This window comes from Carassius auratus, chromosome 26 (assembly GCF_003368295.1).
Source record: "Carassius auratus strain Wakin chromosome 26, ASM336829v1, whole genome shotgun sequence".
Taxonomy (NCBI): Eukaryota; Metazoa; Chordata; class Actinopteri; order Cypriniformes; family Cyprinidae; genus Carassius; species Carassius auratus.
In genome coordinates, this window is record NC_039268.1 from 12735500 (window position 1) to 12807588 (window position 72089).

The window sequence follows — 72089 nt, forward strand, 5'->3', positions numbered from 1 at the left end:
AAATGTGCAAAACGAGTACACAAGTTGAAGCAAGTAACTATAAGTCTGGCAAGAAAGAGGTGAGTCGAGCAAAAACCTGAACACTAAATTAGTCTGAGTGAATATTGAAAGACTATATGACTTTCAAGCACACACACACACAAAAAAAAATAAATAAATAAATAAATAAAATATATTTTTTTAATTACACAAAAAAACAAACAAACAAAAAAAACATTGAAATTGAAATATATAAAAAAAATGAAATTAGATATATATTAATCAATAAATGGGAGAGAAAAAAAAATTATGTGTTATACATTATCGCAAATTAAATGATGTGTGTATATATTAATCAGTAGAACGAAAGAGGAAGAAAAAAAAATTTAATTTACATCTGTACATTAAGTGTTCAGAGCATTAAGCATTTACTCACGGGTATATATAAAAGAAAAGAAAAAAAAAAAAAAAAGAGGCAGGAGTCTCTCCTTATCTTCAACGCTGCCCATAAAGTTACTCAGTAAAGTTTTGATGGTAGAATTTTTCTGCAGCATCAGGAGAGTCGAAGTAGAACTCCGAGCCGTTGTATGACACACGAAGTCTAGCTGGGTAGAGCATGCCAAAACGAACACCGTGTTTGTACAACAGGCCCTTGACATTGTTGAACGAAGCTCTCCTATTAGCCACCGAAGCACAGAAGTCCTCGTAAAATTTGATCCTATGACCCTTGAATGTAATTTCTTTGGAGGATTTCGCCCATTTGAGCATGGCCTCCTTCTCAATGTAACGGTGAAATCTTACTATAATCGGACGGGAATTTTGACCTTGGCGGGGTTTGGGTCTCAGGCTCCGATGGGCTCTGTCAAGCTCCGGAGGTGCGGGAAGGCCATCGCCGACAACCTCGGTGAATAAATCTGTCATAAACTGCCTGACATCCTTTCCCTCGATATCCTCCGGAAGACCAACCACCCGAATATTTTGCCGTTTGGACCGCGAGACGAGATCTTCCACGTTAGCTCTTAAAGCGACGTTCTCCTCCGTTGCCAACACCAACTTCGACTGAAGTGTAGAGACCTCCTGCTCGAGATGAGTAATTCTGTCGCTGTGATCGGATAAACTAGTTTCCATATCAGTGATGGTAGTCGCCTGAGTCGCCAAGGTAGACCCAATAGAGGCAATGGACGAATGAATGGACTCAAGCGACAAATTCAGCAGCGCGGTAAGTTCGCCAGTCATGTTTCTCCTCAGTTTGTCAAGTTCGCTCACCAGCGTGTCAGTTGTTAGCGGGTTTGTAGCGTCGTCCGACATCTTGCCGCTTTCTTGCCGCTTTCTTGCCCAGGATGAGGGCCTTTGCTTTGAGGGTTGTTTTTACCGCCAGCTCGTGTACCTTTACTCATTAGGAACAAGTAACCAAGACCAAAAGTAACGCGAGGAAAACGAACCAGCCCCCAATATAGTGTTATGAAAAATAATTGTGAATTTTAAGTCGGAGCTCTTCCACTACGCGTCTCTCCACTACATGGCAAAACCGGAAGTCCGACAAAGACATTTATAACAAAATATTTCTATTACACACAATTATTGTTCTTCTGAACTTTCTATCAAAGAAACCTGAAAAAAAATCTACTCATCTGTTTTCAACAATAATAATAATAATAATAATAATAATAATGTTTTTTTTGAATGGCAAAACAGCATATTAGAATGATTTCTGAAGATCATGTGACACTGAAGACTGGAGTAATGATGCTGAAAATACAGCTGCACACCACAGAAATAAATTACATTTTAAAATACATTCAAGTGAAAGCAGTTATTTTAAATGGTAAAAATATTTCAAAACTTTACTGTTTTTGCTGTACTTTGGATCAGATAAATATAGTTTGGTGAGCAGAAGAGACTTAAAAAAAACATTACACATCTTATGGTTCAAAAACTTTTGACTGGTAGTGTATATATAATATATTTAAAACCCCAGTTTTTTTAATATTAGAATGATGAAAAAGTTGTTTAGATCACTGATTCAATGACTCACTCATAAACCTACTACACTTGTTTCATTTCTGGATGAATCAGCGTTTTTGAACGATTCTCTTGAATGAAAAATTAATTCATTGACAAATAAATTAAGACACTTGTCGCCACCTATTGGTGAAACAATGCAATCGACACAAACGTTATTTAAAGCGCAGTACTTTCAAAAGGGGATTTGTTATATTTTGATCGCTGCCATATAGACATCAATGTTTATATTTAAACTATAAACTTTATCCCATTATTTCTGTGATAATATAAATGACTGTAAGACAGATATAATACAGGGTCTCTGCACATTTTTTTACAGCAAATTTAATAACTTTTAAGACCTTTTTAAGTCCTCTAAAAGGAAAATTTAAGACTTTACCACGAAGCATTAGCGTGGCACAGCTCAACAGAGTCACACTCAAGAAAGGTCAAAGGGACGCGAAAACGTTTATACCAAGTGCTGATTGACCTTACAACCCTTACATTGTTGACTATGTATAAACTATCAGCCTTTACTTCAGGTAATTTCTTAATTCTGGCCCCTCATAGCAGTCTGAAAATGACATGGAAGACAGCCCCAGTACATTATAAAAGCCCACAAATACACAAAAGTTAAAGTATTCGTCATACTTGATCTAAATTATGGGTAAATGTGGCTGCCAAATAGCCTTGAGCTGGGTTTGGGGGTTCTCCCCCAAGAAAATGTTGTTCAGGGTCTGATTAGTGTTTTGTATCATTTCAGACACAGATAAATGCAAGCACATTCAATAATCTATGCATAGACCTAATGAATGAAGATCCAGTCAGAAAAATGTAGGAAAGATCAGGATCAGAAATTTATTTAAAAGTGCTTTGTTCAGCTACTTCTTTTAGCGCTGTGAAGACATCAAACTTGGTCAACAATGGGATTAATGCCAATCTGGCAATCCAAAGATATGCATGTATAACAGTATTCAAACAGAATAGCATGAAAACAGTCATGCTTACATGGGATGACAAATAATAGAGAAAAATCTTCGGACTTCCCTATAAAACCACAGTGCTGATCAAACAAAAACGGAACTGATTTTATAGGCCCAGACAGTAACATTCAGCAAATAATCCAAATAAATAACTAAAGGTACATGTAAACCTTCAACTTTTAAGTTCTCAAACTCAAAGCCCTCATGACAGTTTTGTCAATTCTACAATCTTGTTTTCAATTTCTGCATCCAACTCAATTAGTTCTTTATGTTTATCTTTAGCTCGTCTCCTCAAAGAATTGGATTCTGTGATCAATGTGGCCATTTTACTACCACCTGAACTTTCGGCTTGCTCTGCCATTCTATCTGCATCATTCTCCAAAGATATGCAAATTTCTCGAATTGATTTTTTCTTTTGCTTTAGCTCTTTCAGGTCCTCTTCGACATACTTTCTTTTCTTGGAGTTTTCTTCGGTCTCTCTCTTCTTTTTTTCCTCTTCCAAATGTGCCCGGTAACGGCTCCGTGCTGATGCACAGTAACTGATTAGCTCTTTTGTAAGAGGCACTTTTGTCACCCCCCCACAAACTTTCACTTGATCACAGATGAGCCTTTGAATAACAACTGTCTCCTCAGACATGTTGCACGTCTCCACTTCTTTGTTGATGGAGAAGCCCCGCTCCACTTCAGCTTGTCCATGTGAGAGGAGTAGTAACTTCTTGCAGAAGTTCCACAGATCAGTGTAGGAACTGAGATTCTGAGACAGGAATGTATCAACCCTGGACACTGAGGGCTGGAAGTTTGCAAATTCCAGCGATTTGGCTTCATTGGAAAGGGCCTTCTCAAACTGTTGAGAAATCACATCACCTGTAATAATGCACAAAGGAGAGCCAGTGTGAATAAAAAATTAGCATCGCAACATAAAAGGCAAAGCTGCGTTCTTTTAAAGAGACCAATCCACACTGATTCCATACATTTTCTGTTAATCCCTTTCATGAATAATATTTTTACAAAGAAAAATGCCTGGGTTCTGTACCTCATAGGTTTGCACTCAAGTCATGTCAACCTGCACTAAACTAAACTAAAAAAAAAAAAACACGCAAAAAAAAAAATCAAAAAAACAATTTTAGTGTTTTTTTTGTATGGAATGGCCTGTTTAAATAGTATACTATGTAACTTTACCTTTACCTGATCATTTGAAGTCAGTGAATAGTATCAAATATGTACACAGAAATGGGAATACATGTTGAATTTTATGTTACAGGTAATGTTATAGGTGTTGGTCTTGACTGATATAAATGGGAGGAAGTGTGTAAACAGTGAGTGCCATTCTATTCTTATTCCTATAATTTACCAGAAGATATCCCGCCTGTCAACTGTTTGTCCAACACAAACTTCTCAATGAGACGTTTCAGTTTCTGTAGGCATTCGTCAGGGCTGGAATACATTTTTCTTGGGTCCAGGCACATCATGTTATGGACAGTGGCATATTTTAGAGGGCACTTATCCAGTGCCTTCTTGCATATTTTTGAAAGTGCATTCTGGCATTCTTTTTTAAACTGCAGCACACCAAGCTCGCTTACTCTGCCCTTGGCCCCTGACAGTCCCTGACAGAAAAAAAAACATTGGTTTGTCAAATCTACAACATTTCTGTCCCTCTACATAGTCTGATCTGCAATAATTAAGCATAATACACTGAGCTTAATGGCGCCCCTTTTCAGAACATGCCTCTCTCCACACACACAAACAAGTCAATGTTAATATCTACATGTAATTATGAACTACTTTGATGAAACGGAATACACCCACCTTGATAACAGCTGCTGCACCCATGCCAATGTCAACATCTTTTGTGCCAAGCCAAAGCTTCTGGTCTGTGACATCGAGCCTCACCAGCTTATATGGACTCGAGGGCAAAGCATCACGCTTGATGAATCGTTTGAGAAGGCTCTAGTAAAATAAAATATATATATGTTTGAGTTAGATCAGTGAATTTCTGTGTACTTAAGGTGTTATGCATTATGACAAATAATTACCCTTATCAAATCCTCCAAGTCATTCCACAGGAAGGGCATCATGGGAGCATCTTTTTGATATTTTTCCAGAAATGGTTGAAAGACTCTTGCTATGAACACAAAGAAGTGGAGTTTGGCACAGATAAGAGGATCCTTTCTTGCCTCAGAGAGGGTGTCGAATGATGCATTTCCTGGGTTCTTCACCTTCTTTGTTGACACTTGGTCAACAAACTTCTCAATAGAGGGCCAAATTTCAATGGCCCTCTCTGCAGCAGGCACATTTTCGAGCCAGCGATGGCCACAGAAGGATAAGGGGAATGTGGACGACAGTGTTGCAGATGTGAAATCCTCTCTTCTTGCTGGGGCATTATTGAAGAGACAGTGGAGAGATCTCAGCACCTTTTCTACATGCCACACCTCAAATCCACCTTTAAATGAATTGTGTAGGGTGTGGATACCACAGCTTCCTACCACTTGGAGTTGAATCCCCCCAAACTGTTCTCCATGTTCCAATTGTAGGAGATCCATGAATTTCCAATTGACTGCAGGTCCATCCATTGATACAGAAAGCAAGTTCCGTAAATTAAGTTCCTTGGTGCCCTCCTGAAATTATAAAACAAGAGTAATAACATTTTAATTCATGTTCACTCAGATTTTATGGTTTGTCTAAAGTAATGATTCTCAAACTGTGGTCAAGGGACCACTGGTGGTATGCCCGATTACCAAAGAGGTCTGTGAACAAAAGTCATCAACAAAAATGACTGACATGGACTGTGACACTGTTGAACATTTCCAATTCACTTCTCATGACTTGTATTCTAATCATGCACATTATTTCCAGGTGAAGTTAGCCATGGTTTCAGAAGACTAAAATGGCCTGCATTTTTACATGCATAGGGATAAACATTAAGCCAAATATGTCAAGATTTGTTTTTTTTTGTTTGTTTTTTTATTGGCTAAGTGGTCCTTGATTTTACTTTTTTTTGAGAAATTGGGTCTATGTAGTATGGTTCAGTGTCAAAATGGTTAACCTAAAATTGAGAAGCACAAAACAGATATTTGGAGTCTTATTATGAACTGGCTCAATTTTACTTTTCACATAAAAAATATGCAAGAAGCATAATGCATACTGAATGCTTTATACAAAAGTTATTTACATCATTGCCTTCCAGAATGCCTAGACTAGATGTCACCCACCCACAACTGATTGGGTGGGACAATATATCGATGCATTGTGCATCGATAAATTTTTCTGGATCGTTTCTAATTTTTCTGAATGCATCGCGATTCTCTCTCGAACCGATTCTTAGTTTAGTTTTTAACAGCAGATGGCACTGCGTGCTTTAGATGCCTTACACACACCACTTGAACCTACTATAAAATAATAAGTTATAAAGTTCGAAAAGGTTGAAGCAAAGTACAAGGGTGTTTGCAGTGGGCTGTTAACATAAATCTCGCGTCATAAAAGCATTATACCAAGTACATTCTCAGACTCTGCCGAAAGCACGAGCGCTCTTCTTCGTGAGCATTTGAGTGTGCGACTAAAAACTAGCCTAGAGCGCCATCTGCAAAAACTAAGCTCAGAATAAATTTGCAACGCATTCGGAAAAAATTAAAATCAATCCAAGAATCGCGATTCATCGATATATTGTCCCAAATATTCATTAGGAAATAACATAAAAACACGCAAAGCATTTTAAATTTTACTTTGAGAGTCTTACCTTAAAATGTTCCAGCAAGTCTTCTGCCGTTGAGTGGCCCAAAAACTGAGAACCCAGATAGCGAGACCTGACAATCGGGGTCCCGGTCTCGTCAGTTGACCAACATCTGACGTGCAAGTCCAACTGTTTAGTTTTCGTTGTTGTGTTCATGGACTCATCGAACATTATGGTGAAAGCATCCTTGTTTGCCCGTGAAATGAGTTCCTTCTTTATGTATGGGGCAACACCAAATCGTGCTAAATATGCGGTTTTATCCCTTCCACATGTGAACGTACTCGCACACTCTGAGTCAGGGAACATTGCTTGAAAAACTAGGTGGATGTCCTCATTTGAGGTGTACGAGTTGTGGCGGCTTACGGTTTGAAATACCCACAGTATTTCGGCCTTAAGTGTAGCTACATTCGCAAAGCTGCCGAAGGCATTGCTTGAAGTGGAAGGCTGAGAGGTCGAAGTGCTCGATGAGAACATACTTATGGGCAAACTACTTGCCTGCGACGACACACACTTCTTGTGCTTCTCTGCTTTCATGTGTGAATCGAGCGCTATGTGGCCCATTGTCCCCAGCTTTATCGTCTTTTTACATAAAGCACACCTCGCTTCATGATTACTGGCTGTTTTCTTCAGCCACCCCCGATACTTTTCGTCCTCCAACCACTTGTCATTAAACAAACATTTGCCCATGCTTGCGATTTCGCAAAATGCCGTGGTGGCGAACCATCAACGCAGGGCATTCATCAATCACTTACTCGTATGTCACCTATGGAATGAAACAGGTTGCACGCACGAAGTGCTGCCCCCAAATGTTGCGCTGGTCAAATTGCGGTTGAAAAAATAAATAAAAATGACGAGTCGGACATGAAATTTAAGATCCCACATGAAATTTAAGACTTCCTTGTGGAAAATCCCAGAAATCAAGACATTTTCAGACCTTAAAAATCGAAAATTTGATTTAAGACATTTTAAGACTTTTTAAGGACCCGCGGGGACCCTGTAATACTGTGTAGTTGAAAAGACTGTTTGTGAAGATGTTTCTTAACCAAACATGGTAAGAGCTCTCTCTGTGTCAGCGGCAGTGCGCGCACGGATTTGAATGAGCCGGTAAGACTTTGTCAAAGGTTTAACAGACTCGGGGAATCGTCGTCTTTTAGAAATGAGATCGAGAGGGTGTCTGAATTGAGATCGCGATCTTTTAACGATTAATCTTGCAGCTCTAATGTCTGCTACTGTAAATATATGCTAACACTTTATTTTGATGGTCAAATCAACAGATAAACTGACATACTGTAAGTGGCTTTGCAAGTACGTAAGCTTATTCTCCCACACTAGATTCAGACATTCTTGAGCATACTAATACTCTAATGAGAGTAAACTGGCATGTAGTGGCAAAGCCGCTTATAATCGACTGCATAAAGGGACCATCAAAATAAAATGTAACCACATAAAACATAGCTTTTTTTCAGTTGGAGTATTAAAGCTGCAGTAGGTAACTTTTGTAAAAATATATTTTTTACATATTTGTTAAAACCTGTCATTATGTCCTGACAGTAGAATATGAGACAAATAATCTGTGAAAAAAAATCAAGCTCCTCTGGCTCCTCCCAGTGGTCCTATTGCCATTTGCAGTTACAGACCGCTCCCGGTAAGAAAACAACCAATCAGAGCTGCGGTCCGTAACTTTGTTTGTGTTCAAAATGTAGAAAAATGTATATAATAAGCGAATACACCATGAATCCATTTTCCAAACCGTGTTTTTAGCTTGCCCTGAATCACTAGGGTGCACCTATAATAAGTGTTTATATTCTGACTGTTTTAGATTGCTTCGGGGGTACCGCGGCGGAGTAACCCAGTACCTTTGTGATTCTTCATAGACATAAACAGAGTAGTAGTTCCGGCTACGATGTTCTTCAGCAAGATGCAAGCAGTTCTTAATTAATGTTAATGTTAACATTAATTTTGTTTCATAAAACCATTTTGAGACACAAGTGCATTAAACCACTTATACAGAGTTGTGCACAGCCGCATGTGCAAGCAGTCTTCACAAATCACGTGTCAGCATTTTAAATTTAAAGCAGCCTTCTGTTAGTGAGGTTCATATTTTAAATATACCACTGCATTCCAAATTGCATAAATTATTCGTAGAGTATTTGTAAGGAAAATACTGATAGACGCAATGAAGTCCGCAAATGTCCGTGTCATTTGCTTCAACCTTTCGGAACTTTATATATATAAAAAAAAAAAAAAAAAAATTCAGGGAGGGTCGAGTGGTGTGTGAGGAATTGGAAGCAAGCAGTCTACGGGTGTTTCTAAAGCAAACTTCGCAACATTGTGTATCTGGTTAAAAACTAAGCTTTGAATCAATTCTGAAATTCTCAGAATTTATCCAGAATCAATGAAGAATATAGTTTTACATATTACATAATGTAAAAAGGGGTATAAAGTCACCTTTAAAAATTCACTTTCACTCAACATTAAACATTTCAGAGTAATAAGGTTTTGAATGTATAGCAGAGGTGGGTAAAGTACCCAAAAACTTTACTCAAGTAAAAGTACTAGTCTTGAATAGTTACTTGAGTAAGAGTTAAAGAGTTTCGGATAAAAAATCTACTCAAGTAGTTAGTTACTAGTTACTTTGGGTCATTTATACTGAGCCTATTTTTATTTAGATATATAGATAAAATCTATGTAATGTATGTGTGTGTATAAATGTATATATTTCATCAGCCTTTACTCCAATTTATGTAATTTATCATAAAACCCTGTCTGTTTACTTACAAATATAGGTGTTATGCCATAACTTATTTTTAATACGACTAACTTTATATTAAATGTGAATTTAACATTGAAAGTTAATGTGATATAAATATCGCTACTAATCTTTCATTGTTCAGAAAGAGAGCAAATAACATTTACATTATTAAAGATCATTTTCACTGACAGTCTAGATTTTAATCACTCTCAGAAACTCCCATTAAAATCACTGAAACTGTTAACACTGGAATCAATATCTTAATCATAGATTCGTACACACATCTGCACTTTGTTGTTTCTGACGAGAGAATTCGCCAGAAAGAGGTATTCAGTCAGTGAGCGAATGAAGGAAGCACCGGCATTTTAGCGATGACTCATCGGAACACCTCTGATTGGCCATTGCATTCAAAAGATCAACAGAGTCTTGTGTGATTGGTTATAATGCGCAGCACTGTAAAAACGCGTCTGTCTCTGGCTCAGCGCCAGCAAGCAATCACAGATCTGAATTTAGCAGCTGATGATATGACTTGCTGAACGTAATCGCACCGGTGTGATTGTATTAAAATTAATAAAATCTTAAAGGGGGGGTGAAATGCTCGTTTTCACTCAATATCCTGTTAATCTTGAGTACCTATAGAGTAGTACTGCATCCTTCATAACTCCAAAAAGTGTTTAGTTTTATTATATTCATAAGAGAAAGATAGTCTGTACCGATTTTTCCCGAAAAAACACGAGCGTCTGGAGGCGTGACGTGTGGGCGGAGCTAAAGAATCACGAGCGTGAGTAGGCTTTTGCATTGAGAGCATGTGGAAACTGTGACATTGCCGTGAGGGAAAAACCATCATCCAAAACAAACCATGGCTTACAGTCAGATTCAGCCGTTTATTTATGATCCAGAATCAGATCCCGAGGCTGAAACTGAACGAGAGCAGCAGCAGCAACGACTCGCTCCGAGCAGTGCTCGAACCCGAGTCTCCGGCATGGGAGGGGACGCACTAACAAGGAGGCAGAGATATTTTAAGCAGTTTTACTCACCGCCTGCGGTTCCAACACACGATCGTGACCCTTTTTCGTTGGGATTGCATAATCCTTAAGAAATAAACGATACGCAAATCCGTCATCAAACTGGGCCTTGTTTGTAAAACAAGCATCTTCGAAATGCAGGGAACAAACAAAAACACTTGCACAACTCCGTTGATGCTCTGTGAAAATAAACTCCATCCACTGGTCCCTTAATGCTGTTTTTTTTTTTTGGTAATCTGTGCAGGGTTGTCTTGCCCTGGCAACCAAAAACACACTTCTTTTGTGACTTTTCGCGACGCTCTCACTCTGATCAGTGAATCGCTCTGATCAGTGAAATGTCTGTGCTCGGCCTGGCTATACGGGAGCGCGCGCTCTTCCGGCAGAAGTGCCCTAGGACCCATATAAGGAAATTCCGCTCCATCTAACGTCACACATAGCCATACTCGAAAAAAACTTTCCGAAACTTGTGACAAACCGGAAGGAGTATTTTGGGAACAAAAATACTCCTTCAAACTTAATTTTTGAAACTTTGTCCATGTTTAGCATGGGAATCCAACTCTTTAACAGTGTAAAAAACTCAGTATGCATGAAATAGCATTTCACCCCCCCTTTAATCGGCTATTTTTTGTCTCTTGGAAGCTGCATTCAACTTGACTCCCCTCTGTTATAAGCCACACACGTACAACAAACTAATGTCACAGTGGTATCGTGTACTGTAATCGAATGTAGCCCAAGTTATTACCTGTTAAACAGTAGACAGCACACGTGTTCATCTAATAAGGATCTCCATCGCAAGCAAATAATAGCCTTTGCAGATTTGCTTTCAATTCAGTGCAGTTCCATAGCCCCGTTTTCAACGCTGCTGATATTCTTAAACGTTACAACTCTGAGTGAACCGCTTCAGACGCTCCGCGCGTGCGGCAGGGAACTGAACGACTCATTCAAACTGATTCATGAACCAATTCCCTCATTTGCCAATTGGTTTGATCAAGCCTTTGAACAGAACTGACTCAAAAGAATGAATCATTCGCGAATGGGCATCGCTCATTGTCCAGAGAAAAGTAGAAGGCGCGTTTGGAATAAACTGAAGCATTTATAACATTTATTGCATCAAGATAAAGTAACGAGAGGAGCGTCGCCCACAGTAACGAAGTAAAAGTACAGATTTTTCCCAAAATAATTACTCAAGTAAGAGTATAAAGTACCCATCTTTAAATATACTCCGAAAAGTATTAGTTACCCCAAAAAATTACTCAAGTAAATGTAACGAAGTAAATGTAACTCGTTACTACCCACCTCTGATGTGTAGGTTTCATAAATTTATACCATTTTGAGCAGTCCTGTTCAAAGAAATTTCGAATTTGTCAAATATTGATAAAAATATATATTTTTGCATCAAACTGTTTTTTGCTATAATTTTTGTAAAAGGTTTTAATTTGAAATTTCTAAATTTTTAAATGAATAAAAGAATGGTTAAACAGGGCTCTACGCTTACTTTTCTTTTAAGGATCACCTGATCAAAGGAAGAGTCAAGTACAGAAAAGTACGAAAGACATCATCAGAATAGTCCATCTCCCAAACATAACATTATGAAGCGACGAGAATACTTTTTGTACGCAAAGAAAGCTAGCATATGCTCTTTTGTGTCAGTCGCACTTTCATTCAAATCAAACACACATAGAAATAATTTCTATTTTATTCACATATTTCATATTTACTTTAATATTTCAGTTTAATTTATAGTTTACCGTCTTTGTTTAACAGTTATGTCTAATGGCGAGGGAGAATGTGAGCGTGTGTGCATTTGTGCTGAAGCACGATTTATTTTTTATTATTTTTTACTGATGTCGATATATGCCAGTTTTTTTAAAACAAGTTATCCACTTAAGTAAAATTGCACATTTTAATTTCGATCCTTATATTTAATCATTTTGTTAAATTCCTATAATTTTCCTGTAATTACCCATTTAGGTTGCCCCTTTTTTTTTTTTGCATCTGTAGTATACAGTTAGGGCATTAATTCAGGTTACTTTTCATTTACAGTTATGGAGGAAAGCAGCAGTAGCAGACAGTGGGAAAGACACATTCACAACAGTGTAAACAGGTGCATACATCTACACAGAGACCACACTAAAAGAGTATGTGGGTTTATCCTCTTTCTAAAATGCTCCATCTTAATTGAATGTGCAGCTGTTGGACAGTAAGCCGATTATAGGGGCTTTGCTGAAGGAAGCTTCAACTGGCAACATACTCCCTCCCCTCCCCTTTTCTGAACTCCAAATCCCCCCTGCTGCACCTGAAGGCAACAATAGCCACATTTCCACTGTCACGCCAGTGCGAGCCATGGTTTAAAATGGGCCGGGCGGGGCTAATAGCCTCGCACCAGTAGCACCAAGGCCAGAGTAGCGCATCATTTCCACTGTCGATCCCACTGTCGATCGATTCCACTGTATGCTTGCGCATACAAGGACTTTGTTTTAGGTGACTTAAGCTTCCAGTACAAAGAGACAACACCACACCAAAAATAAAAAATAAATAAATAAATAAGTGTATAAACAATTGTGCTATAAATGATAATGGATTGAATCTGATTTTGTAGCTGAACCAAACCAGACAGTTATTGAAGTACACAGGACAGGCTCAATGACGGCTGAGTAGAATGGTTTCAGCAGCTCCTGTGGCAGGTTAAACTTCCTCAGTTGGCAAAGCAAGTACAACCTTTGTTTGGCCTTTTTCACGGTTTGGAGTCAATGTGATTGTCCCACTTCAGGTCCTGAGAGATGGTGGTTCCCAGGAATCTGAATGACTCCACTGCAGCCACAGTGCTGTTCATGATGGTGAGTGGAGGAGTGCAGGGGTGTTTCTCCTAAAGTCCACTATCATCTCCATTTTTTTGAGTGTGTTCAGCTCCAGGTTGTTAAGACTGCACCAGACAGCCAGCTTCTCAACCTCTTGTCTGTAAGCAGACTCGTCACCTTCCTGGATGAGGCCGATGACTTTAGTGTCATCTGCAAACTTCAGGAGCTTGACAGAAGGGTCCAGTGATGTCCTTCAGATAAGCCAGAACCAGTTTTTTTAAAACGACATCATGATGACAGACGTTAGAGCCACAGGTCTGTAGTCGTTAAGTCCTGTTATCTTGGGTTTCTTTGGAATGGGGATTATGGTGGAGTGTTAGAAGCAGAAAGGCACTTCACACAACTCCAGAGATCTGTTGAAGATCTGTGAAAGAGTTCTTACTAAAACCAGGAAGTATGACCATATTAGCCCGGTCCTGTCATCGCTGCACTGGCTCCCTATCAAACATCATATAGATTTTAAAATATTGCTTATTACCTATAAAGCCCTGAATGGTTTAGCACCTCAGTATTTGAATGAGCTCCTTTTACATTATACTCCTCTACGTCCACTACGTTCTCAAAACTCAGGCAATTTGATAATACCTAGAATATCAAAATCAACTGCGGGCGGCAGATCCTTTTCCTATGTGGCACCTAAACTCTGGAATAACCTACCTAACATTGTTCGGGAGGCAGACACACTCTTGCAGTTTAAATCTAGATTAAAGACCCATCTCTTTAACCTGGCAAACACATAACATACTAATATGCTTTTAATATCCAAATCCGTTAAAGGATTTTTAGGCTGCATTAATTAGGTAAACCGGAACCGGAAACACTTGACATAACACCCTATGTATTTGCTATATCATTAGAAGAATGTCATCTACGCTAATATTTGTCTGTTTCTCTCTTGTTCCGAGGTCACCAGATCCAGTCTGTGTCCACATCAGAGGGTCACTGCAGTCGCCCAGATCCGGTACGTATCCAGACCAGATGGTGGATCAGCACCTAGAAAGGACCTCTATTGCCTTGAAAGACAGCGGAGACCAGGACAACTAGAGCACCAGATACAGATCCCCTGTAAAGACCTTGTCTCAGAGGACCACCAGGACAAGACCACAGGAAACAGATGATTCTTGTAAAAACTAGACCTGCCCCCCCCCCCCCAAAAAAAAATCACTGTTTGTATCTTTACTCTATTGTATTTATTTGTGTTGTTGCTTGTAGTAGAATATTTTTTTTTTATTATTAGAAAGTATAGTTTTTCCATAAACATAGCATATACCGAACTGTACCAAAAACCGTGACTCTAAAACCGTGAAACAAACCGAACGAACCGTGAAAAAGTTGAACCATGCCACCCCTAGTTTCTTTGTATTTATTTTAAATTTAACATTTATTGTCAATATTGGGCTTGCGGATCATGTGGGTACTAGGGTACTCCTTGCTGTGTGTGGATGACCATGTCGGTCAGCCACCACCGAAGACCAATTCTGACCCAGGAAAAACCCTGTAATATAGGATGTTACAGTCTCTGTGAGTTTGTCCAGATCGATGGTAGCAGCTTCAAAAACACTCCAATCAGTGGGTTCAAAACAAGATTGTAAATCCTGCTCCTGTTTCGCTGGTCCATCTCTTCACAGTCTTTACTACAGGTTTAGCAGATTTAAGTTTCTGCTTGATCGGTATAAAATGAACCAGACAGTAGGGCTGGGCGAGACAGTGATAAAAAAATATATCGATATATTTTAGACGCGATATGGAATTAGACCATATCGCATATATCGATATAGTTCAAATTTGCGCTGCTCCCCGCGCCACCGCCCCTCCTCTTCGAGGGGGGGGGGGGGTGTGGCACAGAGCCACTCTTCAACAAACATGGGGGAAGCAACTATGTCTGCGGAGCGCGCAGAGTAATTGGTTAGTAAAAGAAAAGGCAGTGGCTTAGTAATTTGGAGATGGTTCGGATTCAAAGTATCAGATGAGCAACAACATCACGTTATTTGTAGGGAGTGCACCAAACAAGTTACAGCCAGGGGTGGAAGCACTACAAATCTTTTTCTCCACCTAAAACAGTGGCACAAACTGCAGTACGAAGAGTCTTTGAAACTGCGTGCAGCAGAAGCTATAGCCGCAAGCCATCGACAACCCGAAAAAGCTCCAGCCCCGAAACAAAGCTCACTGCAAACTTCATTTTTCCGCAATGTGCCTTATGAAAAGAAAAGTGTCAAGTGGTGTACTATAACTAAAGCGGTGTCGTATCACATTGCTAAAGATATGGTCCCCGTTGCAACTGTGGAACAAGTCGGATTCCAAAAGCTACTGAAAACTATGGACCCGAGATATGAGCTTCCCAGTCGCAATTACTTTGCACGAGAAGCACTGCCACAAATGTACACTGAAATCAGACAGAGCCTTGCTGACCGGCTTGCTAATGTGACCCATTTTGCGTTGACCACTTATGTGTTCGAGCAGGACGTGTGAGCCTTACATGAGGGTGACAGTTCACTTCATTAAAGACTGGGAGATGAAAACAGAGTGTCTGCAAACAAGTTATTTCCCCCAGGATCACACCGGTGAGCACATAGCTGAGGCCCTGCAGGACGCAATTGCAAGCTGGAAACTCCAAGAAAAGTATCTGGTTGCTATAACAACCGACAACGGGAGCAACATCGTCAAAGCAGTTGAGCTGAACGAGTGGATGAGGATGCAGTGCTTCGGTCACAGACTGCACTTGGCTATTGGTGAGTGCAGTGTTGTAAGGAGTATTCATATATTTTTCTATATTCTAATCAAAAACATATTAAAATGTTAGTTTTTCCTTATTTTCCTTTGTGTGTCTGTCTGCAACTTTGTGTTTTATGCTGCCGTCTTGGCCAGGTGTCCGTTGAAATGCAGTATGTATTGTTAAATATAGGTTAAATAGATTAATAAACAAAACTTAAAGTGCTAAATGTAAAATCATTTACAATACGGAATGGATTTCAGAACCATCTTTATTAGGTTTTCGTTATTGGATAAGAATTAGTGATGCATTGATGTATTTACCACTTTAATGTTACAGCTGGTAAAGGTGAGGTAATTATGACTTTAAAATCCTGGTTAGCCTGTTGTCATCATCAAGGTAACATATATTTAGCTATTATGATAGACTATAGTTTTTTCTCTGGATTGAAAATAGCAAACTGCAAAGTAACTAGAAACTAATGTTGACACATGCCTAAACATTGTGGAGTTTTTAGTGGAGTAGAAATATGAAGTAGCATTAAAAAATAGCATAAATATTAAATTCTAAGAACAACAACAAGAACGGAACACGAGTAAATGTACATATAGTATAGTCATCATTTATAAATTATACAAAAATAATAATACATAAAAATCACTTACATGATTAAAATTCAGAAAAACAATTAATATTTGATATTTATGATTAGTACTGGTGTTGATTAAAAAAATAAACTATGAAACGAGAAAATAATATTAATGTAGAATATTTCTAAAGCTTGATTTTGGATTAGTTGTATGAATGTGTTAAAGTGAAACCAGAGTAAAATTTCTCGCATAAGCACATTTGTTGACCAATTGACCAATAGTTTTTTATGATTCTGAAAGGACATGGCATGAATGACAAGCGTGTCACCCGGGCCATTTCTTTGTGCAAAAGAATTGTAAGCTGTTTTTCGTACAGAAGAAAAGGAGACATCTTGCTGAAGTCCAGATTCAGCTGGGTCTGCCTAGTCACCAACTCATAACCGAGTCTGCCACACAACCGAGTCTCCTTACTTTACAGCATATTTACACAACCTAAAACTTCTCACATTACTGTTGCTTTGGAGGCAGGTTTCTTAAAATGTCTTGAAGATGCTGCTACAGTTCTTCTGGATTTAGTTTGTCTCAGTTTCATCTGTTTCTTCATGTAATCACACACAGATTCGATGATGGTGAGATCAGATCTCCATGTGGAGCACCGGCTGTTGTCAGACTGCTTGTGCATTCAAAAGTCTCACTAGATTATTATTAAAATTAATGGCAAAATGAATGTTTGGAAATGTAATCGGATATTTCCTACTGACATACTACAGCAAAAGATATAAATAACTGTCTTAAAACCCTTTTTGGGGTGAAAATACTAATGTACTTAAGACTTTTGCAAAGTACTGTACTTTACAAATGACATTGTTGCTATTTTAAAAAGAATGACCCAACAGTCATTCACATAAACTTTAATCAACTGATTAACTGACAAACTAAATATTACAGTGATTGACAGAGATACAGTAGAAACATTATGTGTGGTTTTCTATTAAACAATGACCCAGATCATGAAATACATTTATTAGCCTTAGAGTAAGGGAAGCTTGGGAAATGAGAGCATCCAAGGAGCATGTGAAAGCTATGAATTTATTTTAAATATTTGTAATGTTCTTTAATGTTATCCATAGTTTTTTTGTGGCTCTTTTTTTTTATTTATTTTTTTAAGTATCGGTTCAGGCACCGGTACCATTTTAAAAGTATCGGAATGGCACACCTGTATCATAAAAAACCCAATCGACACCAAACCCTAGTGGGCATCCACAAGCAGAAAAAAAATCAGCACCTATTAAAAGTAAGCTAACAGACTCTTAAGTGTTAAAATAAAAATAAAAAAAGTATATACACTTACTGGTTTCGGCATCTTGTCTCCTCTCCTCCCTTCCCACGTAATCAAGAAAATAAGAAACTCTTTTCCTCTATCACAGGATTGTAGGCCCCTAAAAAAAAAGCAAAAATCAAATAAGAACACTCCTACATTCTTCTCTATTTCCATAAGACAAAAGGTGACATCTTGATTAAGCTTCATTCACAACAGTTCTCCATGAGAACAAGTATAACAAAATTTGGACAGATATTTGTCTCTGCAGAGAGCAGCAGTATTCATATAAAAATATAGTACCATGTTAATGAAACTTTAGACTGATAAAGAAACATGCATGAATGAGAAAATAAAGAGTAGGACATGACGTGTGATGAGTTAAGCACAATATGGATTCAAAAAATGACTCAGTGTTGTGCTTGTGCTGACTAACAAACATAATCCGCTTGCAGTGTGTATGCAGTTTGTGAGTGCCATGTATGTAGTGCAGCAGAACAAGCTCATTGTGCATTCATGTTTGCAGCTATGTACAACAAACACAACATTTATTATTTTGATGTACCGTATTTTCCGGACTATAAGTTGCACTTTTTTTCATAGTTTGGCTGGTCCTGTGATTTATAGCCAGGTGCGACTTATTTATCAAAATGTATTTGACATGAACCAAGAGAAATTAACTAACAGAAAACATTACCGTTTACAGCCGCGAAAGGGCGCTCTATACTGCCAGAGATGCTGCTCAGTGCTCCTGTAGTCTACACTGAGCAGCATAGAGCGCCCTCTCGTGGCTGTAGACGGTAATGTTTTCTCTTGGTTCTTGGGTCTAAATAAATCCGACTTATAGTCCGGTGCGACTTATGTTTTTTTTCCTCATCATGACGTATTTTTGGACTGATGCGACTTATACTCATGTGCGACTTATAGTCCGAAAAATACAGTATTTAACTTTTTTTCTACCTCCATTATGTAGTCTTGTTTAAAATTTGTCAAAACGTACTTTTCATTGCTTTATCCATAGCCAAGAAGTCATGTATTGACTTTGAATCACAGTAGACTTTAATTGTATGAATTTAATGTGAAATTACCACATTTTCCTGTGAATCCAAGTAAATTTTTACTAGGCATTCATTGATCCGATATTCAGGATCGGTATTAGCTCTGATCCTGGCATTTTCTGCATATCAGGTATCATGATACAAATCCAATATTGTGCTTATACAGGTGCATCTCAATAAATTAGAATGTTGTGGAAAAGTTTATTTATTTCAGTAATTCAACTCAAATTGTGAAATTTGTGTATTAAATAAATTCAATGCACACAGACTGAAGTAGTTTAAGTCTTTGGTTATTTTAATTGTGATGATTTTGGCTCACATTCAACAAAAACCCACCAATTCACTATCTCAATAAATTAGAATATGGTGACATGCCAATCAGCTAATCAACTCAAAACACCTGCAAAGGTTTCCTGAGCCTTTAAAATGGTCTCTCAGTTCGGTTCACTAGGCTACACAATCATGGGGAAGACTGCTGATCTGACAGTTGTCCAGAAGACTATCATTGACATCCTTCACAAGGAGGGTAAGGCACAAACATTCATTGCCAAAGAAACTGGCTGTTGACAGAGTGCTGTATCCAAGCATGTTAACAGAAAGTTGAGTAGAAGGACACACTGCCAAAACCACCAAAAGTAGGTTAAATGACCATGGTGTGGGTGTGCTTGGCTGGCCAGCCATCTTACCAGACCTAAACCCCATGGAGAATCTATGCGGTATTATCAAGAGGAAAATGAGAAACAAGAGACCAAAAAATGCAGATGAGCTGAAGGCCACAGTCAAAGAAACCTGGGTCTCCATACCACCTCAGCAGCGCCACAAACTGATCACCTCCATGCCACGCCAAATTGAGGAAGTAATTTAAGCAAAAGGAGACCCTGAACATACTTTCCAGAAGGCCAACAATTAACTAAAAAAATGTTTTATTGGTCTTAAGTTTTCTAATTTGCTGAGATAGTGACTTAAACTACTTCAGTATGTGTGCACTGAATTTAATACACAAGTTTCTCAATTTGAGTTGAATTACTGAAATAAGTGAACTTTTCCACAACATTCTAATTTATTGAGATGCACCTGTACTATTCTGTGTTATTTTTGAGGCCAACAAAAGGCACAAAAACAAAATTGTGCACTATATTTCAAGTGTTTTAAAGCTGTTCCATAGTTCAATTTCATGTACAGATTAATATTTAAATCATTAAATTCAAGTTCACAAACTCTTATTTCTGCTGCAGATGTCTGTTGTCCTCCATTTGGCAATCAAACTGTGTGTTGCGTTTGGTTACTACAGTCAAAACGATGAAACTCTCTTCAAAAGCGCAGAGTAACTGAGGTTTAAAACTGTTAAAAGAAAAGTCTATAAACTAACAAATATATTTAATACACTACTAAATATCTCGTCCCTTTGATGTCTGGTTTGCAAATGAATAATTTGATTTTAACTGGTTCTTCTTTGTGAACCGGTTGAACCAGTTCACTAAATGGAACTGAATCGTTTGAAACAGTTAATGTCTTCAGTAAGCATTAATCCACAAATTACTTAGTTATTCACTTTTTTAAAGTGGCTGACATTCCCTCGGAGTCTAAATAAACCAATATCCCAGAGTAATACATTTACTCAAACAGTAGACTGACTGAACTGCTGTGCAGAGAGAACTGAAGATGAACATGAGCCGAGCAGCATGTGTGTTGTACTAACTTTTCTATGCTGACTTTGGATGGCAGTGCAGCCTGCACAATGTGACTCACTGTTGTTTCAAGTACATCATTCTGCACACGTGATGCAAATACGAGCTCTGTGCTGCTCTGTATTGGCGCCTTATGTATTATAATACTTTCCTGATTATTAATAGTATAGATAATAGATATATAATAAATATTTTCATGTTCCGTCATATGTATGATAATGTTGCTGCCTTTATCACTGTGCTATTCCTTTTAAAAGAAATGTATTTTATGTTTCTATATAAATGTATTTACTTGTTTTTTCATGAATGCATTTTACAACAGTGCAAAGAGTAATGCGTAATATTTTACCAGATTATAGACTTAAAGGTTTAGTTAATCGCAAAATGAAAATTATGTAATTAATAACTCACCCTTCATGTCATTCCAACCTTGCCTCCGTTCATCTTCGGGACACAGTTTAAGAAATTTTTGATTTAGTCCGAGAGTTTTCTGTCCCTCCATTGAAAACGTATGTATGGTATACTGTCCATGTCCAGAAAGGAAATAAAAACATCTTCATAGTAGTCCATGTGACATCAAATGGTGAGATAGAATTTTGTGAAAGCATCGAAAATACATTTTGGTCCAAAAATAGCAAAAACTATGACTTTATTCAGAATTGTCTACTCTTCCGTATTTGTTGTGAGCGATTTCAAAACACAGCAGTTTAGTGATATCCGGTTCGCGAACGAATCACTCGATGTAACCGGATCTTCTTGAACCAGCTCACCAAATCGAACTGAATCGTTTGAAACCGTTCTCGTTTCCAATAAGCACTAATCCACAAATTACTTAAGCTGTTAACTTTTTTTAATGTGGCTGACACTCCCTCTGAGTTAAAACAAACCAATATCCTGAAGTAATTCATGTACTCAAACAGTAAACTGACTGAACTGCTGAGAAGAAAGAACTGAAGATGAACACCGAGCCGAGCCAGATAAACAAAAGACTGACTCGTTCACGAGTCAAGAACCGGCTGCATCAGTTTTCGGATCACCAGTAGTGATGGGAAGTTCGGTTCTTTTCTATGAACCGATTCTTCCGGACATTTTGATTCAATAATCCATTTGAATAAAACGGTTCACCGGTTCTTTTGCGCTCAACGCAATGGTGTCATTGGCGATGATTGCCCTTGATTCAAGCGTTCGGTTTACCTGCGCTCATAACATTAGCACAGAATCAGTTCAGAATCAATCATCAAAAGAATCAGTTCGGTTCAGACGCGCTGTGTGTTAGTCTGCGTCACACTGAATCACACATGTGCAGTATCATCAGCTGCTCGGTTCTCGAATCAGACGTGTCCGACAGAAACAGTTCTTGACTCGAGAATGAGTCAATCATTCGTTCGTTATCTGGCTCGGCTCTGTGTTCATCTTCAGTTCTCTCTTCACAGCAGTTCAGTCAGTGTACTGTTTGAGTAAATGAATTACTCCGGGATATTGGTTTGTTTTAACTCCGAGGGAGTGTCAGCCACATTAAAAAAGTTAACAGCTTAAGTCATTTGTGGATTCGTGCTTATTGGAAACGAGAACCGTTTCAAACGATTCAGTTCGATTTGGTGAACTGGTTCAAGAAGATCCAGTTACATCGAATGATTCGTTCGCAAACCGGATATCACTACACTTCAGTGTTTTGAAATCACTCACAAAAGACCCGGAAGAGAAGACAATGCTGAATAAAGTCGTAGTTTTTGCTATTTTTGGACCAAAATTATTTTTCGATGCTTCAAAAAATTCTAACTGGCCCTCTGATGTCACATGGACTACTTTGAAGATGTTTTTATTACCTTACTGGACATGGACAGTATACCATACATATATTTTCAATGGAGGGACAGAAAGCTCTCGGGACTAAATCTAAAATATCTTAAACTGTGTTCCGAAGATGAACGGAGGTCTTACAGGTTTGGAAGGACACAAGCGGGAGTTATTAATGACATAATTAAAATTTTTCTGTGAACTTACCCTTAAACCCTATTCACACGGGATTAGTATTACCTGGTGACCTCCAGTCATTTGTAATAATTATGGAGGTAGTCTGTGATCTTAATCCCGTGCGAATAGGCCATGTCTGTAATTTGTAAAGTAAAAATTATCCCGCAAAAGACCTACCATATTTCACAGAACACCGAAGTCCTGTGATAATATTAGTCCCATGTGAATCGACATTTCTGTGATTTGGCGGGTTGTTTATAATTCTTACAGTTTTTGTTTCCTGTGCACCTTTTAATCCATCTTTCATGAAGAATGGAGCTGTGTTGGGGTGTTTGATAGTATTTTGGATGCTGTCATCATATCACATAATACAATTTGCAGAAAGAGAAAGCTAAAAAGTTTTAAGGTTAATGTGTTACAAATAAATCAATATGAAGCTTGAAATATTATTTTAACCTGGTGAAATGTAAATGACACAGTGCAAGAAACTATATTATAATTTTTTTTTTTATCCATCTGGACCAAAGAACGGGACTCTCAAAGCCATGACATCTGAGTATCCAGGAAATAAGTCAGTAAATTCTAGTAAAATCAAAGGCTTCGCTTATCCCTTGCGAATGCACCATACGAAATTCAGATGTGGGGGGGGTAATTTAAAAATCACAGTCCCTAAATAATACTAATCCTGTGCGATTAGGGCTTTATTCACTTTTGTTTGTAAATAAAATATTTCACTAGATTTTATAAAATCATTGTGCACCCATGAATTTTTTAGAGTATGTTTTTATTTATTTATTTGGTGTTTATTTGAATAGGGACAGATAGAAAATTAAACAAATTATTACATAAAGAACAATCTGATGCATGTATCACAGTGTTTATAGCCATGGCTAATTCACAACACCTGTCCCTAGAAGAGGTTTTAACAGCCAAGATAATGAGGAAAGAAAAAAATAATTAATAATAATAATAATAATAAATTACAGTGAATACAATGAAATGTCCAGAAACCAGTTAGCACCAATAAGGATAAGTATAACTAGAAAAAAAAGTTTGTTGAGACAAACTTTAAGTTGGCTTGAGAAAGCCTGACCAGAAAGTTTGAAGAAGTTTAAAGAAGTTAGAAGTTTATAGTTTAAAGTTAGATTGATAGATTAGTTGAAAGAAAGATATATTAGTTAGAAAGAATGACAGATAGATTAGCTCAAATGAAAGAATGATAGATAGATTAGTTTGACAGAAAGAATGAATGCGACTAACATGTTTCTAGCATGATTAGCAAGTTACTAGCATGTTGTTAGCATGACTAGCATGTCGCTACCATGTTTGTAGTATGACTAGCATGTTGTTAGCATGATAAGCATGCACATAGCATGTTTTTAGCATGACTAGCATGTCGCTACCATGTTTCTAACATGTTTATAGCATGATTAACATGCTGCTAGCATGTTGCTAGCATGACTAGCATGCAACTAGCATGTTGCTAGCATGTTTTTACCATGATTTACCATAGTTTACCATTATTTACCATGATTTACCATAGCTTACCATGATTTACTATAGTATACCACGATTTACCATGTTCAAGTATGATTTACTGATTCTAGCATGATTTACCAGTTTACCATTATTTACCATAGTTTACCATGATTTACCACAATTTACTATAGTTTACCATTATTTACTATAGTATACCACGATTTGCCATGTTCAAGTATAATTTACTGATTCTAGCATGATTTACCATAGTTTACCATGATTTACCATAGTTTACCATTATTTACCACGATTTACCATAGTTTACCATGATTTACTGATTCTAGCATGATTTACCATGATTTACCATAGTTTACCATGATTTACCATAGTTTACCATTATTTACCACAATTTACCATGTTCAAGTATGATTTACTGATTCTAGCATGATTTATCATAGTTTACCATGGTTTACCATAGTTTACCACGATTTACCATAGTTTACCATGATTTACTATAGTATACCATGATTTACCATGTTCAAGGATGATTTACTGATTCTAACATGATTTAGCATTGTTTACCATGATTAACCAAAGTTTACCATCATTTACCACGATTTACCATAGTTTACCATGATTTACCATAGTTTACCATTATTTACTATAGTATACCATGATTTACCATGTTAAAGTATGATTTACTATGATTCTAGCATGATTTACCATAGTTTACCACAATTTACCATAGTTTACCATGATTTACCATAGTTTACCATTATTTACCACGATTTACCATAGTTTACCATGATTTACCATAGTTTACCATTATTTACTATAGTATACCAGGATTTACCATGTTCAAGTATGATTTACTGATTCTAGCATACCATGATTTATGATCTATGATGGATACATAGATAGATAGATAGATAGATAGAAATAGTCAGATAAATAGATAGATAGATAGATAGATAGATAGATAGATAGATAGATAGATAGATAGATAGATAGATAGATAGGTAGATAGGTAGATAGGTAGATAGATTTTTAATATTATTTTTTAAGAAAACCGTAACTCAAACCAGTCTGAAAAGATATAGCACACCGAGTCAGAACAGTATGAAGGTCTGACCCGAGTTTGCAGTATGTAGCTTGAACGGTCTAGGAGGAGTAGGTGTCCAAAAATTTTCCGGCCAGAAAAATAAGAAGAAGTTTAAATAGGATTTCAGTAAGTTGGTTTTCTCAAGCCAACTTAATAAATAAATACATTCACTCGAACTCACACAGATGCACACCTCACATACACCCAGCTACACATCTCATATGGCATGATCACACTGCTGCTGCTCTATGAGCCAGGCTTTTGTTAGTTTTTTAAAGGTGGACAGTTTAGTTAAAGTCTTTATATTTGTAGGAAGGCAGTTCCACAAATTGGCTCCTTTCACAGAAAAAACATTTTGGGCAAAAGATGTTTCACAAAACGGGACTAGGAAGGTTTTTGCTTCATTTTTCTTGAGATATTTTTAATATGACTTTTAAAATTTAACTGAGAATCTAAAATCACTCCTAAATATTTTTCTTGTTCTACCTGATCGATGAGTTCACCATTCATTTTAACATTAAGGTCATTTATTATCCTCGTTCTTTTTATAGAGAAACACATTGATTTAGTTTTCCTCAGATTAAGTGTTAAACATGATTTATTTAGCCAATTAGACACTTTCTCAAGACTTTTGGTCAGTGTATTGCCGATAACACCAGGGCTTTTGCCAGACACATAAACCACAGTGTCATCGGCATACATCTGAAGGCCAACGTTAGGACACACTTCAGGCAGATCGTTCACATACAGGCTGAAGAGAACAGGCCCCAATATGGTTCCCTGAGGGATTCCGGTCTTAATTTTACATGGAGCAGATTTTACATGATCGATGACTACACATTGTTCTCTGCCCTGCAAGTATGACTCAAACCATGATAATGCTTGGGGTGACATATTATAAGATGACAGTTTTGAAATAAGACGGCCGTGGTTTACTGTATCGAATTCCCTCTTTAAGTCTAGGAATACCGCACCCACGATGTTTCCTCTATCAAGCGGCTGCACAATATTTTCCAATAATGCGCAGATGGCTGATTCAGTGGAATGGTTCTGTCTAAAACCATACTGTTGAGCGTGTATATACTGATGTATTTCTAAATATTGTGTTAGCTGTTCTGAAACAATTTTTTGTTGTTGAATGATCCACTAATCTAGTTTATAATAGTATTTTAGTCATAGATTATGATTATATATTTTTTCATTTGTTATTTTTCATTAAAATTAAGTTGTGTATATTTAGTACATTGTGATTAAGACACAAAAGAATGGCAATCAGCTCAACACAGAGAAGTATAGAAATTCTAAATTGATTAAAAAAAAAACGGTTTGATATGCATCGCAGATACTCAGACCTTTTGGGATTGGATTGATCCTGAAAAAATGGTATTGTTGCATCCCTAATTTTTACTGTGATGTGCTGTCACTTTAATTAAAAGCATACAGCACAGAAAAATAGATGGGGCAAAGCGAAACGTAGCCCTGCCCTTACTCTGATTGGCTCGTACTAGGCCTGTCGCGATAGTCGATAAATAAATCAATTGTACGATTAAAAATATTGAGCTCGATAATTTTTTTGGCTGCGACAATCTATTTTTTTCTATTTTTATTAGTTGTTCCGATTCAGATACTAGAAATATCGGAAATATCACCAACAAATTCTGGCATCGGCATCGTTGCGTACATGAACCCATATACCGATCCGATTCCATTTTCTTAAACAAGACCTAGTTATGACTGCTAGCTTTGCCTAACTGCTGCACGGTTCTTCTTCGCTGCTCAGAATGCACTGCAAACACAGGAAGTCGTGCTGTGTTGCCACAAGCAACCCCTGTTTAGAGCAGCGAAGAAGAAATGAAAACGCGTCAGCAGAACTGATATATGTATGACTGGATCGCTCATTGCGTTCTAAACTGCCAACAGACAGTCAAGTCTCTTCTATATTATAGATCAGTGGTTAGCAGTATTTCCCCTGTTTAAGCAGTATTTCAGACTGGACCAAAAAGACAGTAAAACGGCGACTAGGGATGCCACAAGTACAGGCACTTCACTACCAAGTCGGTGCTGAAAATGTAAAAATGTGACCAGCGTCTCTATAGTACCGGTAGTAAGCTTCCGACTCCCAAGTATATTCGGTACCCGCAGCAGCGTTCAGCCGCTTCCGTGTTAGTCTAAGCACAGGGCTCCAGACTGTAGCCGAATATATAGTAGTGTCTGTAAATATTAAACTGCAAAATACTATTTAAATATTACTCCTGCAAATTCTACATCTCTGTGGGTGAGGGGCGCAGATGCGTGGGAGCTTGCTGTTTTGTAGTCTCTGACTTGTGTCACTATATGAGGACAAGAACACATAAACCGTCACTTCATGAGAATTTACCATTTCATTTGAGAAAACTTTCATATCATAAACACACTCAAACACTCAAAGATTTTCATGGCAACCCATAAAAATAAATGATCGGTTTAACGTTAGTAAATTGACAATATATTAAGCTTGTAGCCTACAGTAGATTTAGCTATGTCTCTATGTAGTAATAATAATACGTCTCTATTAAAGTTGCAGTTTTGTAAAAATATATTTTTTACATATTTGTTAAACCTGTCATTATGTCCTGACAGTAGAATATGAGACAGATAATCTGTGAAAAAAAAAATCAAGCTCCTCTGGCTCCTCCCAGTTGTCCTATTGCCATTTGCAGAAATACGTCGCTCCCGTTAAGAAACAACCAATCAGAGCTGCGGTCCTAACTTTGTTTGTGTTCAAAATGTAGAAAAATGTATATAATAAGCGAGTACACCATGAATCCATTTTCCAAACCGTGTTTTTATCTTGTCCTGAATCACTAGGGTGCACCTATCATAAGTTGTTATATTCAGACTATTTTATATTGCTACCGCGGTGGAGTAACCCAGTACCTTTGTGATTCTTCATAGACATAAACAGATAGAAGTAGTTCCAGCTACGATGTTCTTCCGCAAGATGCAAGCAGTTCTGTTTATTAACCACTAGAGCGTCAAAAGTTACCGACTGCAGCTTTAATAATAATAACTATGCCTAGATGGTTGCTTGTTTATATTATTGTCTTGTTGTAAAGAAATTATCTGATTAATATAAAAAAAATGTATATTCCTTGACTTATTTGTTGCAGTTTTTTTATACATTTATATTGTAAAACTGTTTAGAGTGTTAGATTTTGGCTGCATTTGAAGTTATTTTTTGCTTAAGAAAATAAATAATATTACTGCCATGTCAGATAATAAAAATACTGTAATAAATACAGTAGTTCACCATGTATTTGTACATGTTTTATCAAGGGATATGTCTGAAACACATTATAAAATAATTCTAGCAATTTACACAGGGCTAGTACTAGTATATACAGCTGTATATACAGATACACACCCAGGTATCGGATCAGTACTCTGTATCGGCCAATACCCTGAGCCCATGTATCGGAATTGGTATCAGGAAGAGAAAAAGGTTATCGGAACATCTCTAATTTTTATTTAAATAATGTAACATGTTATGATGTGGGGTTAGTCTGGAGCGCAGCCTGTGGACAGTTCGCGGTAGAAAACACCCTCTCCTATGGCACAGATGTCCCGGGAATAAAGAGAGAACGTCTCACTAGAGTGAAGAAAGCTGATTGAGTTGGTTCTTTTCACATGACCTGGTGCGCTTGCATCATTCTGAAAATCAGTTTTTACCTCATTGAAGTGTGGACGCGCCTAGAAAAATGAGCGCGTTGCGAGCGCGTCTCTTCCATTAGGCCATCCTTAAAAATATTTTTGTTTGCCGTAACCCGACCGACCCTGTCAATTTAGGACCGACTCAAATTTGTATTTTTTTTTTTGCTTTTAGTCCGACCGACTTGCCGATTGCGTTAAGACCGACCAAATTTTTTTAACTCTTCAAACAACTAATACAAAAGTAATAAAATACTATTAATTATATTTAAGTATTGTAAATATATAAATTGCCTAGGCCTACATACAAACGAAGGATATCTTTATTTAATTAAAAAAAAAAAACCTGTGACGTCATCTGTTTACACGGATGTCACACTGTGGCCTGTGCGTTCGCTTCGTCTCATTCTCTGTCAGAGTCAACAGTTCGCGCTTGGTAATGATGGCTGCGGCTGCAGTAAACAAAATGTTCGCGGTCACTGTTCAAAGTCATACGGGTTCGGGCACCATAATACATCTAAAAAATGCATTAAAACAGCTCGACACCGCTTTAACTTGGCACGAAGTTCTGGAAAAACTGTGCCCAGATCTTTTCCCATCCCTTCTCCCGTCTAGTCTTAAACCGTGGCCATGTCGACTGTCACTTTATGTTCAAAAATCTTTTGCACGAATCAAGCACAAATCAATCAACACAAATTTCAAAAACGAAAATAGGAAATCAATTTTAACAACCATATCTTGGAGCGCGTCCAGTTGTTTTTTTTTTTTTTTTTTTTTTTTTTTTTTACAGGCGTCACACAGCAACTGTAGCTTCGGACAAACACGCATAACAGCAAATAATACTTCTGCACAATGTTTCTCTTTTTACAACAGAAATGTGAATTCAGCCGGTATTCAGTCTCATACAGTTTCGGGCTTGAATCGCCTAGGGCTGTCAAAAGCTGAAAAACTAAATTCGAATTTTTTACTGAAATATGATCAAAATTCGAATTGTATTAGAATTTAAAATGCATAATTTTTGTTAGGGTGTAGAAAAGCTTTTTGCTTCTTTTCTGAGGCCTCAAAACAGGGCATTGAGCAAAATATAAATGTTTATTCAAAGCATTAGAATACGTGACTGTGAAAAAAACATAATATTTAAAATAATGTTTATGAAACAATTATTTGCTTAAAGAACTATAAACAAAACAGCATCATGTATGCATGCATTGTTTAATAAATAAAAATGGTGGAAAACCAGTCGCACAGAATATTTTTTTTTTTTTTCATTTAAAAACATGAGATGCAGTGGGATGGGGAACAAAAAAACTCAAGATAAAGTCTCGAGATATTTTTAGAAAATTAAATTAATACATAAATTTTACATGTCTTTTAAAACATACGGCTCTCTTGTGCGAGACGCGAGTCCAACGGTGTCTCTCTAGAAAATGCGCGAAATATGCGTTCTGTGTGAACGGCTTGGCTTTCGTTTTGATGTAAACAAGATCTTCTCCACATTGATGTTCTCTCTCTTTTTTTTTTTTTTTTTTTTTTTTTTTTAAATGGCTTCAACTGGATAGGCTAAGATAACCTTATAATGCAATGCCACATCATCGTCATCGCATCGTACGCCACTGAAATACCTCGGACGGTGCGCGTACAAGAGGTGACAGATGAGACAGCAGATTGCACGCCTTTGAAAGTTGTGTAGACACAGCTGTGCGCGTGGCGAAATGGAATGGAACACGTACCGGGGCTCGTAAGGCAGCTTCCTTAATGCACACCTAAAATTCGAATGCACATTCGAATGTGGATTTTTATTTTAAATTTGACGAATATTCGAAAAAAGATTTTTGTGACGTGACATTCAGCCAAGTATGAACCATACTCAGAATTCGTGTTCTGCATTTAACCCATCCAAAGTGCACACACAGCAGTGAATGCACACAAACACACACACACACTGTGAACACACACCCGGAGCAGTGGGCAGCCATTTATGCTGCAGCGCCCAGGGAGCAGTTGGGGGTTCGGTGCCTTGCTCAAGGGAAACTAAGTCGCTTAGGGCACCTAAGCTTTCTATATTCCAACAGAAAGCAAAGCAGTTTTTTTTTTTTTTTTGTAAAAATGTATCACAACATTACTACTTTTGCTGTAATTTGGATAAATATTATATATATATATTTATTATTTTTTTTATTATTTTTATTTATTTTTTTTAAAATCGCACCGTTCGAAGACTTTAGGACTGGTAGTGTATATTAAAATGTTTAATAATTCATTCAGATTAATTAGACACTGTTAATTAGACTGCAGCAATAACATTGTCCCACATTATTCTATTTAGTTCAGAATCGTAGGACAATCGTGATCTTCATATGAGACCAAAAAAATTGTGATTCTCATTTTATCCAGAATCGTGCAGCCCTAGCATACATGATAAGAAATGTGTTTGGAGCTTTCTTCAAATAATTAACAGCAAATGCAACATTAGCCTACATCCTGCAACAGTAAGAGAAATTATGAAATGTTTATTTGTGGTGGTAAAGAAACGAGAATAAACATTACTCTAGAGCTGAAACAACTAATCGATTTAATCGATTAAAATCGATTATTAAAATAGCTGTCAACTAATTTAGTCATCGATTAGTTGCTAAGCAACTTTTTTTGTGCATATTTTAAATCCGCGATTACCAAAGTGTGGCAGTACCGCAGGTTTTACTCAGCCAGTACAGCAGGAGAAATCGCGAATAGCCAATAGCTGGCCTCATTTTATGTCACGTGCTTCCCGAACTGCATCTGCAGCATTCAGCTAGATGGTGGAGACGGACTGCAGTGGAGTAAGCTTGAGAAAGAAAAAGACAGAAAAAGAAAAAAGCGGAAGATAAAACTAATCGAACAAAGTCATCCAAAGTGTGGGAGAACTTTACTTTGAGCCTTCAAAAAAGAAGAGTAACCTGTAAACTAGGGCTGGGATAAACGATTATTTTTTAAACGATTAATCTAGCGATTATTTTTTCAATGCATCGATTAATCTAACAATTCATTTTTTCAGACCGATTCGATTTCGATTATCTCCCCATTAATTGACTACTAACAATTTATACATGTTGATTTACATATCTGAATGAAAAAAACATGAATTCCTTAACATTTCAATATATGTTTATTGCTCTTAAAATTACAAAATAAAAGACTGACTAAGAATGCATTACGTTGCACTTGTATAGAGATAGCATTCAATAAAACCTTGAAGCCTTGAAAACACATAGCTTACTGAAACAAGCTTACTGAACACATAGGGCCTAGCTTACTGAAAAAAAGTTCATCTTTCAGATGAAAATAACAACAACTTGATGTCTAGCATTCAATAAAAAAGGTCACCCAAAATATTTGTTTAGAGCAATTGAAAAAATACAGTAACCAATGTAAACTTGAGGGCTTTAAGCTAATACAGAGAGTGCTTTTCCAAAAAAAAAATATATATATTAACAGTGGGAGCCAGCAGCCTGTCATGGAGAAAAAAAAAATCTCTGAATGCTCCACGTGAAACTTTGGCATTTCGCCCTTTTTCTATCGTGTCTAATGATTTTGGTTAATTTGCATGAGGGAGAGAGAGAGAGAGAGATAGAGCAAGACAGCGCTCGTGTTGTCTGAAGAATGTTTAGTGCGCTCACGCAGCCGGGGCTCTCTCTCGTACGTGCCCTGTCAGGCGCAGCAGTCATTCTATTCTACGTCACTCACCGATCAAATAAGGCTTTGACAGCCGCCAAAAAAAAAGATCAATACAGAAAAACCCCTGGATTGGTTATATAACGATGGACAGAATGTTGATCCGGTCATCGCATATATTCAGCGCACACAAGGTAAATGTTTTGCAAACGTTTTTTAGAGAAATAAAAACAGGTCGACGTATTTTTTGCATCGACGTCATCAATGACCTCACCGTAGGGGTGTGACGGTTCGTATATAACCGTGAGACCGGCGGTTATAGTTGAACACCGCCATTAGAACTCTATAACCGCCAAAACCGTGTCATTAAAATATTTTTTACAAACATTTTTTAGATAGGATCATAAGATGCGCAATATATCGGGAGACATGGTTTTTACCACTTAATGAAGTTTTGTAAATCGTCAGACATGATATTTACCACTTCATAAAATTTTGCTTTGTAGAAAACCTTTCTTAAAAACGAATTTCGTTTTGTACAAATTTTGTCTTAATTTTAATAAATGTTTCATCAACCAATTGCGTGTATTTTAATAAATAAAAAGCAAATATAGCAGACAATGATAACCGACATGGAAGCACCAGCGCGCCGCGTTCACTTGCACTGCACAGTGAACTAGAGCGCATCTCATCGCAAATGAAACTCAGCGTAGGCCTATGCCTCATACATTAGCATTAAATATCTTTGCTGCATCCTTTCTAGAACAGACAATGGCATTTTTTTGCGACTCGCATCAGCAAAGCATTGCATGGCCATAGACCGCAAAACAATCAGCGGATGGCGGGCGGGTGCGGCTTTGAAATTTGCTCAAAAAACGTTGGCTCGGATGATGAGTTTTGTGACCGATCTCCTTAATAAATGGAGGTCTGAAATCTCTGCCCCTTTACCGATCAGAGCGCGCGCTGACACGGAGTTAACCCGCTATCTCCAAGAACAACCAATTGACTCTACGGTAGATCCACTAACCCCACCCCCACCCCCCCGACAGTTATGTTATGAACCGTCACATTTGACTCACGTCATAACCGTCATCACCAATTCTGAAACCGGCACACCCCTACCTCACCGCGTTGTCCCAGCCCTACTGTAAACTGTTGAAGACTTTTATTTGTGCATATTCTCCAGTCCAATGTTGTTTGCAAATGTTTAGTTGTAAAAGCTAATAGCATTGCTTTTTAAAAGATTTACAAACATGTTCTGTGAGCAGTTTGTCGTTTACTAGTTCATAATTCAGTCTTGCAGCCTAAGGCCGGCAACACACTGGATGCGTGGCGCAAGCGTCTCAGCTGCGTGGCATGTTTGTTTTTAATTCGGCTCCCATGTTAACAGGTTAGAGCATGCAGACTGCCTGCGTGAGACGCGCGTCTCAGGCACGGCTCGAGCCGCGCGGAAAACGCGTGCATGCTACAAATAAAACGACACCTATTTTTCGGAAGCGTTTCAAGGCAAAATATACTAGGAAAATGTTTATGTCATTTTGTACACAAATACATATTAATTCATGACATTTTGATATTTGAAAGTCTATAGGTTGGCATAAATTCAGATATAAATGTAATTTAAAAAATAAAATGATTTTTCGGTGGCCTTCCTCTATGTCACCTAGATCAGCAGCAGCGCGCCAGCGCCGTGTGCAGGCACGCTTCTGGTGTGTAAAGACACAGAAAATGCGAAGCAGCGCTGTCGGCAGCAGCACCGCGCCAGTGACAGGCCGGTGACACACTGGCTGCGTGGCATCTCTGCTGTGTGTCAGGAGCGTGGCGGCTGCCTCGCGTTTTCTGTGTCTTTCACCAGAACCGTGCCTGACGCGGCACTGGCACGCTGCTGCTGCTGTAGGGAGACCGCCGACAGACCAGGCTCTTGTCTTCATGTCAACGATATAAACTTTTTTTTTTACACACCTACACCTATGCCTACTGATAAAGGACACCGTCAACAGTATTGACGGTAAAATAGACTATGTTTGACAGGTGCAATATTTGAAAATCGATATTTTGTTTTTTATTATTATTACATTTATATCTGAATTTGTCAACCTATAGACTTTCAAATATCAAAATTTCATGAATTAATATGGATTTTTATACAAAATGACATAAACATATTTTTCTATTGTATTTAGCCTGGAAATGCTTCCAACACGCGCGCGTGTCGCATGAAAAAAAAGGCGTCAGTTCTATTTCTACCATGCACGCGTTTTCCACGTGGCTCGAGGCGCAAGCGTCTCAGCTGCGTGGCGTGTCTGTTTTTAATTCAGCTCCCATGTTAACAGGTTAGAGCTTGCAGACTGCCTGCGTGAGACGCGCATCTCAGGCACGGCTCGAACCACGCGGAAAACGTGTGCATGCTAGAAATAGAACCGACACCTATTTTTCACACGACACGCAAGCGTGTTGGAAGCGTTTCCAGGCAAAATATACATTTTGAACACAAATACATATTAAGTCATGATATTTTGATGTTTGAAAGTCTATAGGTTGACAAAATCAAAAATAAAAATAATTATCGATTTTTAAATATTGCACCTGTCAAACATAGTCTATTTTGCCTTCAATACTGTTTACGGTGTCCTTTATCAGTAGGTGAAAAAAAAAAAAAAGTTTATATTGTTGTAATGAAGACAAGAGCCTAGTTTTTCGGCGGCCTCCCTCTATGTCACCCACAGCAGCAGCAGCGCGCCAGCGCCGCGTCAGGCTCGCTTCTGATGTGTCAAGAAACAGAAAACACAAAGCAGCCGCCACGCTTCTGGCTGTGCACCTGGATGTGTGGCGCAAGCGTCTCAGCTGCGTGGCGTGTCTGTTTTTAATTCAGCTCCCATGTTAACAGCTTAGAGCTTGCAGACTGCCTGCGTGAGACGCGCATCTCAGGCGCGGCTCGAGCCGTGCGGAAAACGTTCCATTCAGGTTTCATGCCACTAGCACTTTATTCGAAGGATTGTTTACAATTTCACAGCATAAGCTATAAAGCTGTTTCCCAGGTACAAGTTGTGTGTTTACAGGGAAAAAAAAACAATTAAATGCAATGTACTGCAAATTTATTCGGTTTTATTCTTATTCTTCATGAAAATATTTTCTGAAAGATTCCTTAATAAGCTTTGTTCGGGATGTTAAACTACTTTAGGAGCCCTAAGAACTGCCATGGTGAAAACAATATTTGAAATCTCCTTGTGAATTTTGTTAATTGAATCGATTGTAAAATCGGTTTTCCATTTCACGCGTTCACCCTTACATCTAATCTCAAGGCAATTAGTAGGCATATTTTGGCGTGCTGTCCTGGGGGAGGAGTCCGGGCCCGGAGCATAGCCCGAACCCAAATAACTCCCCCATCCCTAAATAAGAAACAGCAACAGGAGTGCAACATTCTCGAAAAAAAATATATATTCAGAGGGTACGGCTGCCATAACAAACGAAAAACATCACTGCAGGCTGCAACCCGGCTGCATTTATGATTTAGGCAATTCAAAAATCTCCAAGATTATTTTAAATAATGATTCAATCCATTTCAAACAACTGTTCAAAAAGAAAACGCGCTCCGACTGCACTGATGTCCCAGGGACACTCAGGTACAGCTGCGCAAGGTGGGTGTATTACTGCCAATTTTCCACCACAAAAGCCAGTTGCTGTCAGCTAGCAATGGTCCTTTTCATAACTCAGAATCTCCTGTAACTAGATACGTGAATGAGACGAATTCGCGCCTACCGCACCACGAGACCTCCAGACACGCATAAACGAGTCTTTACATTGACTTGAACATTGAAATCATTCGAGCCAGATGCTATATTCGCGTTTGGTGTGAACGCACAGAGGTCGCTTTCGACGTCACTGGGTCTTATAGGCGCGTAAAATTGCTGGTATCTTCTGTCTAGCTTTCTCAACGCATTCTGCACTTTCGGAATTCTTTACTTTCTTTTTCTGCTTGTTCGTGAGTTTTGTTACATCTATTTTTTTAATTGTTTAATTATTTTAAAATTAATAGTGTACATATTTGTTTAAAATCGATTACCTATTTTTCATTTTCGAAAAACTTTTTGTGCAATCGATTTTCAAACTAAAAGTGACAGCCCTAGTTAATATCTCTAAAAAGTCTATGTTGAATGATAAAGACCCTTTGTTAATAATGTCACAAAACTTTTTTTTTTTTATCCATTTATGTTGCATGGAATTCAGTGGTGGAAATAGAAAGAGATTCGTTGATTTTCAGTTCGTTCACCAAAATGATTAATTCGCTGATTCGTTCAGTGACCATTTCTTCATATTACACATACGCCAGCAGTTGGCGAAAAAGAGTGTCTTATGTGTGATGTCTTAAGTCCACGAACGTATTTACTTGTGACAAAAACTCATTTGGCTTTATTAAAGTGTGTGCATGATCGCATTAAATAAATAGTCTAAATAAATTGTTAAGATTAACAAAGCACAAGGTTTTTTCTGGGATTAAACGTGGAGTTATGTTCTGTATTCCAAATATGAAAACAAGCGTATGTGCACCAACAACTGCGCTTTGTATCTGCTGATTGCTGATCGAGATTTATATGCTTGGCAGACTGACCCTGTATACTCTCATTCATTTCATTCATGAACGAGATGTATCCGTTCATTCAACTCTTTCACCTACGAGAAGATCGTATTCGTTCACTACATTCAACAAGTCACAAGCTCCGTCACATCTTGAGTAACTCTTTTTTGACAAAATGAAACACAGAGCTGTTCACGAGCTGCGCATGCGCTGCTAATAGCACCACGCTCGCATGCTGCTTTGGAGGGAGGAACTTCATTGAACGAGAAAAAGTGTCTCTTACTGTCTATGGTCAGAGGATTACGTGAATGAAAACGATTTGTCACCTAAAAGATTTGTTCACGAACGATCAGCAATGTAACTTCCGTGATGTCCCCGATGTGTGGGCGGGTCAAGAAATTTTACTTTATTTGCGGAGCGGGCCAAATAATTTCATAAAAGTGGGACCCGAGGGTTGGAAAAAGCCCCGACCCGCGCATCACTAGTGTCCACTGTTCACTTGACTCATTTATTAACTGCAGCAAGAGCAGCGTTGCGAAAACCCGAACTGAGTGGCGATTTTGGAACAGTAGATTTACAGCTGTTTTCCATAACTTCTGTGTACAAAGCAGCATTACTTTATTAGGTATTACATGGAGTGACGATAAAAACAAAATGCCATCAAATCTTTTCTGGAACCAACCAGAACCTTCAATGGTACATTCATATAATTATTTCAATTATTATAATAAAGGCTTTGTAAAACTGCACATCTTTTTTCAGTTCACACAGATTCGAAGAACATATACTGTGTTCTACACTACTCTGTCCTTATGAACACATTTGCTAGCATGTACGCAGGGATGTATTATGACACAGCATTGCCCTGGGCACGGACCAATTAAAGGCCACCTTGGTTGAAATTGCTTTTTTCTTTTTTTTTTTTTCAAACGTTTTAACTTTATCATGAAATATCACTATTATCAAATATATGTAAATACATTTTGCACCTTTATAGATCATGTTAGTTGATCTATAATTGAGAGTGAGGAGTTGTCGTCATAGCATAGAGCCCCTCCGTCAATATCACAGTCTCGGCCATGTTGGCAGGACACCGGTGGCGAAGCAGGATTGTTTACATGTGTTGTTAACTCGGTAGTAGAGGAGGTTTTTGCAATTCCGCACTGTTTTACCATGCCTGGAAGTTACTGTTGCGTTAAAAACTGCTTGAGTACCTCACACGATACATATGGAAAACATAGGAACAATGGAATAGTTTTTTTTTTTTTTAGGTTAAACCAAACGCAAAACAGTGGTATTTGGAGAAGCTCTCAGGCATCCAAAATATCAGCCTATACGAGCTCCCTGCAGCTGAATGGCACAGAGACCTGGACCATTTACCTCCACGCACATATATGGACATTGTGAATTATCTAAAGTTGTAAGTTACTACACAATTCAGGAGTTTAAAATAGGGATGGGCGTTTTCAGCAAATATCACATTCGAATATTTGAGCTCACAAAAAACGAATATTCGAATATTTGTTTATTTAAATTATGTTTAATGAGACAGACGTTATTTTTCAGCAACATTTATCGTTTTCGTCATTTTGAACAAGCTTAAACACAATAAGCTTGAACATTACACAACGTGTTTTGAAGCTGAAAACCTTTAACAATGCATGCAAACAAATAAAAGTACAGATTAAAAGCAAAAAAAAAAAAGGGAACAAAGAAAAAACGTAAAGCAGCATGCAGCAATAAGACTATTGTAGAACGTAGCCTACAATTAACTTTGAAACTTTTAAACTGTCAGCAAATCTTTTTTGCTTTTTTTCTATTGTTTAACATGTTCTTGTTAAGAAATACGGGCATGTAAACATGATCAGGGGAAAGTCGGCTCCTTTGTCTGTTAACAATAAGGCTGTCAGCGGAGAAAACGCGCTCTGGCGGCACAGACGTTGGCGGGACTCACAAATAACGGTGTGCTAAGCGAATACGTTTTGTGAGGCGCTTCGTGTTTTCGTTTCACCACTGAATGGGATCCTCATCTGGTGGAATACATAGCTCCAGCAAGAACTGTTCCCACTCGTCTCGGCTGGACTCTCTGTAATCATTGCTGGAGAACTGGCTCAGCCTTTTCCGATGAGTGGGCATTGCATCTTTGGTGACGCACCACTCGCATCAAGGAAAATGTTCTGATATTGTTCAAAAAAGTTTTTTTTTCTTACTTCTCTCAGGTTTTCATCGAGAAACCTGAGATGTTTAAGCCGAGGGTCTAGGGCAGACGCGAGAAGAGGAGTTTTCACTGCATTCTCCAAGTTAGCAGTGTTTATTCGTTGCTTGAGAGATGCCGCAACAATGTTCTTGAATTCGGTCACTTTCTGTGATTCTCCATGGCATATTTGAAGTACTGTAGTTCACATATCGCGTCTTTTGCTCAAGTTCGTTATTTCCAATGAAGGAGCGCGGTATGCATGCTCATAATGGAAGTGACACGGTCCCGTTTTTTCCAGGCACGTCCGCAACACATCGAGTTAAAAACATCTCAACTTTTCAGAATGCCGCAAGCGCACCGCGGGTCATGTGACAAGAACTAAACATTCAGCTTCATCCTTTCCCATAACAACGTTGAAAGCTCATCCAAGATGAAGGAACAGCTGATCATAGCTGTATATGGATTGCCATTTTGAAATAAATTTAGTAGCAGCTACTGAAATCGATTTTTTGTGCTGCAAATCCATTTATCCTTTAATTTCATGGAGAGAACGCGCCATTGTTGCTTAGCAACGGCAGATGCCTCAGGAGCGCTGCTGCCCGAGCGCTTTGGAAAGAAGGAGAAAGCGGCACGCCTAGCCTTTCCCACGCGTTTTTAGGCGCGATATGTGAACGGCCCCTTATTCATTCATCAATTATTTTTTTGCTTGCATAAATCTTCAAATATGCCGTGGAGAATCACAGAAAGTGACCAAATTAGGTTTTATTGTGAACTTTTTTTTCTTTTCTTTTTTTGCTAAATTCGAATATAATTTTTATTTATCGAATAATTAGAGCAGAACGAATTTTCGAATGTTCGACTATCCGTGCACACCCCTAGTTTAAAAGCCACAAGCCTTTGGAAAGTTACAAGGCTTTCTGCTGTGGCCGGTGGTCTCCAGGTGGTGAAAACTGCGTTATACTGGTCAAAGTACGTTTATTCACATGCGTTTTAGCGTGTTGTAATTACACATTGCATTTAGCAGACACTTCTTGACCAAAATGACAAAGTAACTTAAATAACTGCCACTGTTTCGTAAAGACGAGATTGTAACGAGATGTTCAACGTACACAAACATTTACAACATACTTTGATGTAGGCTAAAGCTGTGTATGTTTAGTTATAATTTGATTTTAACCCAAGGACACATACTGTACCAGGCTTTTGTGTTGGGGGCTGCAAAGTAGACAAACCAGTTCTGGGTTAGATAGGGTAGTTAAATGTGTGATTACAAGATGTAAATGTCCTGGTTAGGTTAAAGCCATTAACAGCGTGAATGCAAGGTGACTTACACCGTAAACAATATAATTCACAATCTCCATATGTGTGCGTGGAGGTAATGGTGCAGGGAGCTCGTATGAGTCGATATTTTGGATGCCTGAGACCTTCTCCAAATACAGCTGTTTTGCACTTGGTGTGAGCTTGTTCATGTAAGGTCCCCTTTCTTTTGCCTTATCTTTCTGCATTGCTTTACTTCATTTATTTCTCGTATTCGTAGATCCGTCTCTGTTCTGCAGACATAATAAATGCGCAAAAATGAAAGAGCTCTGAAATGTTTAGGCACGCCTCTGTGAAGTTCTGAAGGCGTTGCCCCTGGCAACCGATAGAATGTCCTACCATCATGACCAACCGGCTCAGAACCCTCCTAAATCAACCCAAATCGTCACGTGACTCCTCACTCTGAATAGGCTATGGGAAAAGTAGCCTAATATTAGTGTAATCTATTAACTAGCCCATCTTTTAACTTGTACCAGATATGGGTCTCATGTCATAATTGTTTTTATTTGACAGTTATGATTTTGTATTTAATGTAGTAAAAACATTGTAAGTTACTAATTGTAAAAGTTTCATTTTACATAAAAAAGCTTATCAAGTTTAAACATTCAGCACCGCCAAATGCAGCACGCACTCCTCTTCTCACTCTGTTGGATGAACTAGGGTAACGTTACGTCTTCGGTCGTCTGAATTCTGATGCATGAACACATTTACGCAATTTCACAGACCCCACGCTTTCGTTAGCTCCACACGATGGGGAATTTACGTAGCGACGACGTCTGATACGTAAATGCTCTACCTTGCTAAATATAAACCAACTGCGGTCCCTGCTGCCAACGACAGGTTTTAATAAGGCATTTTAGAATGTATCATAAATAGTGGGCTATCCTGTGTCCCTATTAGAATTAAGGCATAGTGAGTGAAGTAAAACAAGTCAAAGGCATTGTCTCAGCCCTTTTTTTTCTTAACCTTAATTATTGACATTTCCAGAGGCAATCTAGTAACTCGATTACGAGATTACGGCTCTATGTAAATTAGCTGGTAACGTTAATATTTAGCCTTCGACCGAATGCCAGCGCTTAACGTTGCGAGGCCTCTAAAATAGCACATAAAAAAGCATCTAGTGAGCGTGAGATGAGAGACACGGCTGTGAGGGGAAAACTTAAGTTGAGACGAGCAGCCTGATACCCAACAAACTGCATTTACAGTGGCCGGTTATACTCAAGGCGGCCTGCCTGTTGCCAATCATGTTTTTAATAATAATACATTAAAATTATGTTGCAACAATATGTCCATGACACTTAATTCAATCAAATTTAAAGAGGTCACCGACAATTTCATAATTAATAACTGATTTCCCTTCCACGCCAAACTTGTCAAGCGCAGATTACGCCATTCGTATTAAAAGCGTCATTTATATTATACTTTGAAATGTTATTGGTATCTTGAACTTCAGCACACAAGCTGTGCCTTTTAAAATGGTTTAATGGACACCTCAAAATAATTCGTACGCAGAACGTACACTCAAAAGGAACCCCCCAAAAATACTCACCTCAGGAATGCCCTGCGTTTTCTAAAATAATTAAAATTGGTAAGATGTAGTCACACTCCAGATAAATGCGAACTGATATTTCAAAGTCGCGATCACCATATATCCAATGGCACGCTGTTATAACGGTGATGATTACAGAAGCTGTTCAACCTACCGCAAGGAGATTAGCCAAAATAGTCAATATGGCCGGCGTTAGAAGGCAGCATGAGGCGTGGTTCGCTGAAATAGGAGAAGGGGAGACGTGCGCCCCTCCATGTTAGGTTAGTGTAGTTTGAATTTGGAGGGGTCACAAGCGAAACCCACCAAAACCCAAACCCGCTCTGTGATTAATATATGATTTTCTTTCCCCTCCAGATATCCACTCTAAGTTCCTAGTCAAATTTACGCATTAAAAACATTTGTTTTATTTTTTCGATTACTTTGTCAGCGTATCGGGGTAAATGCTCGCAGAGTTCATTGCTGTAAATGTTAATCTCCGGTTTGAGTGCTTAAGAAACAACAATCTAAATGTCCAAGGAACAGCTCACGGGAAGCGTGGTTCATATCTTTTATATATATTTCTGGGTTTTGTTTGGGGGCGCTGAAGCTCCCATGGACTTGCTGACAAGAATAAATAATTAAACGATTTATTATTATTAACAATAATAATAATAATAATAATAATAATAAATAATAATAATAATAATAATAATAATAATAATAATAATAATACAATTGACATTACTGGCAGTGGTTAATAGCTCTGTATATAAAAATAAAAAACAGACTAGTGACTGTAGATATATCTTGTGTTTGAAAAGGAAGTAAAAATGTGATCTTACTTAAACATTAGTATATTACAAAAGTTCATATGTGGTGCCATCTAGTGAAAGATAATTATTATGCACTAAAGACGTCAGCTGAGGGTCGTTTCTCTTCTGTTATTTACTCAAGTTAAAACATTTTTACTGAATGAAGTATGATGCCCCTTAGCTGGAATGCTATCCTTAAGTATGCACATACATATCACTAAAATGTACATCCAATCTAATTTTATAAACCGATAATAAGGCTACTCATGATAAGATTAATTTAGGACACTTTAAATTTTTGTAGTATCTTGTAGTCATGTAGTATTGTTTATATAAGCCTATTTATGTATATTTGTTTGTATCATCTGTTGAATGTTTCCACATCCTTCTTTGTCTTTTGTCTATTTAGTGTCAATTTGTCCTAAAGTATCACGGTGATGCTGAAACTGCTTAACTGTTTTTCTGAGATACTGAGAAAAAAATATCCAGTAGGTTGATTATGACAATAAGGACATTGAATAGCCTGATATGGAGGGATCAATCTTAGTCTATTCTTTCGATAGGTTAGCTATGTGTAGGTTTCTGTCTATATGTTTATATTTTTTATGTTTCAGATATGTCTCTGTTTATATATGTTTAAATGTGTAGCACTGTCATCCTGTAAAGCATGACATTTTGTTCCTTTGTAAGTCTACAGCGGAATGACAATAAAGTTCACAAAGATCACTTGAACTTGAACTTAAACTTGAACAGTAAATGTGTGCAGTACTGCATACAGTTTTTTTTTTTCAGTATGTAAGTAATGTTGTTCCACTACAAGCCATGAATTTTCAAAAGAAGACAGAAATTTTTAATCAAAGTTTTCCCTTTTCCATTTGCCATATAATGTTGTCTCTGACTGGGCTGAGATGCCTCAGATGAGTAAAAAGTTTTTAGTAGATCTGTGAAAAACCTCTGGGGAAAGTTTTATTTACACTTTACACCTCAGTGAGGTTTACCAGATTCTTAAATCTGAAAGAGGCCTCCTAAAAATATTTGTCAGTTTGTTGTAGGCCAGATTTAACTTCTGCAAAGCCACCAAACCACTGACGGCCCATTCTACACTTGTGTATTATATACAATTTAAAGGTTGGACAGCTGAGAGAAATCTTCATTGTTTATCTTCTGTATAACAAAAAAAAAAAAAGATAAAAAATAAATCAGAATATGTAGCATTGTCGGTTATATTCACTGGTTCCAATTTGAGAAAGCTTTTATTGGAGAACAACTTTGTTTTGTGCATATTTCAAAGAAAATTGAACAATTCTTAATTAAGATATATGAATACACAACAGCAGGAATGCAGGAAAAGCAGGAATGACACAAAATCTCAGACTTAATTAAATACACACCATGCTTAGACATTTTGATATTAACCCTGTTATATCTTTGTTAAAATGTCCAATTGGAATTCTCTTTTTAATTTGTATTACTTTTATTCAGATAATTTTCCTACACCAGAAGTTTACACCATAGTCTAAGTACAGTATTAAATGTATTATACTGATTTGCTGCAAATGTAATATTGATGCATTGTGAAAAAAGCATATCTTAAATTCTCAAAAATGTCGAGCACTTTTAATGTTGGTATAGGTTTTGTTCATGTGTTTGTCTTTTATTTTGTATTCTTGTTCACAGTATAGTTCCTGGTTTGTCTTGTGATTCTCCAACAATTCAAGTGATTATCCAGTCTCTGTGTATATAAGCCCTCAAGTTTGTCATGGTTCCTTGTTGTGTATTTTGTTTCTACAACACTGTTGGTGAATCTATATGTTTGTTCATGTTTGTTTATTTTGCTGTCTAGTCAAAATGTTGTTTAAATTGTATATTCCTTTAATAAATTGGGTTCTTCACTTCAGCTCTGGGTTAAAGGTTATTTTGTTAGTACGTATCCATTAAAAAAAATAGTTTGTTTATTTATTAGTTTTATTGCTCTTTATTTGCTCTAAATCCATTTATTTTAGTTGTCACTAAGATCTTATTTACTCTATGTTTGATTATGTAACATCTGACATCTGCTTGACCTGCAAATGACCTGATTTTAATTAAACCTTCAAAGTTTGGTTCAACATTCTAAAATGAATTTTACATTTAAATTAAGGAATTCTACCATATAAGATTTGCTAATCAAGAATGGCAAGGATAACTTTTTATATAACGCAGACTGGATTCGTCTGAAAGAAGTAAGTCATATACACCTGGGATGCTTTGAGGGTGACACAGGCTAATTTTTATTTTTGGGTGAACTAACCCTTTAACTGCCCAGGGTGCAGATCACAAAGGAGGAAGGCAACCTCTGACCCATAAATGGTGCAGCTTTTAAAACCCCAACCATGCTGGATCCCCATTTTTACTACACAGTAACTTTCCTCATAATTTTATTTGCAAATGGTTGTATAAACATATATTTATTTATTTATTTATTATGTTACTCCATGTGCCCTTATGAACTGCCCCTAAGGGATAAATTAAGTGTTGAACTGAACTGAATTGAAGCTCTTTCCTTGCCTTGCTTTTATCCTTCACAGCCAAATTTTTCTGGAGAGATCTTTTGAGGTGTAGGTTTGATCTCGTCCATCACTGGGCTTTGATATGAATAGTATTCTGGACCAATAAACACCTTTACACCATCAGCATCACAGAAGCCAGCATCAATTTTGGGAATGGGAATAGGTCTCTCCATTTTAACAGCTCGAGGGGTGGCCGCAAGATCAATGTCATACATCTTTTGACCTGAGAAGGAGAATGAGACAATTGTAACGTCAGGAACTGAGAGACACAGGAGAGCAGCAATTTTTACATTTAAAGAGTTAATTTGCAAAAACATATAACTCAATTGTAATATATATAAAAAAATATATATATATATATTTTAAAAAACATGATTTGTGAAAAATTTACAAAACAGAGTTATCTGTTTTTGCAAATAAATGCTTCATTTGTTAATTACAAAAATACAAGGTGCAAGTAAACAGGGTAGACAGAACTGAGCTCACAAAAATGACAAGACAAACAGACAAGACCTGACTTGCAAGATGGGAAACACAAGGGCTGTGTTCGAAATAACATGTAACAACATATTGAGTGTAAAAAAAAAATATGCAAAAATTATACAATTTTTTTTTTTTTAGATGAATGCCACTTTACTGGGACAAAATCGTGAGGTTAATCACATAGCCGTAGTCAGGCTTAGGGGTGCTGGGTCCAAAAAAGGCTTATAATAACTGCATTTGGCAACTGACTCAACATTTTTGCAAACTGTCTAAACTGAATTAAATGTCATGAAGACATTCATATGTAGGAGTTAAACAGTAAATTAGGCATTTAGAGAGCAAATTTTATGAAAGATTTACAGAGGTCCGGACCCCGGTTCTCTGATAACTTCAGCAAGGTATCTAGGGCTGTGTATTGCCAAGAATCTGGTGATACGATACATATCACGGTTCAGGGGTTCCAATACGATATATTACGATACATTCCAATACTGTCAGCAAGGTGATATATAGGGATATTTCTTATTTTAGCAATAGGATATTTTTTAGGAAAGCTGTCATTAAGAACACAATTCAATTCAAGTTTATTTGTATAGTGCTTTTTACAATACAAATCATTGCAAAGCAACTTTACAGAAAATTAAGTTTCCTTGGTGACTGTCAGTTTATGTACATATGGTAGAAATCTACGGAAAAATAAATTTAAGACTTAATCAAACAGACAATGAACACTATTTGCAGCAATTATATTATATGCATTCAAACTTATAGCAAAATTTGATGGATGTTACCACAAAAGCCCAAATGACAGCACACTTCAGCATTGTACACCGAACAAGGAACAGGGATAATTATTTCATCCTCCATTAATAAAAGCAATATTAATGCTAACAGTAGTGGCGTGCCCTAATGCTAGTATTTCCTGTTACTCTCACTGTCCTTCAGAGAAGATGACTGCCATCCAGCAGTCTGGATGTTAACACAAAATGAAACAACTGCCATGAATATTGTATGATTTTTTTCCTTTTTCTTTTTTAAATATTGATATTCCATTTTTGAGAATCGATGTAGTATCGCCAAACAAAATATTGCGATATTCATGTGTCTCTCACTATGGGAAACGCCTCAGGAAGGACCAACCCTGGAAGCACCGATTACACCACGTATGTCAGTTGGCAGACCAATAACAACAGTGATGTGGGGAATCCCACCTCCCCTGTATATCACTGCTAGCGGTCCCCACTTCATTCTCATCATATGTCTTCTCCATGAAACTGAAAGGAGGGGAGTGTGGTGAGATACCTCACTCATGTTATCAGAGAACGGGGTTACGCGAGTAACCTAACGTTCTCTTTCAAACATTCGCTCTGTATCTCACTATGGAATATGGACAACTCCCCTATTGAACATATGCTGTCTGAAGCAGATGTCAACTTGCATTCTGAATTGTTTCAATCATATTCGGAAATAAACCTGCAATGCTCAAGTTTAACCTCCCATGGGCCAGGCCCAAAGAACCACTTTGTCTGGGGCTGAGTGAAAAATCTGCCCACATGCTTGTGGGAGGAGGTATATGCACAGCAGGAGAGTCCAGGGCTGGTCGCACAGGAGCTACAATATCTCCGTCAGCCACAATTTCCCTGGCCAGTTTGGGGTGATAAGTATGACTGTGTGACCACATTCCCTTACTTTTTCAGTGTAGGTACAATCAGACTCAGTGAAGGAAATTAGTAAAGCAATGCATTTGGCCACAGGTGTACTAGCGCATCCACACCCATAGATGCACGTACTCGGGCCAGCGAGTTTTTGTGCGAGTCCCACAGTTGGGTCACTACTTGAGGAGCGAGAGTCAATTCTCTGTAGAGGGGATTCCCCCTGGATAAGAGATCCACCTCCACTTTCATTATTCCTGGGAATGCACTGCCCATAGTGACTGGAAATGCTTTTCGCCCCACATGATACATTTTCGGGCCCCATTGTGAAGCTGAGGGGAGCGTGTGCCCCCTTGTCAATTTATGTATGCCACTGCCATTGTGTTTTCTGATCTGATCAAAACGTGGTGGTTCCTTAGGAGCTGTACAAAATGTTTAAATGCCAGAAACACTTTTAACAGTTCAAGGAAAGTTTATGTATGCGTTCTGTAGTGGGACAGGCCATTTTCCCTTCACTATCCTGCCCTCCCACACTGTGCCCCAGCCTGTGAATGAAACATCCATCGTCACCACCTTTCTCAGAGAAACCTTATTCGCTGCTGCCCTAGAGGTATAACTGAGACCACTGCGGCCATCAGTACCAGCAGGCGTAAACATAGTCTGAATGGGGCAGCTGATAACGCTTTTTAACGTTAACATTTTAAACTTATATTTTCTGAGATGTTTGTTGAGATTTGGAAAATCTAGTATAGGTCGGAGACCTCCCCCTTTCTTGGGAATGACAAAGTACCAGGAGTAATTCCCGTGATGGTTGTCCTCCGTTGGCACAACTTGAATTGCTCTTTTTCTCAATAAAGAGGATATTTCTTCTGCAGACTGCAGATGATAACCCCATTTACTGTGGACAAAACCCAAGGCTGCAGTGCACATGCGCACCAACACTCTGAGAGAGCAGAGCGGACTGCTGTAGGTCTCGCTCACTGATAGTGGCACCATCTAGTGGAGCAGGTAAGATTTGCAGTTCCGATTTGCGTGGTTTTGTCTGTATTTTTGTGTTTATTTTCAGACATTTCTGTACCCTTTCCCTGCTGCCTGGATGCACAGGGAACAGTTTTGTTTGTTTCACACATGTTTGCTTTGCCAAACCTCCTCCTTTCTCTTGTATAACCCCACGGGTGGAGAGGGGAGAAACAACATGGTGGGCACTTTGTGAACTAGTACCAACACTCCAGTCTTAGAACAGTTTCTTTCTGAGCATTGAACTTGAATCAAACCCCAACACTTATTTGCTGGAGGGGAAGAACAAGACTCTTGTGTTATAGAGAGGGGTGCTACAGAGACTCTGTGAGTGCTGCAACTCTACTTTTGACTCTGAAAATGGCCACTGATTTGGTTGCCTGCCTCTTTTTTCCCCCTTGAGCATGAGCTGGTCAATGTTTAGCCTTTTTAGCAGGAAATGAGGCCTTACTTCTTGGCTGGGGCTTTCTTGAGATCTGCTCCATCTGCATTGACTGCTGTGGCATGGGGAGGGGCTTGGGTTTTTGGGTAGAGGGAAACTCCAGGAAACAGAGCTATGGGGGTCCAGTAATGGACTTCCAGGGGAGGGAAGCTTCAAAGGCCTCCCAATCTTTTTAGGAAGGTCAAACTGCCGCCACATATTTGTCACAGAAGCTCAACTTGATATGCTATGAGTAAGGTGGCATTTAAGGCTCTGACAGCCAAGGCAGAGGAGCAGTAGGTTTTCGGAAACAGAGAGGTGGAAAGCTGTCCTGGCAGTGACAGGTAGGGTGAAGGATAAGACTGTCTGGCAATTGGAGTAGAGGTGATTTGCAGCTGACAATTCCACCGGGGGTGGGTTTAACATCCCTAGGTTCTCCATATTGTGCACATCCAGCCTGGTGAAACCTTTAACAGAATGAGAGAACAGTTTGTCCCAGAAATTGTGCATCTCTGTCACACATGCTGAGATGGCTGGAATCAGCTGCTTGCAAGGGAAGTGCGTGATGGCAGCCTCTTCTTAACATATAAATCTCATCTGGGTCCTGATGCTCCTGCTTTGAAGGCCAGTCAACAGAGAGTTTGGCAGCTGCCCTCCTGCACACTTCAATGATGTCCAGGTCTCCCCATGTGGGGGAGGGAGACTCACCTGTTACACTGAGCAGTCCAGAAGAGGGATTAGGAGGTAAGATTGCATCATATTCATCTTCCTCCAAATCCTCTTCCAAGAGATGAACAGTCATCTCATCATTGTCCTCCTCATCTTTATCCCCTGTTAAAGGGTCCAATTTCAAAAAGAGGGGAAAGATCGGGAGAGATCTCGTCCATAACCTCTCTCCAGTTAAAGCGTTTGCTGAGCAGCCTCTTATTTCTCCACGGGTGGCGCAGAAAAAATCATATCTCGTTTATTCGTGGCTGCCACTCGCACTCAGTGCTCTAATATCCTGTGGTGTAATGTAACGAAGTAAAATACTTTGTTACAGTACTTAAGTATTTTTTAGGGAGCATCTGTACTTAACTTGAGTTTCAGCCAACTTTTACATTTACTCCACTACATTTCCTAATTAAAATGTATTCTTTTTTAAATGTATACCTTTTCCCCTTAGTATATTCGTTACAGGAAAGCAGGTTTGACGAATCAGTGGTCTGGCGTTTGCAAGTTAGACTCCTAAAAAAACACCTTTGCCCATGTGCAAACAAGTGCACGCCATGCACAACTGTTCATGTAGGCTTTCACCAAATCACACACAGAGTGGATGCACATTGATTTATTAGTCTATTAAAACTCAATATTCTAGGCATTCTAAATGGTAGACAGCAAAAATGCTTCTGTATGCATTTTATTTGTAAATAATTTAATGTAGGCCTAGTTAACTTAATCTATATCACACAAAGATAACTGATAAAGATAACACATTTAATAATCATTTTATAAAAGTTCAGTGACTTATATTTTATACATAATATAGCTTTTTTTTTCTCAATGAAAAATTTTCTCATGAAAATTGTTCCAAACAAAGATCACAGCACTGCTTTGTGTCTCTAAGAAATGGACAGTGTTTACTTATTGAATGAATCAGCTTTTTGAATGAATCAGCTGAATAAATGATTCAGTGATTCACTCATTAACACAAGGTGCGTTCAACTTCAATCAGCATTGCGCAATCCGATCGCTATCTGACTTGTAGCAGTGCATGCCGGTTAGAAATTTTGTCCGACTTCAGAAGGCGCAGACACCACATGACTGTCACGTGTGGCATCAAGGTAACGCGAGAGTGTTTCGAGAGCAGCCGGCTGACTCAGCCGCCACAGTTTCTCCAGAGCGGCTGCAGGAGCACACAGCTGTTCACAGCTGATGGGTTAAGGAGCTGCAGATCATAAAGCCGACAAACAGTATACAGTAATCCAGACAACGGTAAGCTGCGCTCCACCTAGCTGCTAGTTAAGTAACTGTTAGAGCTAACAACCACTCACAAATGTACTTTTAATTATGCATTTCAAAAGTGTAGTTAGTAACTGTCAACCCTCCCATTTTTTCCGGGTTCTCATGTATTTGAGCTCTTTTCCCACTGTCTTCACGTTTTAGTATTTTTCTGTAAAATATCCCAGTAACGCATTAAAACTTCACAATCATCGGGAAGAAGGAGGTGGGAACCAGCAGACAATCAAAATGAAAGCTTTAATAATAAAAACACAAAACAGCGCAGCAGAGAGATAGCAACAGAAAGATGAATGTTGAAATTTTCCCCATATTTTGGATGATTAACCCGGGAAATTTCCCTTAATTCCAATGTTCAATGTTGAGAGGGAGTACGTCTAAACACTGCGCAGTAGTCCGAGTAGCAGTAAAGGAGGCCATCAACATGCTGCCACACACAAAGAAATGACGTCACGACTCCCAAGCCCTGTCAGAAGCCATTAACAAGTCATTTGTGACCTTAACTAATGCTGTTTCAGTGCTGTGGAGTTCATGGAATCCCGACTGAAGTGGCTCAAAAAGATAATTAGAGGAAAGATGATAAAGCAATTGAGAAGCAACTGTTTGTTTTAAAATTTTGATGAGGAATGGAAGATTAGAGATGGGACGAAAATTATTCCGATTATCAAAGTCCATGTTGTTAGTTTTTGGTATGTGTTGACAGCAGCGATTTTAAGTGCTGCTGGCACAACACTGGTGCACAGAGAGTCATTGATAATTCTCAAAACAACAGGAGAGAGGGAATCAAAACATGATTTAAACAGATAAGATGGTATTGGATCAACTCTCGCTCAAGTTGTGGCCTTTAGTTTGGAAACCATATTACATAGAGACTGAGAGTCCTTAATAACTAATGTAGAGAGAGCGATACCAGAAAATGCTGAAATATTTAAGGAGGAGGCAACAGAAGTAAGATATGCGCCATCTATGCTCCATTTTGCGAGACAAAGTCTTCATAGCAAGCAGATCATCATTGTACCAAGAAGCAGAGCTTGCAAAAAAATAGATCATGATTTCAAGGGATCCAGCATGTACAGGCCAGACAAGAGAACACAATTCATCACAGAAATGTTATCATCCAGATAATCAGAGAATCTAAAAAAAAAAGTAGTTTTTAAAATAGTCAATAAAATCTGAAATATCAGTGGGCTCAATAGATCTCCATAAAGATGCGAGTTCATGTCAGGTAATTCCATGTTAAAAAAGACAGCCCGGTGATCAGACAGACCTAAATCGGAGGTTGAGAACTGAGACACAAATGAACCATTGGAAATCGCAAGGTCAAAAGTGTGGCCCTTGTCATGTGTAGGACAGTTCACGAGTTGGTTTAATTCAAAGCACTCAAATATGGACAAAAAGTATTTTGTTATTGTGGAGTCTTTTATATCAATACGGATGTTTAAATCCCCCAAGAGAAGAATTCTTTCAAATCTGAGGCAGAGAAAAGACTTTTCATACTTGAGTACAATAAATATCACATACTTCAAGATTTTACTCAAGTAAAATTCTAAATGACTTCAACTTCTACCAAAGTAATTTTGGTAAGATATCTGTACTTATATTTAAGTATGACTTTCAGGTTCTTTAAACACCACTGCTAATACCCTTAACAGGAAAAAAGAACAGTGCAGGTAGCATTCAGGATTGGCCAGTGTGACCTGTGCATGTCTAACTCAAAGACAAGCGATGCAAAGGGTTGAGAGTCTTTGGACGAAATCATCAACCCATAAGCGCATAGAAGAGATGGATCTCCACTTTTGAATGGGCTCGCAGTCGCCATAACAGAGAGGCTAACACTAGATATTGATTCGTCACACCACTTGATGTGGGCAGAAGGAAAAATGAGCTGTAACGGCTCAAATAGACAAAAGATGGGAACCCACTCAATGTGCTTATTCCCACCAGAAAGTAAAACAGACAGCAGAAAGAAAATATTCTCTCATAAGAAAGGAAAAGCCATGTTTAAAAAAGTGACCAATGAGACAAAGAACCTAAAATACAAAGAAAATGGCTTGTCAATTAACTGTTAAGCGGCCACTCCCTACGAGGATCTGCTGTGGATAGCTTTCTTAAGAATCTTCATTGGGAAAAGAACGAGAATGAAGTGGGGACTGCTGGCAGCGATATATATATATATAGGTGAGGCAGGATTCCTCGCATCACTGGCATAATTGGGGCTTCCAGGGTTGGTCACGTCTGAGGTGTTAGAGATACAGAGTGAATGTTTGAAAGGGAACCTACAGTACCTACAGCTAAGCATTAATAACACTGTATTACTAATGAGGCATTTTATTTCCACTCTTCAAATATTTATATTGAAAATAAATGCCTTTCTGATCTGGTATGTGATGGGAAAAGAAGAAGCACAAGTTTGACAAAAACCAGAATCAAACACGTGTCGATCGCGTCAAAGGCAAATTTATATATTATATTGCTGCAATATTATTTTTATATCTTTGAAAAAATCTGTACTGAATAAAGCGCTATAGAGAAAGAGAGCATTTAGGCCACACCCATACTGGGGTGGGAAGTGAACAATCTAATGCTCTCCATTGATTTTGTATTGCGGGAAGCTGCCTCCTTGTAATTTCTGACATAACATAAAACATAAAAATGCCTAAAAGCTGTTATGTGACAAGGTGCACAGCAAACAAGTTAAAAACCCTGAACTACATTTTAATAAGATGTCATCCCCCAAAAAACGGATGTTTAGGAACTCAAATAGAACATTTTAAAAGCCTCCTGAAAACATACAATATCTAAAAAAATTTCTTAGATGCATATATTTGGCATCATGCTTGAGAAAACTAAGTGAAAATATCAGAGAGCTTTTATTGTTCCAGTTGTTTTACCTATACTTGCCAAATTTTGCATGTGTAACAAATATATTTGTCAGAATATTTATGGAGAAAAAAAACTAAAATAGGTTTAAATGGACCCACTGTTCAGAGAAAGTATTAACAGCAGTATAAAATTATGGCAATATCTGTGTACTTTTAAGGTAATCAGCTAACTTAGCTAGTAATTTTTTATTGTTGGCATTTTATTCCATTTTAATTCCACAGTGTTGGTGAGATGAAAAAAAAAAACATTTAGATATCAATATACATATGTGATGGACATCGGTTATGCTCCTCATTGGTATCCCCTTTGAAGGCATGTTGCAACAGGTTGGCCAACTGTTACGCTTTTCATCCTAACCTCTAGAGCAGAGAAATTCAATCCTGCTCCTGGGGACCCACTCTCCTGCAAAGTTTATTTCCAACCTGCTTCAGCACATCTGCCTTTGTATTTTCAAGCAATCTTGAGGAGCTTGATTAGGTGCTTCAGATGTGTTTGATTAGGGTTGTATAAGGTATTTGATAAGGGAGACACACAAAAGGTGCAGGACAGTGGGTCCCCAAGAACAGGGATGAAGACCTATGCTCTAGAGCAGGGGTTCTCAAACCTGTCCAGGAGGACCCCTAGCCCTGTCCATTTTGTACTGTATGTCTCCCTTATCAGACACCCAATTCAACTGCAGTCTTATAGTCTCTACTAATGAGCTGATGGGATTAATCAGGTGTGTTAGATAAGGGAGACATACAATATTTGCAAGGCTAGGGGTTCTCAAGGACAGGTTTGAGAACCACTACTCTAGAGCACTTGGTCCTGGAGACACCCCAACACTGCACATTTTGCATGTCTCTTTTCTCTGACACACCAATTTTAGGTCTTGAAGTCTCTACTAATAAGCTGAATCAGGATATGATGACCTGAGTCAGGTGTATTTGATTAAGGAGACACGCAAAACGTGCAGTGTTGGGGTACCTCCAGGACCAGGGTTGGGAACCACTGCTCACACCAAATACCCAACATAATGTTATTTTTAATCAACTCATTTGACCCCTTTAAGGTCAAGTGTACTGACCTGTCAAAAGAAGAGTGACTGTTCTTGGGTACATGTGATAAAAAATGATGCATGTCACATGATTTTTCTTTTGAGAACTTTTTGTTTCTTTGATTTGATGTTTACTTTTATTTAAGGTACATTCCAAATGACAGGGTCACTACACAGTGTTCACTCCTCCCTAAGCATGGGATATGTGTTGAAGTGGACTGTGTATGTATATGTATGCGTATATATATATATATATATATATATATATATATATATATATATATATATATATATATATATATATATGATGCAAATCACATATTGTTCTTACCTTGAATAATGTTTACTATGTGCTGATTTGGACACAAAAATGCTGCATCCACAGGACCATCGATGCCCAGCTCCTCCTTCAGAGGTTTAGGGTATCCCTCTATGAGTGTAAAATGTGCTGCTGATTTGTATATGTAGACTTGATCACTCTATTCATGCAAAAAAAAAAAAAAAAAAAACCTTAATTAAATACATATACGAAAACAAAGAGATGTATAAATTACATAATTATTAATTATCTATCGATTGATTGATTCATTGATTTTACCTGGATAATGTACATATTATCCCCATAATCAAAAACAGCATCCACCACACCAGAAATTTCCTTCCATAACTTTGAAATAGGGAAATGGTGGCTGCCATCACGGTGTGTGTCCAAACGCATGTACATTGCATCTGTAAGTTTAGTAATATTGAAGTTGTATTATAATGTACGTTTTGTCATTTAAGTTTTGCATACTAATAACAATTTATTAATAAGTGATATTACCCTGGAATGCATATGATCTCCCTTTATCATCTGTGGTGATAGCATTCAGCTTGACCTCACTGCAGCGTTGCTTTTTTGCACCATCTCCATGACCTAAGGAATCATTTCAGCTAGACATTAGGTAAAGAATAAGTTCTAAATAAAATATATATTTTTAAAGCAGAATATATAATAGAGGTGTACTTTGAGTAACATTTAAGTGACTCACCAAATCCTTCACACCTCATAAAGTATTTTCGAGCATCTTTTGGGTATGCTCCCATCACATCCCCAGAAACAGGATGGAATCTAGTGAAGTTGTAACCATGGAAACAGTAATAATGCTCTAGCCAGCGGAAGGCAGATTTGCAGTTTGGCAAGTGTGCCCACACCTTCTTCTTAACCGATTTTGTCTTGATGTCAAAGCTATAAATTTCATTATCTAAAAAAAAGGGTATATTGTGATATATTAAAATGCAAATCATACATACTAAACAAGCAAAGTAACAAATTATTAGCACACAATGCCAAGGAATACCCATGATAGGTGTATAATAGCAGTATAAAGCCATCCAGTGTCTAAAGATTTTAATTGGTCATTGGTGAGTAAATGATTCAATAACCTTTGAAGAACAACACTGAATCAGTGATGCATTCTCCTTTGGGACACTCAACAGCAGCATCTAGATGGCTGGGGATGCCTGGAAACTCCTGCTGGATTTCCACAGGGTAGCCTTGCTCAAGGGTGTAATTGTAATAGCTAAAGACTTTGTCATCCTTATTAAAAACATAAATAAAAAATTACTCATCAGCACTGATTTGCATATCTTTGGTTGTAATATTATAGATTGTTGGCTTTGGTTTTAAAAATATAAACAAATATTTGATAGGTTCTTTATTTTTATGCAAAGAAAAATTGTTGATTTGTCGATTTGCAAAAAAGGCGATTTGAAATTATTTCGATACTCTCTGTATAGAAGCAGACTAGATAAAAAGACTTGTAAAAAAGCACCAGAAAAAAGTATATGTGGTCATGAACACTGAGATCATCTTGATGGTGCATACGGAAGGCTGCATCAACATGACCCAGGTGATGATAGTCATCCAGTTCTTTGAATGTGTTGTTTGAGAGCTCAGCTGGTCCGGAAAAACCTTTCCATAAATGGTCACCTGAAAAAAAAGAAGAAAAGAATGCAGAAATAGCTATCTTAACTTTGAATTGCCACTTGACCTGGTATTGCCATGTAAAATATACTGAGAGAGAGAAAAAATCAAAATAAATAATTATTATAGTAGACCTTTGAAAAAGAAAGTGTTTCCTTTTTCATCTGGAGTTATGGCATCAAACTCAATGCCTTTACACCGATCAGGTTTTGCATAATGGTGGTCCTCTCCTTTAGGCTGGGAATGGTCCTCAGCGGCATCTATAATGATGATATTATTGCCACACGGTCTCACTTAAACTCATCACATATTGATGCTTGGTCAGGACACTTTGGAGTCACTCACTCCACGTTAACGGAGCAGGATCATTTTAAGTGATTAAAACCTTAGGTTTTACTCTCTTCTTCGCAGAAAGGTATCATATGGCTTCAGAAGACTTGGAATGCAACACGACATATTTGTAATGCTTTTATTCTGCTTTTTTATGGTAGGTTTTTGCATTAAATACCTGTGACTGTACTTTTATTTGCCTGTTAAGTTACGTGTTTTTTTAATCATTCAGAAGTGGGTAGGTTTAAGGTAGGCATGGGGTTATGTGCTCCAGTGAAAGTATACATTTATATAAAATTATTTAAAATTAATACAAATGCATGAAAATCATTAAATTAAGACAAACAACTGAAAACAATGGAGGGCCCTTGTCGATAAAGGGGTACCTTGAGTGTCAAAAAGCAACGCCAAGGTGTCCTGACCAAGCACCAATATATGACGAGTTGGTGAGACCGTGTTGATCATTATATGAATTTATAATTCATGAAATCTAGAGCATGCAGTAGTTCAAGAGTGAATATAGTGCCACTTAACATCCAGTTGATAGTCAAACATAAGAAATGTAACGATTAAAATACAAATCCATATAACAATATGGTATTAGTAAAAGCCTTTAGAATTGTGACAAGAAGAATTTGGCATTTTTTTTTTTTAACACACCAAGAATGTCATAATCTCTGAAAAACTGCAGTGATAGATTTTTAAACCTACCTTTTATCATGACATCATGTTGACTGAAATAAAGAAAAATATTTAAATAAAAATGCAAAATTCAATAATTTTGGTCCAAACTTGGTAAAAGAGGGCTAGTGTCCTGCAGAGTTTAGCTCTAACTTGCCTCAACACACTTGCCTGGAAGTTTCAAGTATACCCAGTAAGACAGTAGTCTTGTCCAAATACCCACACTTGCGGTCTTTGCACTTGACTACTTGACTACTTCTATGACATATGTCCTGTATTTGGCCCAAGTGTTCAAATGAGGATGAAGAACACAAGTGTAGCCTTGTCCAAATAACCTCAGGATCGGTATATAGTGGGGATTTAGTGTGCATTAATGCACTTGATTAGCTAGTTCCGTTGTGTTTAATTACCATTGAAGCTTAATTCTGCATGACACTTCCCCTCCTGGACCAAGTCTGGTGACCCCTTTTGAGAGAAATTTTTGGTTAAATGACTGCAAATAATAATAATAATAATAACAAACAAGTAATTATATGCTTTAGCAAATTTTAAATTGCTATCTACTGGACAAACATTATTTAAATTATTGTGCATAGGCTGTGAAATTAAGGCAGGAACATGAATAAATAAAATATATATATAATGATGTGGACTTTAACCAGTCAGTATCTATGTTATTGATTGATCTCTGTAGTGTTCTGCAACATCACAAACAATGATAAATCATGCATAAAAATATAAACGCCTAAGGCTACAGAACAAGAGTGCTGTGATTAAACTACTGTTTGCTATATTTGCGTCATTGCTTTTAAGGATCTTAAAAAGGCTATGAGGAAAAGCTGTTTAGAACACTTTAAAATCCTTTTTAGATGGAAAGTGATATTGTATCAGATACTCACACTGGAGCCGCATTGCTCAGAGCTAGAGCTAGAGCCAAGCATGCATACAGGGAAAGTAACACTGCAGTCATAATGAGCTGTTTACTTGATCCAGGTTAGCTGAACCAAGCCAAATACACCGAAGCAGGGAACACAGCTGCCCTTTATACTTGTGCTGTCCGTGGGTGTATACAATGAATGTTTGAGTTTGTGCAGTAATCTTTTGGTAAACATTATACTATTTACTGATGGAGTTGTCCAGAAAAGGGAGAAGATTCCATTATTACAAAATCCTCACATTAGATAACTAATCATTAACCACATTAAGTAAAAAAAAAAAAAAAAATTCCAAACATACATGCGACCCAGTAACAAGTCTTATTTCATTAATAGTAAGATTTTCCGAGTAATTTCCTGTTTTTGTTTGATGCAACCATCACTACAACCATACAACTAAATCTTTTGTCCTTGCACTAGAAGCCCAAATTCTTATGTAAAATGAATCTAAAATAAATAAAGCTTTTGAATAAAAAACGTGACTCATTGTCAGCCAATAAAACCCTAAGAATGTTTCTGTTGCTAATGGTCCCATAAAAATTAAATTTTTCATGACTTTGGTTTTTATAATTCTTTACAACTCTCTCTCACACACGTACAATTGCAATCGAAATTGCTCATTCCCCAGGAGACTAAAGTAATTTACAAATGTAAGCTTTTCTGTAAGATCCAGAAGGGTTTTTAATTGCATCTACCACAGTCAAAATTATAATGTCAATGTATAATGTTTAATATAGCTGTCAATCATACAACTTCTATTCAACATTGTTTTGAAGTCATTTCATTGTTAGAACAGACATATGCATTTGGAAACTCTTTAAGAAAACTGAATTAGCTTGAGCTCTTACACATATATTTGGAGGTTATAAAGATTCCCCTCAAAATTTGACTTTTGGGTGTTAAATAAATTTGTTCATGAGTGTTTAGAGACAAATTGTTTTTTCATCAACTCCATGTTCTCAGAAACACTTGGACGTGTAAACTTTCTATTATAGTTTACTGATGTTGTTGAATTGGTGACCCCTTCTGAGAGAAATTTTTGGTTAAATGACTGCAAATAATAATAATAATAAAACATATAGCTTACATGCATATACATACATGCTTTAGCAAATTGCTGCCTACTGATCAAACATTATTTAAATTATTTTGCATAGGCTGTGAACTGAAGTCAGCAACATGAATTGAAATAAATTCTGAAGTGGACTTTAACCAGTCAGGATCAATGTTATTGATTGTTCTCTGTAGTGTTCTGCAACATCGCAAACAATGATATACCAAATTTAAACATACAAGTAAACAGAGGATTATGCAAAAACACTGTTCGAATATGAATTTCCGTATTTTCATAATCTAATTTATTCCATAGAAAGCAAAGCATATGCAAATGTTGTACTACATGTAATAACATGGATAAAATGCACACGTAAATCATGCATAAAAATATAAACCCCTAAAGCTAAAGAACAAGAGTGCTGTGATTAAACTACTGCTTTCTATACACTGCATTTAAGGATCTTGAAAAGAAGGAAAGCTGTTTTTGAACACTTTGCTGTCCTTTCTAGATGGAAAGTGATATTGTATCAGATACTCACACTGGAGCCGCGTCAGAGCTAGAGCCAAGCATGCATACAGGGAAAGTAACACCGCAGTCATAATTAGCTGTTCACTTGATGCAGGTTATTACAGCTATATTATATTGTTTTTATACAATTATTCTCTTGTCAGTAAAATGTCAAGGGGGTTGAAAAATTTTTATTGCAACAGTTTGTAATCAAATCTATTATGCTTTATTCCACTATCACATCACTATCAACTACTAAAGATAAGTATTGAGAAACAATGTATTGTTGTGCAGTTTGTTGTTTGTTGTTCAGCATGAGGAAGAGGCTTGACTCAGTGTCTTACATAATATGAAGACAATGGTTTTGAACATGGTGTTTAGTTTATTTTTAGTTTAAAAGCTAAAAGATTTTTACTGCTAAGCACAAACAAATCAAGATGAAGACAAAAACTAAATCTTCAAACACATGGCTAAATAGAGAACTTAAAGGTACTGTACAACCTTCTGAATAACAACTGGTGATTATTTTTAAAGATCCCGTTCTTCGTGATCCCATGTTTTAAACTTTAGTTAGTGTGTAATGTTGTTGTTAGAGTATAAATAATATCTGTAAAATTCTAAGCTCAAAGTTCAATGCCAAGCGAGATATTTTATTTAACAGAATTCGCCTATAAAAACGACCCGTTTGGACTACATCCCTGCAGTAATGACATCACTAAAGTGGAAACAGCGGTATACAGATAGGTGAATTATGAGAAAAATACTGTGTTTTTTTTACATGCGAAACATGAACACATGATATAATGCACACTGTGAACACAAATAAAGCTTTAAAAAAGCACGAAAAATGGGACCTTCAAACATCCAAATTGTCTCCCAAATGACCACTCTACCCTGTGCACTTCTTGTTGTTATTTTACCATTCAACATCAGAGTCCGATATCTGATATGTAGTTATCCCATAGACAGCACATTCATTTATTGTACACTTTATGTCAAAACATCTTTAAAATGATCAAACATATAGTGTTTTTATATATATAAAATGCGCTTTTAGCACATCTAAAAGTCAGACAGATTTCGAAATCTAGAAAGCCATTGCTTTTTCCAAACTAAATTATATACAATAATATATTATTTTGACATCTCCGCAATGAGTAAATTTATATCTAAGATTTAACATTGTTTAATACTACTAATTAGGACAAAAAAAAAATATTTAATAGAATAGATTAATCAAGTAGAGGTCAAGCAAACCCAATCCACCCATTTTTGTAAAGAACTGATATTTGAAGGTTACTGACAGCATGTATACTTCACTTGTAGTGATAAATCTTAACGCAGTGGTTCATGCTGTCTGATACTACAAGGTGGCCATCAGGCAGCACAGCAAGGCCTCTAGGGCTGCTTAGACCTTGACTCACAATAGACCGACCAACACCTATTGAAGGATAAAGCACAATACAGTGCTGCTTTCCCCAGTCTGCAACCAGCACATCTCCATCTGCATCAATAGAAATGCCCCAAGGATTTGAAAGGACAGGACCCATGCCAGAACAGATTCCCAAGATACGAATGGTGTTCCAACCAGGTTCTAGCACCTTTATACAAGGTGCCTGTCCAGTTTCATTGCCCCTCTCAGAGACAGCTATCAAACCAGATTTCAAGCAAGTTGCCACCAGGTAAGGCCTACGGAAGCCTGTAACAACTGTGCGCTCCATCTTAGCTCCTGTCTTAGGATCCAAATTCAAGGCTGTTAAGGTTCCACGCCGTATATCTGCCACCAAGAACTCATCTTGCTGTGTCACAGTGACTCCTCTTGGAGCTTCCAGATCTTGCTGAGCACCTGCTGACCCTGATCCTCCAAAGGTCTGTAGAAGGCGGCCATGGCGGCTAAACACAAAGAGTACACGTTCGGCAGCACAAGTAAGGGCTATTAAGCCCTTACTATTACTAGCGACATCAAAGAAGTTACGACAATGTCTGGAAGTGCCCTCACATGTTGGAGGAGAGATTTGTTGTACAACATTTCTTTGTAGATCAGTTATCTGCACACGGACATTTCCACAGTCCACCACAAACAGTTGCCCTTGAGGGGTGGCATGAACTCCACTGGGTAAGGTGAAATCAGTGCGTCCTGATCCTTGTTTGCCAATTTTTTTGACCAGATGTCCAACTTCTTTTCTACTACTCTTCTCCTCCTCAACCATAAATAGCCCCATATTTGATCTCTCCCCACTTCTTTTATCTTTCTTCTGCTGACATCTGGTTTGCTGCATAGCTTTTCCCTCTATAGCAGACAAAGACAAAGATCTGCAAATTCTACTGGATACCTCAGAGAAGCCTGCTGTTGAATGGTCTTTTGATTCCTGGTCTTCAGAAACTTTAGGGCCTTGTTCCGAATTAGTACAGGGAGGACTCTCTGACGGGCAGCGGTTCATCTTTCTCTTTACGTTCTCTCCTTTTCTGTTAATCAAAGGACGGCCCCTGGTAGAAAGGTCGGCTGTAGATATAGACCGTTTTTTCCCTCCTTTTATAGACTCACTAAGACTGCTTCCTGACCTGACAATGAATGTGTAGTTTGAATCAATGCTATCTGCTGGAGAGGAAGGTCGCCTCAGTTCACCAGAGCACTGACTTAACTTTGCTGCTTCCTTCGAAGAAAGATCTAAATAGCTGTGATAGCTTGATTTAGCACCCCTGTAATTGGAATTAGTTGGTGGCATATTATCATTAACATAATGTAACATTCCTCCTCTGAATCCTTGACTTCCTTTATGGTGTTTGAGTCCATTATCCTCAGGGGGACAGGAAGGTTCTTTGCTAGAGACTGGGAGTAGGGTCCTTTGATTTTTGTAGTCTTTGGAGTTTTTTCTGACTCCATTTGTTTCAGTTACTGGCCACTTTTCTTCTGACTCTGCTTGGCTTGACACTGGATGGATAGCCAAAAACAGGTCATCTCCACGGATGTCAGAACCAGGTGATTCCAGCTCTTCATCCTGGGATGACTCAGATTTGTCACATTTGCAACCAAAAAAATTTTGTGGTTTGGGGCTTTGGAGTTTTGCTGCATCTCCCAATTCATTCTCTTCAGTTGTTGATATACGAATCTTCCTGACAACACGCGAGGTTCCAGTATTTGTCCTGTATGTTTCTTTGTCCATTCCACCTACAGCTCCCAGCTTACATGGAGTATGCAGTTGTTCAGATACAGCCACATAGTTCTCATGTGGCAAATGTCCAGCATGGATAGCACACTTGTTGCCCTGTGGTCCACAGACACCAACTGGAAAACTCAGGTTGTTCTCTTGCACAATAACCTCCCCAAAAGGTATGGTACTTGGCTGTTGGCAAAGCTGGAAATGTACGTTTTTTAGAGAGAGAGAGATTTCCCACGGTTGTATCAGCTCCCGAACACCTCTCAGTAACTGACTTTTATTGGGCCCACTTGGATATCTACCCCACATGTGGATCTGTTCTCTCAGTTGGCCCACCTTTCTCAGCTGCCTGTCTACCAGAGACTGTCCTACCCGAACTGCAGCTGCATTCTCTCTTTTTATTTGTTGTATCTGTTGCAGGGTATCCCTATGTATTTGTTCGACTCTCTCCAGTAGGTAGCGTTCCTTTTTCTGAGCTCCAAGAATAGCAGAATCCAAACCCTGGTTTACTTTGTCCACTTCTGCAGTTTGCCATTCTCTTAGCTGCTGGAGTTCCTGCTCACTCTGTGATAAGTCACATAGTGCTTGTGTTATCCAGGTAGGAAAGGAGCTGAGAGACTGGGAGGAGACCTCATGTTTCTCAAAGACTGAACTGGAAAGCCGCACAGGGGTGCTGGAAACTGGTTGAGATACAGTTGCTGGAAAGGGCCTCCTGTGGAAGTGTGACCCAAGCAGCATCATTCTAAAGGCTTTCTGAACTTCAGTTTCACTGATGATACCTGTTGGAAAAATTTAAAAATTCTTGTTACAAAATACCACACACATACTGTGTACAGTTAATACAACCAGGATTTATTGGAAATATGTGACTCTGCCTATATGTATGTAAAACCTGAATTATGTTCTGGGTACTTTCACTGCACTTTTTATGATATGTCCACAAGAGGCACTATAAGCTACAAAATGCATATCTGCAAAATGTTAATTATTTTACCAAAATAAGAGGTGTCATACAAAATTCATGTTGTTGTTTTATTTAGTACTGACCTAGATATATTTCACCAAAAAAGAAGTTTACATATAGTCCACAAGAGAGAAAAAAATTGAATTTATAAAAATGACCCATTCAAAAGTTTGTTAATATTGTGTTGTTACTTGGATGATTTCTATTTTTGCTTTTGTTTTGTGATAGTTGTTCATGAGTCCCTTGTTTTATTCTGAACCGTTAAACTGGCTGCTGTTCTTCAGAAAAATCCTTCAGGTCCAAGAAATTATTTGACTTTCCAGCATCTTTTGAACCTCTATTTAAATGCTTTCCAAACATGACTGTATGGTTTGAGATTCATCTTCTCACACTGAGGACAACTGAGGGACTTACATGCCACTATTAAAAAAAGTTAAAATGCCCATTGATGCTCCAGAATGAAACATGATGGGTTAAAAGCATGGAGGTGGAATTTCCTTTTTGAATTTGAAGATCTGGGTAAATTCAACATATTATTCAACTTATATATATATGGAAATGTGATATATATATATATATATATATATATATATATATATATATATATATATATATATATATATATATATATATATATATATTAGCCAAAATAAGAATAATGTACAGATCTTCATTCTGTTTGAAAGCTTACACTTACTGCATCGATTTTCCTTAAAGAGCTTCAGTGACCATTTGATCCTTTTGTAATAGTTGCTTATGAGTCCCTCTGTTGCCCCAAAAAACATGTATCTCAAAAGGGTTCAAATAGGCAAAAGATGCTGGAAAAACTAAATAATTTTTGGGACCTTAAGTATTTTTTTTCTGAATAACAGAGGGTAGTTTAATTGTTCAGAACAAACAAGGGACTCATGAACAACTATCACAAGAAAAAAAAAAACATCCAGTTGTGGATGATCCAGGTAACAACACACTAATAAGAATTGAGCATATTGAAACTTTTGAACAAGGTTATAAAAAAAAAAAAAAAAATTCTCTTGTGGACTATTACAAAATGTATTTTATGTGAAATATGTTATTCAGGTCAGTACTAAATAAAACAATAACATGCATTTTGTATGATCCCACTTATTTTGGTGAAGTAATTAACATTTAGCAGATTCTAGACAGTGTATGTAAAATTTTGACCACATATGTATATAATTTATTCTCCTTTGCAGATGTGGGTTTATTATACAGCACAGCATCATAAAGAAATATTATACTGCATTGCTTGTAATGTTTCACGTGCAAATTTACTACATCAGAAAAGCCATACATAAGGAATTTGTAATGTGATGCAGAAATCTAAATGTGCTTACAAATCATGCGCTATGGTAAAAAGTGTTTCGAGCTCATAACAGTACTTTGCTCACTGTACAAAAATATGTCTTTGTTTTTTTCTGTTTTTTTTTCTTTTTTTGATGTGCCCCTTTATCACAGTTTGTGGAAACAGAATTAAAGGTATTTGTTTGTGTGTGTGTGTGTGTGTGTGTGTGTATGTGTGTGTGTTTTTTTACTGCCACTAGTGTTTATTTCAACTGGAAACTGTAGTGAAATGTTTCTATAAGCACATTTAGCAATTTTGTAATCCTCTCATAGCGATACAAAGTAATTGAATGCCTTGGTTGCTTCGGGCTTTGCTGAAGAGGTCATCACTTTGTAATACAGTCCGTTGTAGTGTCTTTTTTAGCAGAACACTAGTCTTCTGTTGAATCACACACATTTTACTGATAACCACTGGGGGCAACTGAGAACTAGGACAGTCTCACAAAAGCCTTTAGCCTCCTGAGTTTGACAACTGATACTATGGGCATTGACTGACATGGTAACATTTTGTGCTTTTATTGTCTCTGCAATCTCTGTGAAATTTAAATGCAGGACTTCCAGATATAATTTATGTTAATGGTTATGGAGTCTCACACATTATTATCCTGGCACATTGACCTTGTGCAAAAACAAGAGTAAAACAGCAATGAAAGAGGGAAAGTATCAAATTTACAGTGGTATGTTAGTAAAAAAAAAAATAATAATAATAATTCTTCTTAGAAAATCTGACCCCAGTAATTGAATGAAGGACTATCCCCCATTTCATAAACTGAACTAAATATTATTTTATGTTTTATGTATTTGTAATCTAAAACAGATAAGATGTATTACACAAACAAGTGAAATAATCAAAGTGACATACTCTGCAACAGATCACAACAATCAACAACAACAAAAACACATAGGAACAAAATTGCTTTGTTATTGACCAGTCCAACAGAGGACAAAAGGGATCTAAAAATCTAAATCCTTTGTGTGTGTGTGTGTGGTCACTTGGGTCCTATCATGTTCATTCACATTAAAGATGAATGAGGGCTCAGGTTGCTAACCTACTAAAGCTGTTGCATAGCATTAGTGACCAGAAATGTGAAATAAACATTTATTTGTATAATAAAAAAAGAAAAAGAAAATCTGATTTTGAAAAGAGACTGTTGGATTTAAAAGGAAGAAATGTTTAGAGAAAACATAAAATATAGGTTATGTTTGCAATATGCAAACTGCTGTGTATTATAAAAAAAAAATAAGTTATTAATAATATTGAAAAAGGCTTTACATCATTGTATATATACGCCATGTAAGTTTTAACATTCTTAATCCAAAAAAAAACAACATTATTTTTCAATACATAAATTCATTAATAAATTGGCAATAATATAACAATATATACAATGTTTTTTGCTATCAAAAATATCTTAATGTTTTTTTTTTTGTTGTTGTTTTTTTAAGATGCAGTAAGAAAGAGAGATCAACATCCTACCTGAGTGCAGGTGTCTCATGTTCTGTGTTTACACAGAAAACCCCTCCTTAATTTTTTCCAATCTGCCTTTTTCCACTGGCTCATGTACTCCCCTCCCACATTCCTGTGAAGACTTCTCTGCATGTAGCCTGATGCAGGCAAAGGAGGCAGTGCCTTCTTAAAAAATAACAATAAAAATAATACACATATTATGAACATAGACAATGAAAATGTCCAACAGCGACACTTGAGTAACTCTTGCTGCTCCAAACCCATTGAGTTTTAGCACAGACCCCTAAACTGTACGGTGAGTTTGGTGGAGGGTAATTGAGATTGAACAGGGTAAAGTCAAATGAAAGAAGGCGGTCATGTGTTCCAGAAACATTTTCTGTTCTGTAATTTATTTCTTAATGCAAGCCCTGTATACAAAAGAACAAAGTACATAGTTTAACATAGTTCAGTTTTATTTTGATAAATATGACAATATAATATTGAGGTTACATTAAATTATTTGTTGCTGTTGTAAATGCACAGTTTTGTGAGTAAACATGAGTGTGGAAGGCAGACAGGGCCAAAAGTTATTAAACACAATGAATGAAATTTGATCATGTCTACACACGCTGTTCATCCATGTTTACATGACAACACACACCGCAGCCAATGAATTTGCTATATTTGAGACTATATTTGCATATCAGACATCATGTTTATTTATAAATGATGTTATAATTTTATTTATAGGCCTATGAGTTTAGGCTACATGGCACTGTTATTTTCAGGAGCTGTTTTTAAAATAAAATTTAAATAAAATAAAATAAAAATAAAATCTCCAGTACCAACATGGCCCTTCATAGTAACAAACACTAACCAAATAAAATGTTGGAAAAAAATAGTTTAAAAGCAGGATCCTGATGCAGAGTTTTTGTTTGACCATATAATACATACATTTTAGATTACTGTACGTAGCTGAGTTATACTGATACATTTGTACACAGTAGAGAACAGTACATTTTAATTTTAATTTTCAAATTAACCACTTCCTGCTTTTATGGAACCATTAAAGTAAGTAATATGACACTCTTCAACTTAAATAGCCTATTCAGTAGTGGTACTCTGCTGTGCACATATTAAAGGTTTAGTTCTGCCAAAAATAAAAATAATTTCATTAATGACTCACCCTCATGTCGTTCCAAACCTGTAAGACCTCCGATCATCTTCCGAACACATTTTAAGATATTTTAGATTTAGTCCTAGAGCTTTCTGTCCATCCACTGAAAGTGTATGTACAGTATACTTTCCATGTCCTGAAAAGTAATAAAAACATCGTCAAAGTAGTTCAAGTAGTCCATTGGTCCAAAAATAACAAAAACTACGACTTTATTCAGCATTGTCTTCTCTTCCGGGTCTGTTGTGAGCGCGTTTACTGCAGTGTAGTGATATCCGGTTCGTGAACGAATAATTCGATTTAACTGGTTCTTCTTTGTAAACCGGTTGAACCAGCTCACCAAATCGAACTGAATCGTTTGAAATGGTTCGCGTCTCCAATAAGTATTAATCCACAAATTACTTAAGCTGTTAACTTTTTTAACTTGGTTGACTTGGCTCCCTCTGAGTCAAAATAAACCAATATCCTGGAGTAATTTATTTACTCAAACAGTACACTGACTGAACTGCTGTGAAGAGAGAACTGAAGATGAACACAGAGCCAAGCTAGATAACGAACGAACGACTCATCCGATTCAAGAACCAAGGAGCTGATGATACTGCTCATGCATGATTCAGTGTGAAACACACTGACACACAGCGCGTCTGAACCAAACTGGTTCTTTTGGTGATTGATTCTGAACTGATTCTGTGCTAATGTTATGAGCGTGGGTAAACCGAAGGCTTGAATGAAGGCAATCATCACCAATTACGCCATTACGCAAAACGCAAAAGAACTGGTGAACCGTTTTTTCCCCCTTCCCCCAACCGGTTTATTGAATCGAACTGTCCGAAAGAACCAGTTCACTGAAAAGAACCAAACTTCCCAAAAACTGATCCAAAAACCGATGCAACCGGTTCATGACTCGAGAACGAGTCAATCTTTTGTTCTTTTTTCCGGCTCGACTCGGTGTTCATCTTCAGTTCTCTCTTCACAGCAGTTCAGTCAGTGTACTGTTTGAGTACATTAATTACTCCGGGATTGTAACTGCCTGATGCCAGTTTATTTCTGTATTAGCACTTTTACTATTCTGTTGTTTCTGTATTTGAATGTTAACAGCAAGACGGATCTAATTATTGGTTCCGCCCGGAAGTTTCTGGCCGGGCGCTTTTGAGCGACGCACTGAGAAAAACTTTACGGCGAAAGAGACTGATTATTCCGCTGTTGTAGTGTTTAAGTGGATAAATTTACAAGAAAATAGACAGAAGATGATACGGGAGATCTGAAAGGATGTTTAGCACCTCTTTGTGATAAGCAGCAATGAGGTTTGTTAACTGTAAATTTTACTATAAGGGTGTTTGTGTTGATATATGTTTTCATGTGCCATTTTTTCTGATGTATAACATATAAAGTATCTAGCTGTAAATGGCTGGATTGTAACACAATATGTTGAGACATGCATATAGCATTATTTTGTTAATTTGTTAATTTTCTTTCTTCAAACCAGTTCTCACGGGTTGACCAACATTAAAGCCCTGTATTTTAACCAAGACCTCTTGCCTCATGCCTGTCACTGGGGGAGCTACAGTGAGAACTCATCTGCTCTGCATGAGTAGACGAGGAAGACAGTACCAAAGAGCTGTGATCCATGGGCAAGAAGGGACATCTCTACATCCAAGAGTGTGCATCTGCCCCTGACATTTACACATCTGCAGCATCCATAAAAAAATCCAGGTGCCCTACCACGAATCCAGCTGAAGCCAAAAAGCTTAAATATTTTCCACAAGAGACTGTGACATATTTTTGCCTTCATATTCATACGGTATAGTTGTGTGCATGCTTAAGTGTTAACTAAGCTGCAACTAAGAGACTTGAATGAAAATGTTCTGCATAATAGACTGAATTTTGCATTTCACAGAATAACGGGATATTGATTTGTGTGAAGTAGATGTGAATATTTTCTAAAGACTAATACTAGTGGTAGAAAGTTTATGAATGTGAATAGCTTATGAGAAGTGAATCACTTAGCTTCTTGCCAAATTACATTTAACCCAAAATTAAGTACACCAAGTAACAATGTCAGAGCCTAGTCATACCTCTAGCAGAAAGCAGGTTAGTGCAGGGAAAAATGTAGAGCAGCAGTGCATAGACATACAACCACAGGCCACTAAAGGCACAAGAGCTGAAGACCACACTTCCTCACAAGAACCTAGAAGAAGCCAAAGAGTCCGAAAATTAACGGAAAAGGGCCAAGAACTGTACAGTGAGCAAATAAGAAGATTTGCTCACAGTTTCACTGTGAGATATGAGGAGTGGAAGGCTATCGCTAAGGACGCCAAGCGAGCCCTGAGTGGACAATGCTCTAACAACCTGCTACATGAATACATCAGCAAAGTAAGCGTAGCCTCAAAAAATCTGAACATTGCTTATGAAGAGTTGAGGCACATAGATAACCCTGATCAGGACACACGTCGCAGAATTGACACCTGTGATGCAGTAACCAGGAAGATCATCCAAAGTGCAAAAGATCGTTTGGAGACAGCAGATAATGGTGGAGGAAATGAAGAACAAGGCCACAGGGCGACATCGTCTATATTCAAGTCTGTAGCATCAGACAAGATAAGTGTCAGATCCCAATTCACAAAGTCCTCTCATGCTCAAGGCAGCTCCAGACATTCAAGTCAGATTTCTGCTAGCAGACAAGATGCCGCTGCTGAAGTTGCTGCCAATGAAGCTACTCTAGAAGTACTACTAGAACAAGAGTGTTGCATTGAGGAATTGGAAAAGCTTGAAGCTGAAGCTGCAGAGAGACAAAAGGTGCTAGAAGCAAAGCGCAGACAACTGGAGCGACTAGAAACAGTTAAAAAGTTAAAAGCTGCTAAGGCACGTCAGCGAGTGTATGATCAGAGTCAGTGCTCAGATGAAGAAATAAGCAGTCTACTCCATCAAAGTGTCTGTATTAAGGAAAGGGAAGAAGCGAAACATGAAAATAATCTGTTGCAGCACCATTCCTCACCACAAGACTGGGGACACTCAAAGCAAGATGACAGCACAGCAGCTCTTGTTAGAGCACTTGCAGAGTCCATCAGTGCAGGTCGTCTTCCGATACCTGAACCAACAATATTCAGTGGCGACCCACTCAGATTCAATGACTGGAAGGTTTCTTTTCAGACACTCATTGATCGGAAAAACATTCCAACTGAAGAAAAGATATATTACTTGCGAAAGTATGTGAGTGGACCTGCTAAAAAGGCTATAGAGAGCTACTTCCTGCTTGGTTCAGAATCAGCCTATCATGCAGCATGGAGGATCCTCGAGGAAAGATATGGGAATCCATTCCTAATAGCCAAAGCTTTCAGAGACAAGCTGGAGGGATGGCCCAAGATAAGCTCTAAAAGCAGTATCGAACTTCAAGAGTTTGCTGATTTCCTGCGGAGCTGTGAGGCAGCTATGACTCAGATCAGAAGCCTCA

At 37.8% G+C, this 72089-nt stretch overlaps 2 protein-coding genes across 5 annotated transcripts; both read right to left on the minus strand.

Moving 5' to 3' along the window:
- Nucleotides 1-2816: 2816 nt before the first annotated feature.
- Nucleotides 2817-42581, minus strand: LOC113044351 (uncharacterized). 3 transcript variants are annotated; one of them, XM_026204279.1, is made up of 6 exons: nucleotides 42379-42581; nucleotides 17980-18067; nucleotides 5000-5581; nucleotides 4773-4913; nucleotides 4318-4570; nucleotides 2817-3830 (listed from the first exon to the last, which is right to left on the minus strand). In XM_026204279.1, exons 2-6 carry the CDS (start codon nucleotides 17989-17991, stop codon nucleotides 3169-3171), a joined length of 1650 nt encoding a protein of 549 aa, XP_026060064.1. In that variant the 5' UTR covers nucleotides 17992-18067; nucleotides 42379-42581; the 3' UTR covers nucleotides 2817-3168. The 3 variants fall into 3 exon arrangements, with proteins under 3 accessions (XP_026060064.1, XP_026060063.1, XP_026060062.1); XM_026204278.1 differs by having other exon boundaries at nucleotides 42225-42580; XM_026204277.1 differs by lacking the exons at nucleotides 17980-18067; nucleotides 42379-42581 and adding an exon at nucleotides 6700-7717.
- Nucleotides 42582-44232: 1651 nt separating this feature from the next.
- hpxb (hemopexin b) lies at nucleotides 44233-60610 on the minus strand. 2 transcript variants are annotated; one of them, XM_026204282.1, is made up of 10 exons: nucleotides 58931-59082; nucleotides 58062-58084; nucleotides 57155-57280; nucleotides 56869-57026; nucleotides 56480-56633; nucleotides 56086-56298; nucleotides 55878-55970; nucleotides 55653-55783; nucleotides 55386-55533; nucleotides 44233-45787 (listed from the first exon to the last, which is right to left on the minus strand). In XM_026204282.1, the coding sequence occupies exons 1-10, from the start codon at nucleotides 58999-59001 to the stop codon at nucleotides 45570-45572; spliced, it is 1335 nt and encodes a 444-aa protein (XP_026060067.1). In that variant the 5' UTR covers nucleotides 59002-59082; the 3' UTR covers nucleotides 44233-45569. The 2 variants fall into 2 exon arrangements, with proteins under 2 accessions (XP_026060067.1, XP_026060068.1); XM_026204283.1 differs by lacking the exon at nucleotides 58931-59082 and adding an exon at nucleotides 60562-60610 and having other exon boundaries at nucleotides 45552-45787.
- Between the last annotated feature and the right edge of the window lie 11479 nt (nucleotides 60611-72089).

What these genes read in the sequence shown, in the direction of transcription:
- LOC113044351 (XM_026204277.1), bottom strand. Translation starts at nt 7,380, where the DNA reads ATGGGCAAATGTTTGTTTAATGACAAGTGGTTGGAGGACGAAAAGTAT. An exon ending in GTGCAGCAGCTGTTATCAAG is followed by an intron (nt 4,571 to 4,772) that starts GTGGGTGTATTC and finishes TTTTTCTGTCAG; the next exon opens with GGACTGTCAGGGGCCAAGGG. An exon ending in GACAGGCGGGATATCTTCTG is followed by an intron (nt 3,831 to 4,317) that starts GTAAATTATAGG and finishes GCATTATTACAG; the next exon opens with GTGATGTGATTTCTCAACAG.
- hpxb (XM_026204282.1), bottom strand. Translation starts at nt 59,001, where the DNA reads ATGACTGCAGTGTTACTTTCCCTGTATGCATGCTTGGCTCTAGCTCTA. An exon ending in TATGAGGTGTGAAGGATTTG is followed by an intron (nt 55,971 to 56,085) that starts GTGAGTCACTTA and finishes ATGATTCCTTAG; the next exon opens with GTCATGGAGATGGTGCAAAA. An exon ending in ATAATATGTACATTATCCAG is followed by an intron (nt 55,534 to 55,652) that starts GTAAAATCAATG and finishes TTGCATGAATAG; the next exon opens with AGTGATCAAGTCTACATATA.